The sequence below is a fragment of the Helianthus annuus genome, chromosome 2, assembly GCF_002127325.2.
Source record: "Helianthus annuus cultivar XRQ/B chromosome 2, HanXRQr2.0-SUNRISE, whole genome shotgun sequence".
NCBI lineage: Eukaryota > Viridiplantae > Streptophyta > Magnoliopsida > Asterales > Asteraceae > Helianthus > Helianthus annuus.
The window spans coordinates 107,194,836-107,266,924 of NC_035434.2; the positions used below are offsets into that span (position 1 = coordinate 107,194,836).

At 38.4% G+C, this 72,089-nt stretch overlaps 1 non-coding gene across 1 annotated transcript; it reads right to left on the minus strand.

The window, feature by feature from the left end:
* Positions 1–33,195: 33,195 nt before the first annotated feature.
* Positions 33,196–33,302, minus strand: LOC118489933. The gene has a single exon (XR_004887945.1). It is a non-coding gene; the product is annotated as a small nucleolar RNA R71 (small nucleolar RNA).
* Positions 33,303–72,089: the final 38,787 nt, after the last annotated feature.

The following is a 72,089-nucleotide window of genomic DNA, read 5'->3' on the forward strand; positions in this document are numbered from 1 at the left end:
TCCCCACTCTTTCTGAGGTAACGCGTCAGCCAACTTATCAACCCATTCCTCCCGACCTTTTTCAACTCCCAACATCGATAACGAACGCACTAAGTGGCAGTATCTCTCAATTAGCTTTTTAGTATCCTCTCCTGGCAAACTGCTAAACAAATCAAATTCTTTTTTAAGCAATGCCTTCTTGCTTTTTATCATACTTTCACTACCCTCGAATTTCACTTTAAGAGCATCCCAAATTGACTTCGCAGTTTTGTCGTGTTGTAGCAGAATGAATATATCTTCTTTAATCGCCTGCTGTAACAAACTGATCATCATTTTCTCTGCTCTGTACATTGCACGTTCTTGTTCTGAGAATTCAGATATCTGTTTAATGACTTGCAATTCTGTTCGAGGCAATGTGTACTTTTCCAATATGCATTCCCACGATCTGAGATGATTTGCCTGAACCCAGTTTTCAAAGCGATCTTTCCACCCGTAGTATTCTTCAATACTCATCAGTTTCGGGGGTTTCTGGGTGGTTCCCGTCTCGTTTTCAAGATTCATGGCTTGAGCAATCGCGGCTGGAGTAGTTGATGTAGCAAAGGCGTTGTAAAATTCAGAATTCATGATGACTTAACACGTTTTTCAAGATAACAGTCAGAAAAGCGGTCCAGAGAAATCCTTAAAAGCGATCCAAGATTGATCCGAAACAGCGATCCAGAAAAATATCTTTGGAGCGGTCTAACAGCTTTCCTTGTAGCGGTTCAAGATATGATGTTCGAATGAGCGGTTCAAGGTAAGTTTGTTTGAGCGGTTCAAGAAAATGTATGAATAAGCGGTTCACAATTTCTTTTGGAGCGGTTCAAGTCACTTGACCGAATAAGCGGTCCTAATCACGTACGGATGAGCGGTTCAAGCTTGGTCCAATAAACGATTCAGAATTGTTCCCGAAAAGCGATCCAACTTCGGACAACGATTTGACCCACTATTTCTTTGAATTTCAACCCCAAACTTTCAAGGGTTTGTCTTTATACCATCGCGCACAATCTCTGAGATTTTGAGCAAGTTTCGACCGTGAGAAATATCTGAAACTGAAAAAGAATGAGTAGAAGACAGAATTTTCGGCAATTTCCAGCTAATTCCTGTAGAACTCCTCCTCCTGAAGCTCTGATACCACTTGTAGGATCGTTTGATGACCCGAACGAGTCGTTCAGAGGTGTTTTCGTTAAGTACAGGTGCGGAAAACAAGTAAATGACGTAGGAATAGCTTGTATATCACTTTAAACTCCTTTTCTATTGATCTGACGATGAGTACAACCTGTTTTCGATCCGGCAGCACTTCGGTACGAAAATCAGGAACCGTTACAAATGAGATCGCTCCTATGGTATTTATAGGCGACTGGAACCGCTTATTGGACAGGCCCAATAAGCGGTCCATATACATGTCATAAAAGCGGTCCACATGTTGACACATGAGCGGTCCACATCCTTGACACATAAGCGGCCCACTATCACCATGTACCTATGAGCGGTCCAAACCCTATAAACCTATACAATCTCACTATTTCTCGTATATTGTGCCCAGATCTAACATTCTATGACTCTGACTTGATACAAGACGTAATCAGCAGATGTAGTGCACCAACAATAAACCACAAATACAATCAGCTCTAGAAATCCACTCAAGTATTCAAGTTCAAGTTAATGACCCTGATTATTTGATTTATCTACCAAGTTCAATTTAATGACCCTGGTTGATCTTTTGACGAATCCAACTGATTTTAGTAAAATCATTTTCAACTTTTTCTAAAAGTAACAAGTATCAAGTTAATGAACTTGTTTTTGTCTTTGAAACAATTCAACTTCCAACAATGTAAGCTCTCCTCATTCTTCAGCTCAGAATTTCCTGCATCTGCTTCATCTTTCTAGAATCCGACAATCAACTTTCCACTCTGGTTTGTCTAAAATAAAGCAGAAATAAAATCTTTTTAGATTTTTCATGTGATCTAAACTAAGAATTGAAATAACAGAAAACTTAAATTGCAGAAAGTAAACTATTTACAAATTTATTTTTGGCGAGCGTGTCAGGGAATCATATCAGCTTTTCAGACAAATTACTAGTACCGTTAAGCTACATTACATACTCAGACTTAAACAATTCACCTCGATTGTCGATATACTGATCCATCTTAAATTCTCACACAAACTTCAATCTATTCAGGATACCGTTTAAGTGTCTTAAGAACTTAGATCAATTCATGTGTCCCACCTCTTGAATATACTCCCGTATCCAAAATCCCAATATTCAGTCTTACAGGCAAGAATACTACAATGATGTCTGTGCATAAATTAGGGGTTAAATGCGAGAACTGAGGGATCTCAGGTCAGAACTTCCGTTCAGCAGAGAGATATCAGTTTTGACTTTGCATTATGTCCCCTTTAGAGGATCTTTTCAGCTACAACAGATGATTATCAATTTTATTGTCTAATCAGCTGAGGGCTTTATGCTATATTTCAAGCATTTTGGATAAAGTATTAGCCAAGGACTAGGTCAGAACTACCGTTCAGCAGAAGTCCCGGAATAATACCCCAGACATCATAGAGTATAAACACCTAGTATATCAGAATGCGAGACCTTTCAAACGAGATTTCAGGGGTTACCTATATATCCAAGTAGTATTCCCCACGAATTTCACAAGTTTGAAATTTTAGGTTTATATCCCGAATAAATTTACTAAATGTACGAAAACCTATCGACACATCGTTAGTGAGACTGTTTAACTCATTTTGTCTTTCCAAATCTTTAGCATACTGTAATTGTCTAGCTGATGTGCTATCATTTTCCCTATATACACAAGCTCTTTTTCAGATTTTATCATGTTTTTGTATTTTTCATTTTTTACTGTTTTTGTATTTTTCTGAAAATAAACTATGTACAACTATCTATCTCCCCCTAAATACCAAAACACGTAAAATATCGACAAACCATCGCAGATTGTTTCTCGTCTTCATCCGCAACAGTATTCTCATCAACGCTCACAACCCCATCCGACACCGAAAGCAATTTCATACCATTAAGTTTTAACAAATATTAAAACCGATTTTTATCAAAAGCTTTGGTATGCAACTCTTGCGTAGTATCGATCAAGCCCGTATCAACCTTCTTTATTTTCTCAATTTCTTCTTTTTCTTTCATCTCTTTCTCTTCTTTCTCCTTTCTCTCTTTTTCTTTCTCTTCTTCAATCATCTTCTCAGTTGGCGTTCCCCACCACTTGTGTTGCCAGTACTCATCATCTTCTTTTATCTCCTTGATGATGGCCTCCATATCGAGTGTGCTGTCATCAATCGCAATGTTTCCATACCGATCAAGATAGCATTCTCTGTCTGGATCCCATCTATTTGCTCTTCTTGCTTCCAGATAAATGCGAGAGATCCTCAAGATTCTGTTTTCAGCAATCATTTTTCGATAACAGTACTTCTGCTCGTCAGTACGATCATCTTTCCACGGAATCGGTTCATCATCATTCGCCATGAATGCGTAACCAACCGCATCTACTTCCGGTAACACTTCCTTACTCCAATCGTACCCCTTATCATCGTAAATCACAGCGAGAGCCCTTGATTTGTCTCTATTATCTTCAGTCTGCTTCAATCTCGGCGGCTCGGATTTATTTTGATGATAAATTGCCTTTTTGTAGTAATCATCTCGAAACGGATTCTCCGACTAATCAACATATGCATTTCTGCATTCCCGCTTGAAGTGACCCTTCTGCTTACACTTAAAGCACGTCACCTTGGATTTGTCGAACCCCAACTTTGTAGACGGACCACCGATCGTCTTTCTCCCAGTAATTTCCATGAAACGCTGAGCACATCGAACAGCACTTGCCATTGCCCAACGAATGTCGATAAGCTCCATTTCTTCGGGGTCTATCTGATCGTAATCTTCTTTCGTCAGATTTGTGTTCCCGATCTTACCAGCCACCAACCCTTCATAAGACTCTAGCACAGATGCCAAAAAGACCATCTGTTGCTTAGCCGACTCTTCATCAAAATTCTGTGCGTTCTTCAAATCTATCGCGATGTTGCAAGAAAACTTCGCATCAGAACGGTTTGCAGAAGACGTAGATCCACTGTGATAACCACTGTGGCTTCCACTGCTTGGACTGCTTTGACTTTCTTTGCTTGCCGAAGAAACATTCTCAGCAGAAATGCAGTTTTTGGAGAAGTAGCTTTCGGCATCAAGCTTTTCGGGTAGTACAAATCCAGGTTTTGCTGATAAGATGAGTGATTAACTTTGTATGTTTTCTTAAGTTCTAGCTCATGACTTTCAAGTCTCTCAATCACCAAATCTGGAGTTAATTTTTCAGGAGGAATAGTGTTCTTCAACATCAGTGCGTAATATCTCCAATCCACTTCATCTGGTAATGAATCGAACAGTTTGTCAACAAGTTCTTCATCAGAATACGTGATCTTATGTCGTGCAAGCTCCAGCTTCAGATGACCAAACTGTTCAATCATTTTGCAAACCGATTCATTTTTAAGACAACCAAACATGTCGAACTCTTTTCTAAGAAGTTTCGCTTTATTTTTTACAATTGCTCTTGACTTCCTAGACATTTCTTCTTGAGTTTTTCCCATAAATCTTGTGCATTGGAGTAATCTATTAACGAAATGATGTCTTCCCGCACCGACTGGAACAGTAAAGCCACACACTTTTGCTTGGCTACAAATCCTTCAATTTCTTCATCTGACCTCAATGCTTCACCATTTTTCTTTCCATTTGCATATCCATTCTTCATACTTTTCCAACTTGCAAATGCAAATGCCATCAGCCAGTCTTCGAATTTAGTTTCCCATCTACTATAATCTTCTATAGCCATCAGCTTCGGAGGTTTGTTGAACGTTCCAAAAGCACTTTCAGACTCCCAAGCTTCTTTCTTTCTCCCCTTCGGTGAATCCTCATTCGTATTGCTCGAAGACGTATCATTATTTCCAGAACTTCCCGTGAATGCATACATGTCGCTGAACGGGTTCAAGAAAATATCGTCCATCGTGAATGTACCTGTAAAATCAGACAACACTTAGAAAAATTTTGTTTTTGGAAAATATCAGATTCAAACGGAACTGTTCAAACGGAATGGTCTTGTCCGTTTGAAATACCAATAGTTTCAAACGGAAAGTATTCAAACGGTATAGTTTCAAACGACAGTTTTTCAAACGATCACTTTCAAACGATCAGTTTCAAACGACCACTTTCAAACGGAACGTGTTATTTTCAAACGAGAGAACTCGATTTCAAACGAAAAACTAATATTTCAAACGATCAGTTCAAACGGAGTGTGCCTTTTCAAACGGATGACGTCATTTTTTCCGAACACTTTCAAACGGACACAACTATTTCGATTAGTTTTAGGTCGAATTTTGGTTCCAAATTGTCAAGGATTAGTTAAAAGTCAATTTCGTTTGATATGTGAACGTTTCAAGCCATTTTAACCGTCACAACTATTCAGAATCAGAAAAGAAAGGTAGAAGTGAGATAATCTGGCGATTTCAAGCTGTATTTTGTATGAACTCCTCGTCCTGAGCTCTGATACTACTTGTAGGACCGTTCCGATGACCTTAAACGTCATTAGAAGTAGTTCATCTCAGTTTACAAAGGCGGAATCAAACTAAACCAAGTCAAAAACAGCTTTTCCTTTCAATTCTTCTTTCTATTACTAATTGTGAGCTTTTACAGAGATTTTTACAGAAATCCGGCAGCACCTTCGCTCACACACACACAACATCTACTGCTGACCGTTTGAACTGAATCAACTATATATAGACCCAGGCTGTCCGTTTGAACATGTTCAAACGGACATGCTTCAAACGAACAAGCAAGCTCAAACGGCCAGGCTTGCTTTCAAACGGTCAGAGCTATTTCAAACGGCCAAGCATTCTAAACCTATACAAACCCTAATTTAATCATGTTTGAACACTTGTTTAACCTATCTAGACACAAGACTCAATAAGACGTAGTCAGCAGACATTCAGTGCACCAACATCTATTGTTCTATAACAACTGATCATACAGACACTGAATATGCTTAAAACACTGATGTATAAACACTGATTCTTCATTCCACTATTATAGTCGACCACTGATGTTGAGCATCAGTGCTTTCTTCAAAGGGTGATCAGACCTTGAAAGAGAGTACCTTAGTTCTTCACCAGTGCTTGGAATTCATCAGTAGATTGAGCTTCAGTCTTTAATCTTCATCAGTACTTTAGTAGCAGTAGTTCTTTTGAGCAGTACTTTGAAGTCTATCAGATGCTAGATGACCACTGTCAAGGGGAAAGCTTAATGTAAACAACTGCTTATTATGAATCCACTGTTGTGATCCAGTTTTGGCTTTCATTATCTGTTCCTCTAGTAGGGTTCAATCCCAAAAATCTCCCCCTGGAACAAATAATGCCAAAACCCTTCATTATTCTGGATTTTTATTTCTCATCAGAAGTTCCCTAACTTGTCTTTTAAAATTTGCTTCAAAATCCTTGGAACTTGAGTCATCCTCATCCCTGCACAGAGTAAGTTCAAGGAGATCCTGCAAATATTCAACACCAAGACCTAGTGCTTCTTTCCTTGATATGTACTTCACTTCACCATTGGATCTGACCAGGGTCAATACTTGGGTCTTTGATCAGACATCCACTTTAGTACTTTTGAACCCAATGGGTTTCTTGGGAGAGATTTATTCAATGATGAGTTTGGAGATATTGGCCTTGTGAAAAGTTGTGAACTTTCAGCAGACATTTGTTTGAAAGCCATTTTGATGACATCAGTTGTTGCAGCTACATCTTCTGCAGTCTCTTTTTCAATCTGCCCTTGTCTCTTCTTTTGATCTAGCTCAATGGTTGTCATGTCTGCTGAAGTGTTTGGAGATGCAGGTTTGGTTAATACCTTTTTGACAAGGTTTTAAAGTTTCACTGAGCTATCTTCTTTTAGATCCATTTTCTTGATAGCTTCTGTAAAGTACTCAGCTTCCTTTTCTTTATCCTTTTCACTGGTCAACAGTTTTCCTTTTTCTTGGTTTTTCACAAGGATAGGGTTATCCGCTGATGTAATCAGTGATTTAAGAGCACTAATCTGATGTTCTAGCTTTTTGTAGTCTGGCTTGTTTGGAATGTCTGAAACTGTTATCCTCCTTTTCTTAAGCCTTTCATAAGCCTCATCGGTGTACTACTTTTTCCATTTTGCTATGGCTTCAGTAGTATCCACCTTAGCATCCACCAGCTCCTGCTTCTTCCTTTTGTACTCAGATATAAGATCAGCAATGAGCTTTTTGTATTTGTTCCAATTTGGAGCTGTCTTCTTCTTTCTTGGATCATTTTTAGTTCTTTCAATTCTGTTTGCCTCATGCTTTAAAGCAACTATTGGCCATTCTTCAAATTGTTTTTCTTCAGCTGGATAAAATTTTTCTTTCATGATGTATGCAAGATATTCTGTTCTCATTTCTTTTCGTAGATCTGCCTTTTCTTTGCTTAGATCTTGTGCATAGTCTTCCATCTGCTTGACTTTAGTGAGCAAGTATTCCAATTTTTCAGAAATGGCTTCGTCACTTCGACCTTCACATTCAATCTTGGCTCTTATCTTAGCCTGCCTTTCCTTGAGCTTGAGATATCCATCCATATTTTCTCGGACTATGAAGCCTATGAGAGAAGGAAATCATCTGTTTGAAGGATCATCCTCAGTGTAGAATTGTCTCATCTCATTTTTTACAGCTTCCAGTTCCAGTGGATATTTTGCAGCAATAGGATCATATTTGTCATCACCTGCCTGAGTAATATTCCTTTTTTTGGTGTAAGTTTTCACCAGTGAGGGAGTGCTTTTGGGTGATTTATTTATTGGAGTGAAGATGGCTTGAAATGAAGTGAGAGTGCTTGAACTGGCAGGTGTTGAGACAAACAGTGTTTGAACCACTGTTGTCATTACAACAGATGTTGTAACATCTGATGTCTTCTGCTTTTTAGCAGGAGGTGATGATGGTGATGTGACATTGATGAGAGCAGTGGTGGATGGTTGGCAAACAGCTGTTGAAACAACTGGTGTTTCAACCTCTGTTGTCATTACAACTACTGATGTGTCAGTAGTTGTCTTCTGCTTTTGAGCAGGTGGTGATTTGGTAATTGATGATGTGCTTGAAGTGGTAGTGATTTGGGTGGTGGAAGGTGTCTGACTAACAGATGTTGTAACATCTGTTGTCTTTTGCTTTATGGCAGGAGGTAATGATGGTGATGGTAGAGCAGTGGTTTTGATTTTGGTGGCAGTGGTTTGAGATTGACTAACAGTTGTTGAGACAACTGGTGTCTCAACCACTGTCGTCATACAACAGATGTTTGGCAGGTGGTGATGAGGAAGTGGTTGTTTTTGGTGGTAAAGTGATTTTTGGTGGTAATGTGGTTACAGTGGTGTGTGGTGATGTGGTGTGTGGTGAAGTGGTGATTGTTGATACAATGGCTTTATTCTGGCTATCTTTTTCTGGCTCAATATAAACACCATCTTCAATTCCCTTCTTTTTTCACTTGATTTTCTCCCCCTGTTTGGCATTATCTGGAAAGGGGTTATTCATGAAGAGGATAGTGGGAGGAACCTTTCCAGTGGTGCTTTGTATATGAGTCTTGATTGCTTTGATATCTGCTTGAGTATCTTTAAATCTTGACTCCACCATGTTTGTCAGCATTTGTACATGTATTGCATGCTGCTGATCAGCCATCTGTTTTTGTTTTTCAAGCAGGGGTTTGAATATACTCCATAGCTCATTTGCAGCAGGTGCAGGTTGTGCAGGTGCTTGAGTTGGAACAGCAGTGGATTGTGCTTTTTGAGCTTTTAACAGCTGTTGCACCATATCCTTTATTTTAGCAACTGATTTTTCAAGAGTTTCAACTCTGCCCGTCAATTCCTGATATTTTAAATCATCAAACAAGTTAATGGGATCATCTGATTCCCCACCAGCAGTGGTTGTACCAATGTGTGACTTAGGGACATAGTCCTAAAACTCATTCATTGATGCCCCTTGTTATTGGTACTTGGGTCTTCTTCCTTCAACACTAGATAACCTATTGAGAATACCAGAGGGTAATACATACTCACTGGTGGTTATCATAGGTGCTATTGTAGGAATTGCCTTCAAGGGAGTCTTACTGATGAAACAACTGGCCAAATGTGGTTCTGTTGATCCAGCATTTGTAGTTGCTGCTCCACTTGAATTACTGACAGGAGATATTTGTAACTCATGCAGTGTAAACTCCTCAGTTGTTGCTGGGATAACAGAGGTATAAGCATCAGACCCAGTCACTTGTGGGAGTATACTCTCAGTGATAGGTGATTGAGAGGAACCGGTTTGTGTCCGAGTTATATCAATTGCATGCAACAAAGGTATTATGGATGGTGGTAATGTGGGGGGTGAGGATAAGGGTGTTGAAAGAGACATGTCCTTGGGATTAGGACTGAGGAAGATGGATCCAATTGAATCCAGAGCTTCATATTGTGGAGACCCTGTGTTTACAACCTGATCCTTTTGTGAGGATGCAGGAGGAGTTTGAGGTAATGGTGGAGATCTTTCTTCCATCTGCTGTGAGGAAGTAGCAGCAGTGGTTATTGGTGACATTTGTGTTGTCACTGGCAGTGGCTCTAGGATCTCATCTTCCAGAGGTGCCTTTGTTTTGGGTTTGGGGGGCTTTCTGGATGTTTTCCTTTTGGTCTTTTTGGTAATGGCAGGTGTGGGTTTCAAAGCAGTGGTTGTGCTGCTATGATCACCTGGAGCAGTGGCCTCAGCAGCCGATACCTGAGGAGAAGTTGTAACTGCTAAATTCTGCTCAGGCACCTCTGCTTTTGTTTTTAAAGGTGTTAACATTCTAGAGAATGTCTCAGGTGTTAAACCATTTATTTGAAAATAGGTACCTTGTTTGAGCAAATTTTCATTTTCTTTTCCAAATTTTTGTTCAAAATAGTAGCTTAGAAATCTTGGAAAGAGCAGAAATGATTTGCTGTCAACATTTTTTACCAAGTCATTAAAGATCTCCTGGGAATAATTAAAATTTTCATTGTTTAAAATAGCATAACCCAGGCATTTATTTTTTAATGGTATCTCGTTAAAAGCGGTTGTTTTATTTGAAACACACATCAAAAGAGTGTGAAATAAAAACCTAGGTGCAGAAGGGAAATAGCCTTTTTGTAAGGTATCTCTTTTTGGTTGTTCTGCATACCCCCTACCCAGAAAATCAGTTTTAAACTCGGTTTAAGAAAAAGAAGTTTTACCTTTCTGATCATCGAGTTTAAAGACTTCTGAGATTGATTGTGGAGTAATTTGAATCGCTTTGCCATGTATAGAGGAGTTAATGGCTATGACAATGTTATCTTATTTTTCAAGGATAGCATTTTTCCAGAACTCTCTCTGGGTTTGTTGGTAAATGGGAGCATCTGCTGTTAACAAAGTTTTGTACTTTGATGCAGATAAGGTGTCGATGATGGAATTGAAGGTGTTGGTGGTAGTGGGTTTTGTGAGTAGACCCAAGTAGTTGTGAGTGGCGTCTTTGGAAACAGAGGATGAAAATGATTTTGATTTTGATTTTGATTTTGACTTTGATTTCGTCATTTTGATGAAGAAGGACTGAAGAGTGATTCGTGATGAAGAGTGGGAAACTGCTTTGAGAAGAGAATTTTTGGAATTCAATTCGACAGTGAAACCCTGTTTGGGGTTTTGGTCAGGGTTTTATTTAGGGAAAAAGTCAATGCTGATGTGGCAGCGGTTATAATGATCTGACGGCTAAAAAACTGACCACGTGCCAACCCCTATTGAAGGGAAAATAATGGAGGACAGTTGTTTTGAGAGCCACTGATGGATTAACCATCAGTAGTTACAACGGTAACAAATGAGACAGTGGGTGATTTTTACTATCAGTGGATAGCATATCAGTGGATAGAACACTGATTTTAAACAACAATGCTTATCAAGAATATGAGAGAGTAGGGGTTGACTTTCAGCAGTGGACGGACTTTTAGAAAGCAGATGTTTAAGCCCCACAGTGGTTAAGGGTAAAGAAATGGTAGAGATTTGAAATATCATTAAGTCAACAACTGTTAGTGCAGCAGTGTTTAAACTTTTGACAACTAAAATTTGAGCATCTGCTTGTTCAGATGTGGGAATTGATTTTGTCTTGTGTAAACACAATAATATGTCCAACATCTGTAGATATACATCTGCAGGAATGCTACACTTAACAAATTACATTTTAAATGCAAATCATCAAGTTTAATTTGTCAGCAGTTTTTCCAGGAATTTATGTTCAAGGTTTTACCACATGTTTTCCACAAGTTTTGACCGTGGTTTAGTATCCCAGATGATGAAAACCTTTTTACTAAGACTACTCATTTTGTGTCTAATTATTTGAATTAGAACATGAGTATCTCAGTAATTTGAAATCTGTTAGCACTCAATTTTTTATTTGTGATAAAGCAAACTAGAGATTGATGTGACCTAGGCACTAGTACCTTTTCCTTTTGATCTGTTTTTTAAGGATAATATCGCCAACAAAAAGAGGTTCTATATCCTGACAGGAGATTGATACTTTTACTATCAAAAACAAGTAAAAGTATAAAATATATTATATAAAAATAATATATCCTGTTTTATTGAGAAAAACATTTTCAAGAAAAAAAATTAAAGGTTATTCTGAAAACAACATCTAAAGAATCTAGTAATTCTCCAAATAAGCTCATAATCACATCATTCTCAAGTTTTAAGAAAATGGTCAATGAATTGAAATACATTGTAGTTACCACTGTTTGGGACCATCTTCTTATCAACTGATTGCAAAGTCCTCTTATATGTTCAATCACTGGAGATACTATTTTTACCTGAACTTCCTTGAAACAATGAATGCACAAAATTGCTTGATGACCATTGTTTACCCAACTTTGGACTCTTAAGTGTTTTATATTTATACTCTTTTCTTTTGACTTCAAAAGTTTTGAGATAAACACACCTTTGAGTTTTGTTATTTTTCTTCTTCCCTTTTTACCCTTCCCATTCATAAGTACTAGAATACTTACTGGGAGGTTTTTATTGGAAAAATACTCAGACCAGAATCATTTTACAGTAATGTTTGGAGAGACCTAGACATTTTGCTTATGCTTATGTCAAATCTCACATCACATATGATTTAGTCTATTTTTCATCTAATTTTCTCGACGTGTTCTTAACAGAGTTGATTTGATCCTTTTTAACAGGATTCTCAATCTGTTTTTCAACACATAAGATGTAATAACTAAAGTTTCAATTTCCCTCCTTTTATGTTAACAAAAACACTATTGTTTTTATGAAACTAGGTTTTTGTTGACAGAAGGTTAATACCTTAGTATTAAATACGATGGAAACATCACAAACTTCATATTAACACTTGAAATCAATTTTCTAAAGGAAGTGATTATACCATAGTTATCAGTCATATTTTCAGATCTGAACACTATAGGTGTTTTATGTATGATATCACTTGTTATGTGAAGTTTGTGTGTCTTATGACATCTTGGTTGTTTTACAGAGTATCTGAATAATCACTTTGAACACAATTTCTCGTTACTCTGTTTTTCAACTAAATACAATCAACCTTAGTATCAATAAATTTTGAGCTGAAGTGTTATGTTAAATTGATTGTTAGATCGAATTTGACTGTCCTTGCTCTGATACCAATTGTTAGGATCTGAGGCTGTCATGATTGTGTTTGTTTGTATAATTAGTGCAGTGGAAATGAAAACAAACATTATAAACACAATCAAAGAAAATAGATTTGAAAAACACATGATTTGCATCAGTCAAAAGATTACAAAGTAAATCAAAAGATTACAAAACATGCTTACAAAACTAAGCTCCCCCTCAGCCTGATATTCCAAGGTTGGTTGCACAAGATGAAAGGATTGGACTAGAGGAGAAAAACCCACTAAGTCCATCAAATGTAACAGTACAGGGTACTGTTACATTTATAGGTAAACCAAACCACTGAAGCATCTTAGTTGACGTCACCATGAAAGTGACATCTAACAAACCAACAAACTCTATCTATTGTTCTATAACAACTGATTATGCAGACACTGAATATGCTTAAAACACTGATGTATAAACACGGATTCTTCATTCCACTGTTGTAGTCGACCTCTGATGTTGAGCATCAGTGCTTTCTTCAAAGGGTGACCAGACCTTGAAAGAGCAGTACTTTAGTTCTTCACTAGTGCTTGGAATTCATCAGTAGATTGAGCTTCAGTCTTTAATCTTCATCAGTACTTTAGTAGCAGTAGTTCTTTTGAGCAGTACTTTGAAGTCTATCAGATGCTAGATGACCACTGTCAAGGGGAAAGCTTAATGTAAACAGCTTCTTATTATGAATCCACTGTTGTGATCTAGTTTTGGCTTTCATTATCTGTTCCTCTGGTAGGGTTCAATCCCAACAGTGCTCCTTACACTCCACAACAAAATGGAGTAGCAGAACGAAAGAACAGGACGCTAATTGAAACGGCCAGGACGATGCTTGCTGATTCGAAATAACCGGTCAACTTTTGGGCAGAAGCAGTGTCAGCCGCTTGCTATACACTCAACTGGGTTCTCACAGTGAAGAAATTCAACAAGACGTGTTTTGAGCTGATAAACAACCGCAAACCGAACCAAAAGTATCTGGAACCGTTTGAATATCCCTGCACTGTTCTAGAACCTTTTGGAAAGTTTGGTCCAAAGAGTATCGAAGGAATATTTGTGGGTTACTCAAGTCCACAAAAACGAGTCTTTGTTCCAAGTTTAAAGCGGATTATTGAAGCACATAATGTTGAATGTCAAGGTTACACAATGCCACCTCAGAACCCCGGCGACTCATGGCGATTTAATTACGATACTCTGTGGGATTTGTTTGACATGGAAGAAGAATCAGAGTTCTTTGACGAGTTGGATATTCTAAGAGAGTATGAGTCATCACAAGAAAGGTTCCCAGCAGAATATTCTAGACGTCAACGGCAAACTTCAAATGATGATGAAGCTGGTCCAAGCAATGCTGGAGAACATGATGATATTCAACAATCTTCAGAACGTGAACATGCTCCTGAAAATCAGACGGCAGTCAATGACAATCAAGAATCTGATGATAGGCCAGTATTCGATCGTGGTGATTCAGATTCTGAGGGGGATCAAATCCAGATTTCAAGTCAAACAATTCCAGTTAGTGAACAAGGTGCAAATCATAATGTCACAAATTTGGAAGGCGAGGTAGATGTTCCAGGCGAGGTGATGCCGAGAACTCTTTCATACCATCCAGAGGAGTTGATTATTAGAGAATTACAGTCAGGCATTCGCACTAGACGACAAATTGACCAAGGGCTTACTTGTTTTTATTCTACTGTTGCTCCTTTACAAACAGAGTTTTCACTTAGTTGTTTTATTTCGCAGATCGAACCAAGAACATATAAAGATGCACTAACTGAAGATTCTTGGGTCAACGCGATGCAAGAGGAGCTGAGTCAGTTTGAGAAGTTGGGAGTGTGGAAATTGGTAGATTTTCCTGATGGTCACAGGAAAATAAACACCAAGTGGGTGTTTAAGTGCAAAAGAGACGCCCGAGGGGTTATTAGTCGTAATAAAGCTCGACTCATAGTCCAGGGCTTTAGTCAGCAGGAGGGTATAGATTTCACCGAAGTGTATGCTCCAGTTGCTAGACTTGAAGCGATTAGAATCTTCCTAGCATTTGCATCTTAGAAATGATTTAAAGTTTTTCAGTTAGATGTTAAATCGGCTTTTCTCTATGGGAAGGTAAAAGAGGAGGTATATGTCGGACAGCCACCGGGCTTCACCGACCCAATCCACAAAGACAAGGTTTATTTACTGGATAAAGCGTTGTATGGTTTACACCAGGCCTCGATAGCTTGGTATGAGATATTGTCTCAACATCTGCTTGCCAACAGCTTCATCTGTGGAAAAGTGGACGCCACTCTCTTTACCAAGCTAGTCGATGGACATCTTCTGATAGTTCAGATATACGTGGACGACATCATATTTGGGTCAACAAATGAAATTCTGTGCAAAGATTTTGAAAGAGTTATGAAGCAAAAATTTGAAATGTCATCGATGGGTGAGATGAAATTCTTTTTGGGACTTCAGGTTGATCAATTACCCAAGGGAATATTCATACATCAGACGAAGTATCTTCATGATATCTTAGAGAAATTTGGGATGTCCGGGACTACTCCAGCTTCCACCTTGTTAGTGACGAATCATGGGATAAACCCTGATCTCACCGGAGAGAAGGTAGATGAAACGATGTATCGCTCCATGATCAGTTCGTTGATGTACTTGACTGCTTCAAGACCCGATATCATGTATCCAACCTGCCTCGCAGCAAGGTTTCAGTCAAGCCCCAAAGCTTCGCATATGGTAATTGTGAAACGGATATTGCGCTACCTGAAAGGAACTCCATCATTGGGGTTGTGGTATCCAAAAGAAGGCGACTCCACGCTCGAAGGGTATTCTGATTCCGATTTCGGATGCTGCAATGTTAACGCAAAATCAACAACTACGGGATGTCAGTTTTTTGGACCACGGTTGGTCACCTGGCAATGCAAGAAGCAGACCTCTGTAGCTTTATCCACATGTAAAGCTAAGTATGTATCTGCTAGCAGCTGCTGCTCTCAGATCTTGTGGATCCAGCAACAGATGCGTGACTACGGTTTGCAATTTCTTGACACTCCTATCTTTGTTGATAATGAGGCAGCGATAAACATAAAAAAAAATCCTGTTCATCACGCTAAAACGAAACACACTGAAATTCGTCATCACTTCATTCGTGATTGTTTCGAGAAGAAGTTGATACGAATTGAGAAAATCCACACTGATGAACAAAAAGCTGATTTACATACCAAAGCGTTTGATAAAACTCATTTTCAATATTTGTTAAAATTAAACGGTATGAAGCTTTTATCGGTGTTGGAGGAAATTCTTGGCGTAGATGAAGGTACCAATGTAGATGATGATGAAAAGCAATCTGCAATGGTTTGTCGATTTTTTACTTGTTTTGGTATTTAGGGGGAGTAGGTTATATTTTCAGAAAATACAAACACAATAAAAAATAAAAAATAAACCAAAAAACGATAGATATTTCAAAAAATCCAAAAACAATAGAAAAACTGAAAAAGAGTTTGTGTATAAAGGGAAAATGATAGTACATCAGTTAGACAATTACGGTACGCTAAAGATTTGTAATGATTAAAGTGTTAAACAGTCTCGCTGATGATATGTCGATAGGTTTTTATACACTTAGTAAGTTTGTTCGGGATATAAACCTAAAATCATCACTTGCTTATTTTGTGGGGAACATCTCTCGGATATATAGGTAACCCCTGAAATCTTATTTGAAAGACTCTATTTCTGACATACTAGGTCTTTGTACGTGATGATATCTGGGGTATTACACCAGGACTTCTGATTTTGCAAAAGCAATAGCCTAGTTCTCGTATAATGCTTTACAAAGCTTTGTTCTTAAAAGCTCACCCTCAGCATAAAAAATGATGAAACATTGAAAAAATGTTAATCATGTGCTGTTGAAATAAAAGATCCCCAAAGGGGACCCACCTAAAGTCGAGCCATCATCTCTCTGTACGAACGGAAGTTCTAGCCTGAGCTCTCATGGTCTCGCATTTACCCTTTTACAGATATCATTAGTGTGCATTCACCTGTAAGACTGAATATAGTTGTCTGGATACGGGAGTATATTCTGAGATGGTACACGCGTATAAGCTAAGTCTTTAATTTACTTAATACGTATCCTGAACAGATTGAAATTTGTATGAAAATTTAAGAATGGATCAGTATATCGACAATCGATGTGAATTGTTTAATGCTTAATATGTTATCAAGCTTAACGGTGCTAGTAACTTGTCGGTAGCTAATATGATTCCCTAACACGCTCACCAAAAATATGTTTGTAAATAGTTTACATTTACTTCATTTTATTTCTGTATTTCATTTCTAGTTTAGAAACTTTATTCAAAATCCAAAAAGATTTTACATTTCTGCTTTATTTTTATCGATAAATCAAAGTGGAAAGCTGATCATCAGATTCATAGTCTGATGCAGATGCAGGAAGTTTCTAAAACCGGAAGATGAGTCTGGAGCCTATCATGTTAAACCTGAAATTGAAAAGTAAAAACAAGTTCATTAAGTTGAAACTTGTAATTTTCAGATTAAAGATTTTAAAAAAAAAAAATTGAACAAAAATCAGTTTTTGTTTTGTCTCAGGTCAACCAAGGTCATTAAGTTGGACTTGGTAGATAATTTAAGTAAAGAGGGTCATTAATTTGGATCTGGATACTTAAAGTGGATTATTAAAAACTGATAAAAATAGCAAAAAGAAGTTAAATGTGAATAGATTGTAATGTCAGATTTCTGAGAAGCAGGAAACAGGTCTGAACCTGTGAAAGCAGCAAAGCAGAATTTCCTTGGATATACCTGAGGAAATTTTGAACCAGAATACGTGATCCCAGCTTGTTGAGATGGGGAGTCTGAAGACGTAATCTGGAGCAACATTCGAGGGGGAGTTTGAAGACTGTCAAAGAAAAGTTCGAGTGCTAGTTGCTGATGCTTATAAAGTTAAAGGATAAAGAGATCTGATCAAGAGAATTAGAAGATAAAGAGATTGAAGAATGCTTACAGTGTCAAAACAAATTGGAAAGAGAGACAAGTCTGATCAAGACTGAAGACTCGACGCCGAAGACTTCGTCAGCATCCAAGGGGGAGTCTGTTGGTGCATAAATGTCTGTTAACTTTGTCTTTATCGAGTCTTATGTCTAGATAGGATAAACCAGTGCTCAGCAGGATAGAAATTAGGTTTCGTATGTAAATGAGGTATTTCGCACGAAATGGATGGAACCATTTCGTATGAAATGAAAAGAACTCATCTCGCACGAAATAGGCTTTGCCTGTTTCATACGAAATGGATCAAACTCATTCCGCACGAAATGGGCTTTGCCTATTTCGTACGAAATGACACCTCTATAAATAGTCCGAGCTGGTTCATCATTTGTAACGTTCGAGATTTCAGAGCCGAGTTGCTGCCAGTTTGTCACACGATCTGTAAAGCTTTGAAATCAATAAAAAGAAGATAATTAGGAAGAATCAAGCTTTGATCAAGTCTATATCACTGAATCCGCCTTTGATATGGACCGTGTACTCTTCTGATTGACTCGTTCAGGTCATACGACAATCCAACAATAACGTCTACTATAAGTATTATTATATAATTTTGTTTATCAATAACAGTTTTTTGGAAGAATTTATGGTATGTTTTGATGTTATAAAATGTGTGTTGTAGCTAAAGTCTGACAAAAGAGAGCATTTGCTGATGAATAAATGTCTGAAGATGCAAAGGTCTGCTATGGGTCAACAGATGTTAACGAACAACAGATGATATTCAATCTTAAAATTCTTAATAGAAGATTTGATACTAACAGTGGTTGGGCTAATGATGAATAAGTATTATTATATAACGTCTGCTATAAGTATTGTTATATAATTTTGTTTATCAATAACAGTTTTTTGGAAGAATTTATGGTATATTTTTGTGTTATAAAAGGTGTGTTGTAGCTAAAGTCTGACAAAAGAGAGCATCCGTTGATAAATAAATGTCTGAAGATGCAAAGGTCTGCTATGGGTCAACAGATCTTAGCGAACAACAGATGATATTCAATCTTAAAATGCTTAACAAAGGATTTGATACTAACAGTGGTTGGGCTAATGATAAATAAGTATTATTATATAACGTCTGCAATAAGTATTATTATATAATTTTGTTTATTAACAACAGTTGTTTGGAAGAATTTACGGTATATTTTTGTGTTATAAAAGGTCTGTTGTAGCTAAAGTCTGACAAAAGAGAGCATCTGCTGATGAATAAATGTCTGAAGACGCAAAGGTCTGCTATGAGTCAACCAATGTTAACGAACAACATATGATATTCAATCTTAAAATTCTTAACAGAGGATTTGATACTAACATTGGTAGGGCTAATGATGAATAAGTATTAATATATAACGTCTGCTATAAGTATTATTATATAATTTTGTTTATCAATAACAGTTTTTTGGAAGAATTTACGGTATATTTTGGAGTTATAAAATGTGTGTTGTAGCTAAAGTCTGACAAAAGAGAGCATTTGCTGATGAATAAATGTTTGAAGATGCAAAGGTCTGCTATGGGTCAACAGATGTTAATAAACAACAGATGATATTCAATCTTAAAATTCTTAATAGAGGATTTGATAGTAACAGTTTTTGGGCTAATGATGAATAAGTATTATTATATAACGTCTGCTATAAGTATTATTATATAATTTTGTTTATCAACAACAGGTTTTTGGAAGAATTTACGGTATATTTTTGTGTTATAGAAGGTGTGTTGTAGCTAAAGTCTGACAAAAGAGAGTATCTGTTGATGAATAAATGTCTGAAGATGCAATGGTCTGCTATGGGTCAACAGATGTTAACGAACAACAGATGATTCAATCTTAAAATTTTTAACATAGGATTTGATAATAACAGTGGTCGGGCTAATGATGAATATGTATTATTATATAACGTCTGCTATAAGTATTATTATATAATTTTGTTTATCAATAACAGTTTTTTGGAAGAATTTACGGTATATTTTGGTGTTATAAAATGTGTGTTGTAGCTAAAGTCTGACAAAAGAGAGCATTTGCTGATGAATAAATGTCTGAAGATGCAAAGGTCTGTTATGGGTCAACAGATGTTAACGAACAACAGATGATATTCAATCTTAAAATTCTTAACAGAGGATTTGATACTAACAGTTCTTGGGCTAATGATGAATAAGTATTATAATATAACGTCTGCTATAAGTATTATTATATAATTTAGTTTATCAACAACAGTTTTTTGGAAGAATTTACGGTATATTTTTGTGTTATAGAAGGTGTGTTGTAGCTAAAGTCTGACAAAAGAGAGCATCTGCTGATGAATAAATGTCTGAAGATGCAATGATATGCTATGGGTCAATAGATGATAAGAAACAACAGATAATTCAATCTTAAAATGCTTAACAGAGGATTTGATACTAACAGTGGTTGGGCTAACAACAGATGTTAGACTTACGACTGTTGACTTACACCGATTGAAAAAAAAAAAACTGTTTTTGAAACTTCTACTTGCCTAAAAATACATCCATAGTTAAAGGCTATCGCCTGTTGTCATAATTTCTGTTTATACTAATGAGTGTTGATTTACTATACTGTTGACTGTCATCCATTATGACAACAGAGGTTCTGACGTGGACAGATGTTAGCTAAAAATAAAACAACTGCTGAAAGTTGTCATCTATTCTCAAAACTTCTGTTTATCTAACGACTGTTTGACTCTCACTGTTCCCAACGACCAACAGAGGTTTCCATACGACTGTCATCGGTTGTCGCAAGAGAGGTTCTGACGTGGACAGATCTTTTTGTAACTACTACCACGTCAGCATTCACTTCTTCTCTCTATATAAAAGTTGTTTCATCCCTAAATCGAGGTTCTACCACTGCAGTCTCGAATTCAAAATTCTCAAAAACCTTTTCCAACATATTAAAAACCCTCAAACTTAAACCCTGTTTCATCCCCAAATCACCTTCTTTTTGTTAGTGCAATAACGTCTGTAGCTTCCGTCAACATGTAGTCGTATTTTGTGTAGTTGTATATGTTTTTGTATGTAAAGCAAGTCAGGTTACGGTGTAGTTTATGTTAAGTGCTAAGCTGCCAGCTGATCGGCTAGCCCAGCCGATCAGACCGCCCAACCGATCGACTAGGCAGTTCGATCGGTTAGCATTGTTAGCCGATCGGCTAGCCCAGCCGATCGGCCAGCACTCTCATAGCCTGACTTTGCCTATAAATAGCTGTTCGATCAGCTTGTTTATAACTTTCGCACCTTTGACACTTTCATAGCTAGTGTTAGTCTGAGTTCATCCGGTTCTTGTACACTTTCACATCAGTATTAATAAAATCTCAGACGGTGATTCAAGGAAGAACCTTGTCTTTGTATATTTACTATGTGATTATCTGGATTCCGCACAGTGATCATTTACGATTCAACTACGTTTACGAACAGGAAGATCCCGTCACAGGGACCAACAAGTGGTATCAGAGCTTTAGGAAGCTGAATCGAGATATTCAAAGACGAATTCACCGGAATTCGAGCCGTTCTTGTTGATTTAGAGAGGAATTCACCGGAATTCAAGCCGAGTTTGCTATTTCAGAGACAAATTTCACCGGAAATTTGTTATTTCTACCGTTTCAACTCAGATTTCGCCGCAAATTTGACCGATTCTTCTACTCTCTTCTCAGATCTAGCTTTATTTTTCACTTTGACATCATAAAATTAGAAAAACTTAAAATTCAGAGTGATTTTACGGTTAAAAATTGATAAATTTGCTATAGATCTAATAGCAATCATCAAAATTACAATCCTACAAGTTTTCATAATCAGATTCAACCTAAAACTTGTTCAAATTGATCAAAATCTATGGAAAACTGTTAATATTTGCTGATGTCAGCCGGTCGAACGGCATAGTCGATTCATACACTAGCTGACGTCATCAAGTTTGTTGCATAACCGTTCAGATATTTTCTGTTAGAAAGTGTTGCTGACATCATCAGTGTTAGCCGATAGAACGAGAAAATCGATCGGACGGCATTGTTGAGATTTGATATTTTTGCTGACATCATATTGCTAGCCGATCGAATATGCCAATCGATCGGACAGTAATTGCTTGCTGAAGTATATACTTCTGATTATCAGTCGATCGAACGAGCCAACCGATTCAAGGGTGTGCTGCTCGATTGAACGAACCAATCGATCCAAGTGTCTTTGTGATTACATCTTTGAAATTCAAAAATTTTCTAAGTGTTTGAAAAACATCTCAGGTACTTAACAATGGAAGAATTCATGAACCTGTTCAGTGAAATGTATGCTTTTGCTGGAAACAGTGGAGATGATTCAACAAACCGATCAAACGAAAATGCTCCAAATGCGAGAAAGACATTGACTGATGCACTTAGTGTGGAAAGCGTTTATGGAACTTATAATAAGCCACCAAAGCTGTTAGCAATCGAGGATTATAACCGATGGGCAAAAAGATTCGAGGAATGGTTGAAAGCCTTCGCGTAGCCCCAACTGGAAAAGCCTAAAAAACGGCTTTAACAATGGAAGAGTAGACTTTGAAAACATGTCGGAAAATGAAGAGATTGAATATTTTATAGCTAAACAGAAATGTAAAGCTTTGATTAACCAGTCAGTAAGAGAAGATATAATCTCACTGATTGAGTATTCAAACGCAAAGGATCTTTGGGAAAAACTACAAAAGAAATGTGTGGGTACTGCAGAGATCATCAAAAACAAAAAGAAACTTCTAAAGAAGGAATTTGATCTGTTCGGATGTCTAAAGACTGAGTCTGTTCCAAAAATGATTGAACGTTTCGGACATCTAAAGCTGGAGTTAGCGAGACATGGAGTCCTATACTCTCAAGAAGAACTTGTTGACAAGTTATTTGACTCTCTGCCAGACGAAATGGATTGGCAATACTTCGCATTGATGATCAAGAATACAATCCAGCCAAATGAACTAACAGTTGATTTGCTTATAGAGAAACTTGAGAGTCATGAGCTCGAAATAAAGAAAACACATAAAGTCAATCACTCGTTATATCAACAAAATGTGGATCTTTATTATCCAAAGAGCTTGAATCAAAACACAGGATCTCCGAAAACGGCCTTCACTGCAGAAAGTTCACAACCAAAGAATCAAGAGACCTCACACAGTGGTTTTCACGGAGGAATATCTTCTAGTCCCACAAGTCAAGGACCATCTTCAAGCACATCAAACCAACAACAATCATCACCAAAAAATGTTTTTCAATGTAACATTGCTATTGATTTGAAAAATGGTCAAAACTTCAGTGAGGAGTCAGCGAAACAACAGATGGTTTTCTTAGAATCTGTATTGGAGTCATATGAAGGGTTAGTAGCGGGGAAGATTGGTAACACCAATCTGACAAAGGAAGACTATGACCAGATAGACCCCGAAAAAATGGAGCTGATCGATATTCGTTGGGCCATGGCTAGTGCTGTTCGTCGAGCACAGCGTTTCATGGAAATTACCGGAAGGAAAATAATTGGCTACCAAATTGGGTTTCGATAAGTCTAAAGTGACATGCGTCAAATGCAAACAAAAAGGTCACTTTAAACGTGAGTGCAGAAACGAGTATGCTGATGACTCTGCTAATCCGTTCGGCGAAGACTACTATAAGAAAGCCATTTACCATCAGAATAAATCGGAACCTCCTAGGCTGAAGCAGATTGAAGAAAAAGATAAAGAAAAGTCAAGAGCTCTAGCGGTCATTCACGACGATGAAGGATATGACTGGAGTGAGATATTGCCTGAGGAAGACGCAGTTGGTTATGCGTTCGCAGCAGGAAAGATTGTTCCGTTTAAAGACACAAGAACAGAAGAAGAAAAGTTTGTGAACAGAAGAATGAAAGCCCAGAAAAAAGTAAGTCGAATATATACCATTTACAAAGAAGCGAAATTGGCTAAACGCTGGGATCCAGACCGAGAGTGCTACCTTGATCCTCAAGGTAATATTGCAATCGATCCAAGTTCACTCAGTGTTGATGCAATCATTCAGCAATATGCTGAAGAAAAGGAAGCTAGACAAAGAGAATGGTAGGGTGAAGTTGAAAAGAAAGTCGAAGAGAAAGAAGAAAAGGTGAAGCCGGCAGAGAAGAAGATTGATAATGGATTGATAGATACATCTCAGGAGCTCACAGCCAAAAATCTGATGAAGATGGCGGACAAAGTTCTAGCTGCAAGAGAACTGGAGGTAGATTCTAGTTCTGGAACTAAGTCAAACGGCCAGGTCAGTCAGATTAATACAAAAGAAGTGTCAGGTAAGAAAGATGTAAGCGAAAGTGGCTGCAAGAATTGCAGGAAAAACTGCAAAGAATGTAGTACTATCGCTTACCTCAATAACAAAAAGGTTGAAGACCTAACAAAAAGGGTCAGAGAAGTAGAGAATCAAATCTTAAACCGGGATAAATTGCTAAAAGCTTCAAACGATCATGCAAAAGAGTTAACAGAAAAAATTCAAAGTGATAAAAGTAACTTAGAAAAAACTAAGAAAGAAAATGAAAAACTCATTCTTTAAAATCGTCACATCACTGAAAATTTTAAGAAGCTTAAGCGAACGGTTAAAGATTCGGATGATCGAAATGGCAAAACAACAAAAGAAAATGTGCAACTGTCGGGTGTGTTAAGGGTGAAAGAGGAATTAATAAACAAACAATTGGATGAAATTGCGAATCTGAAGCTTCAATTTCAAGAAGCGAAAATTGAAAATGAACGCATCCAATTAAAATTAACCAGTTACAACTCCGCAAGCTTTGTTTTGCAGCACATTGTTCCCAAACCTATCGGGAAAAACAAAGCTGGCGAAGATGTATTTTCGAACGGAACTGGGGTGGGATATCATCAAGTTCCACCACCTGTTTTAAACAATTTCTCAAAGAAAAAGTCCGGACTGGTTAATGATGAGGATGAGTTAAATGAAATAAAACTTCCAGAATCAATTGATGTTACATTCTCATCATCATCATCTGATGATAGTGTTCAGACTGATATTGTCAAAAGCATAGCAGAAAGTGTCTTAGAGTCTGATTCAAATGAAGATGATGGATGTTTCTTGGATAAGTACATTCCGAAATAAAAATCTAAGAACAACTTAAATGATGAACCAAATCTTGTCATGTACAGGATGTTAGGTTCAGATAAGTTGTTTTCGGATTCTGAGTTTCCAATCGAGAATGTAAATGTGAACAAATTGAAAAATGTTTACAAATTGGTCGAAGTTGAGCTATCAGAAGTAAACAATTTGAACCAAACAAAAAGACATATGAATTTTGAGAAAGATAAAGCTTACTACAAGAAACCTGTTGTTCCACCACGTTTTTCTAATAACAAACGAAACAACTGGTCGGGTGGATATCAGGGGGGTAAGTCTTATCAGAAGAAAAATGTTCAAAACAAGAAGTTCGTTGAAAAGAAAGTGTTTGTGAACAGCTCAAGTTCATTCTCAAATGAAGAACCTAAAATCTTTTCAAAATCAAACAAAGAATTCTTTGAGGAAAAGGCCTCACAACCTCAGTCTGAAGGCACAAGTCGGGTAGCTGACACCCGAACATGCTTCAGATGCAATCAAGTTGGGCATATTGCACGAAAGTGTACCAATTTGAAGCCTAAGACTGACGTAGTTGAGAGCCAAAAGAAGAAAGATGTTGTGAAGGGTAAAGCTCCATTGATTGTTGAGAAAAAGGTTGTAAAAAAGGAAAACACCAAAGTCAAAACCGAACCCGTAAAGAAAGTGGTAACTAAAATTGACAAATTTTACAAACGGGTGGCAACAACTCAACAAACATGGAAGCCGAAAGTTGCTGAGATGAGAGCAAATAGCTCAAAACCAAAGGTTTCTGAGATGGAAAAACAATCATCTTCTACCTCATCGGTAAAGATGAATGTTCCTTTGGATCTTTATGAAAAGCTTGAAAAAGAAAAATCAATTTCTGAAAAGAAATGGGTGGCAAAGAAAGACCAACCATCTGGTCAATCTAAAAAGGATAAATTGTTCACACAAAAAGAGGTTGAGGTTGAGTCCAAAGAAAGCTTGAAATTAAGTGATAAAAATTTTCCGCCACTCTACACAACAAAATCTCACATCAAACTTGAGTTACCTAAGTCCAAAGAGGCTTGGGTAGCAAAATCTGTTTGATTGTGTTTGATTTACCGGAGCTTCCTTGATCGCGAAGCATGAATCGGCATCCTTATTGAAATGTTTTAATCATGATTGGTTTTTGTGCAGGATCTTCCACAACTTGTTTCAAGATGGATCATGGATAGTGGAGCTTCCAGACATATGACGGGGAAGACTGCATTGTTGTACGATGTAAGGAATATAAATGGAGGATACGTTGGATTCGCTGTTAATCAAGGTGGTCGGATCATTGGTGAAGGAACGTTATCCAACGGGATTGTAACGTTTGAAAGAGTCAATTACATTGCTGAGCTAGAGAATAACCTACTAAGCATTTCTCAGATCTGTGACAGAAAGTATACCACTCACTTCACTGACAAAGAGTGTTTGATTCTAAAACCGGATTTGTTGTCCCCGAAGAATGGGTCATCATGAGTGCACCAAGAGTCAACGACCTGTATATCTTGGATATGAGCATAGCAACGACAACTACGGGTCAGGCTTATTGTTTCGTGTCTAGAGCAACTGAGAAGGAGTCAAGATTGTGGCACCGAAAGTTGGGGCATATACATCTTAGAAAAATGAATCATTTGGTGCACAATGATCTGGTTACAGGAGTTCACATCAAAGGTTTTCATCTGGAAGGGGAATGCATAAGTTGCATTAAAGGCAAACAGAAGAAAAAGTCGCACCCCAAAAAGCAAGTCAATTCAGTTTCACGGCTTTGGAAAGACTTCACATGGATTTATTTGGTCCTGTGAATATCAAAAGCATTACAGAAGATTACTACTGTTTGGTCGTCACTGATGATTATTCCAGATTTTCTTGGGTATCTTTCTTGAAGACAAAGGATGAAACGTTTGATAGTCTGATGGCGTTATTCAAAAAGATTGAGAATTTGTACCAGAGGCGTATCCGAAGAATTAGAAGCGATAATGGTACTGAATTCAAAAACAACAAGATGGGGGAATTTTGTGAAGAAAGAGGTATATTGCATGAGTTTAGTGCTCCGTACACTCCGCAGCAGAATGGAGTAGCAGAACGCAAAAACCGGACACTAATCGAGACAACCAGAACAATGCTCACAGATTCAAAACTTCCAATAAATTTTTGGGCTGAAGCTGTTTCCGCAGCATGCTATACTCTCAACAGAGTTCTCACCGTCAAGAAATTCAACAAAACATGCTTCAAATTGATCAATAACCGCAAACCTAACTTGAAGTATCTTGAACCGTTCGGGTCACCCTGTACGGTGATAGAACCTTTTGGAAAGTTCGGACCAAAATGCATCGAGGGTATATTCGTTGGATATGCAAGTCCTTTGTGTCGTGTCTCCGTGCCAAGAGAAAAGCGGATTATTGAAGCAGCAAATATTGAATGTCAAGGTCATACGATGCCGCCTCAGAACCCAGGAGATTCATGGCGATATCACTACGACACTCTGTGGGATTCGTTTGATGTAATGGAAGAACCTGAAGATGAAGAAGACTTCTTTGATGAGTTGGATATTCTTAGAGATTATGAGTCATCAGAGGAAAGATTTCCAGCCAAGTATTCTAGGCAATCTCAGAAAACTTCAAACGATGATGAAGCAGGTCCTAGTAATGCTGGTGAACAAGATGATTCACCACATTCTCACGATTATCAGACAGCAACAAATGATGATACAACATCTGATATTGCTCCAACTTTTGATCATGGTGATTCAGAATCTGAGGGGGAGCAGATCCAGATTTTAGATCAAGCAGATCCTATCAGTGAAGAAGGTGCAAATCAAAATGTCACTAATCTGGAAGGCAATGTAGATGTTCCGAGTGAAGTAATGCCCAGAACTATTTCATATCATCCAGAGGAGCTGATCATAGGAGAGCTTCAATCAGGAGTTCGCACCAGACATCAAATTGACCAAGGGCTTACAAGTTTTTATTCTTCAGTAGCACCTCTAAAATATGAATTCTCATTATGTTGTTTCATTTCGCAGATCGAACCTCGATCATACAAAGAGGCGCTTACAGAAGATTCTTGGGTCAACGCGATGCAAGAAGAGATGAACCAGTTTGAAAAATTGGGAGTTTGGAAACTGGTGGATCTACCTGAGGGTCACAGGAAAATCAACACCAAATGGGTGTTCAAGTGTAAAAGAGACGACAGAGGAGTAGTTGTGAGAAGCAAAGCTCGACTCGTTGTTCAGGGCTTCAGTCAACAGGAGGGAATTGATTTTACTGAAGTTTACGCTTCTGTTGCACGACTAGAAGCAATCAGAATTTTCCTAGCATTTGCATCATGGAAGAACTTTAAAGTTTATCAGCTTGATGTAAAGTCGGTCTTTCTCTATGGTAAAGTGAAGGAGGAAGTGTATGTGGGACAGCCACCGGGCTTCGTCGATCCACACCACAAAGATAAAGTTTATCTCTTGGATAAAGCGTTATATGGCTTACATCAGGCCCCGAGAGCCTGGTATGAGACATTATCTCAGCATCTGTTAGCCAATCACTTCATCCGGGGAACAATTGACGCTACCCTCTTCACAAAAATAGTCGACGGTCACCAGTTGATAGTACAAATTTATGTGGATGACATAATTTTTGGGTCAACAAATGAGAACTTGTGCAAAGATTTTGAGCAAGTGATGAAGCAAAAGTTCGAAATGTCATCAATGGGGGAAATGAAATTCTTTTTGGGACTCCAAGTTGATCAACTTCCTGAGGGGATCTTTATTCACCAGACAAAGTACGTTCATGATATTCTAGAGAAATTTGGAATGTCAGGTTCTACTCCTGCGGCAACCCCATTAGCAACAAATCATGGGATTCACCCAGATCTCACCGGAGACAGGGCAGATGAAACAGTCTATCGTTCCATGATTGGTTCTTTGATGTATCTAACTGCTTCAAGGCCCGATATTATGTATCCGACGTGCCTCGCAGCAAGATTTCAATCTAACCCGAGAGCCTCGCACTTGATCATTGTGAAAAGGATATTACGCTACCTGAAAGGAACTCCGTCGTTGGGGTTGTGGTATCCTAGAAAAGGCGATTTTACGCTCGAAGGGTATTCCGACTCGGATTTCGGATGCTGCAAAGTCAATGCCAAATCAACAACTGCAGGATGCCAGTTCTTTGGACCTCGCTTGGTCACCTGGAAATGTAAGAAACAAACGTCTGTGGTGCTATCCACATGTGAAGCAGAGTACATATCTGCCAGCAGTTGCTGCTCTCAGATCCTGTGGATACAGCAACAGATGCGCGACTACGGTTTGCAGTTTCTTAACACTCCTCTTTATGTTGATAATGAGGCCGCAATTAACATAAAAAAAAACCCGGTACATCATGCTAAAACCAAACATATAGAAATTCGTCATCACTTTATTCGCGATTTTTTTGAGAAAAAGTTGATACGAATTGAGAAAATCCACACTGACGAGCAAAAAGCTGATCTTCATACCAAAGCATTTGATAGAACACGTTTTAAATATCTTTTAAAACTGAATGGTATGATGCTCTTTTCGATGTCAGATGGAATCATTGGCGTTGATGAGGATACCACTGTAGATGATGTTGATAAACATTCTGCAATGGTTTGTCGATTTTTTACCTGTTTTGGTCTTTAGGGGGAGATAGGTATATTTGTATATACTTTTAGAAAATCCAAAAACATTAAAAAATCAAAAAGCCAAAAACATGATAAAGTTTCAAAATCCAAAAACAATAAAAAATGAAAAAGAGTTTGTGTAAAAAGGGAAAACGATAGTACATCAGCTAGACGGCTTCAGTATGCTAAAGATTTGTAAAGAATATAGCTTTAAACAGTCTTGCTGATGATGTGTCAATAGGTTTTTATTCAATCAGTAAATTTGTTTGGGATATAAACATAATAATTCAAACTTACTTATTTCGTGGGAAACACTACTTGGATATATAGGTAAACCCTGAAATCTCGTTTGAAAAGTCTCTTATTCTGATATACTAGGTCTTTATACTCTATGATGTCTGGGGTATTATTCCGGGACTTCTGCTGAATGGAAGTTCTGACCTAGTCCTTGGATAATACTTTGCTCAAATGCTTGAAACATAGCATATGCCCTCAGCTGATTAAACAATAAAATTGATAATCATTGCTGTTGTAGCTAAAAGATCCTCTAAAGGGGACATACGTATAAGTCGAAGCTGATATCTCTCTGCGCAAACGGAAGTATCGACCTGAGATCCCTCAGCCCTCGCATTTAACCCCTAAATTATGGACAGATATCATTGTAGTCTATTCACCTGTAAGACTGAATACTGGGATTTGGATACGGGAGTATATTCAAGAAGTGGGACACATAAATAAGTTTAAGTTCTTAATTCACCTAAGTCGTATCCTGAACAAATTGAAACTTGAATGAAAATTTAAGATGGATCAGCATATTGACAATCAATGTAAATTGTTTAAAGCTTATAATGTTTCCAAGCTTAACGGTACTTGAAACTTGTCGGTAGCTAATATGATTCCCTAAAACGCTCACCAAAAATATGTCTGTAAATAGATTACTTTCATTACATTTTGTATTTCAGTTTATACTTTAGATTAGAATATGCATTAAAAACTCAAAAAGTTTTTACATTTCTGCTTTATTTTTCGACAAACCAAAGCAGAGTGTTATTCTTCAGATTCACAGTTTGATGCAGATGCTGGAAATTGTTCTGAACTGAAAGACGGGTTGGGAGCTAATCTTGACACAAACAGAGAAATTGAAAAGTCAAAATGCAAGTTCATTAAATTGAAACTTGTAAATTTTCAGAAAAATGTTGATCAAAACATCAGTGAGTTTTTGCTTCGGGTCAACCAAGGTCATTAAGTTGAAACTTGGTAGACAAATTAAGTACCTAGGGTCATTAATTTGGACCTAGACACTTAAGTGGATTTCTCGAACACTGATAATGTGAAAAAGGTCAGATAATGTGAAAAAGGTCAAAAAGTCAAATGGGTTAGAAAAGTCAAAGTGCCTTGGATCGAACAGGCTAGCCGATCGGCTAGACCAGCCGATCGAATGGCCTAGCCGTTCCAAATGACACCCTATAAATAGAAGTTCTTGCTTCATTTAAACGGTTACACACTTCGATCGAACAAGAACTCTCTCAGCCGATTCACTATTTTTCACTAAATTATTTGATTCTCTTTGCATCATAGCATTGATTTGTTGGTTTTCTCATCATATTCAATGGCAAAGGTACGTATTTCAATTCAAAATCTTTGAAATTCTCACTGTTCTTCTTGTTCTCCATTTGTCGGTCCTTTAAACTCAGATTTAGGAAGATTTAGGAAACATCTTGTTTACCGTTTCAATTTTTGAAAAATCTTGTTTGAACTTGTTAGATCTAAGATTATGCTTGTTCGGCAGTCGGCACGTATTTTCATGAAATTAGGCACCTTGTAGGATGTTTTAGACAAAGAAAAGCATAGGGTTTTGTTCACGACAACATTAGGATTCTAGATCTGTGCTCAATTTGTACTTTTGAGGATAAAATTTTGAAACATCTGATTGTGTGTTCCTAGCCGTTTCAGTGTCACTTGCTAGCCGATCGGCTAGACCAGCTGATCGAATAGCAAAAATGTCTATGTGCTTGTTTTGATGCATAGGATTCTTTAACTGATAATGCTTTGAAATTTGTGCCAAGTGAATGCTATGTAAACTAGGTGTTAGAATATTTTGATGAATGCCAGTTGATCAAATTGCATTGCTAGCTGATCGGCTAGACCAGCCGATCGAACAGCAACTGCTAGCCGATCGAACAGCATTTCATCATACCTTGTTCTTGATCATAGTGCTAGCCGATCGAATAGCAATTTGCTAGCCGATCGAACAGCAACCTGCTAGCCGATCGAACAGCAACTTGCTAACCGCTCGAACAGCATCTTGCTAGCCGATCGAACAGCAACTTGCTACCCGATCGAGTAGCATTACTTGTTTGAAAGAACAACATCCATTTTTCACCTAGATTTCTGTGCATAAGTTTGTCAACCGATCGAAGAGCATTTGCTAGCCGATCGGGCATCATTTGTAAAAATTTCATTATCATTAGTTGCTAGCCGATCGGCTAGACCAGTCGATCGAACAGCAAACATTCTTTCAAAATTCTCATAACATTTAACAATTCGATCGAATAGCAATTTACTAACCAATCGAACAGCCATTGTCACTCTATTTTCAGCATTTAGTTAGTTTTTATTTTTCTTAGTTTAAAACATTTTTCTAACCTTTTTGATTTGATTAGACGTTGAGGATAAACCGGTATTAAAAGCTCTTGTGTCCTTGGACGACCTCGGTATCTTACCAACACTATACTACGTCCACGATGGGTGCACTTGCCCATATGTGTGTTTAGTGTTAGTAAATATCGTGTTTTATAAATTTAAAACTTGGCTAAAAGTGTAAAAAGGGCTTAAATATATATCTAAAAACATATATACACTAACACGCATCATGTTTTTGGCGCCGTTGCCGGGGACACAAGGATTTTAAGAAAGTTAGGAATCAACGGCCTAATCATATTTTTATTTTTTTTTTATTTTTTTAGGATTTTTTCTTAGATTTTTAGCTTCTGCAGAGCTCAGCACGGGGCCGTGCCTGGTTGGACACGGGCCGTGCTCAGCAAAGTTACTGGCAGTTTTTGTTTTTCAAGTTACAGAAGGCTGACCACGGGGCCGTGCCGGTGCAACACGGGGCCGTGTCCAACTTCCAGTAACTGGGATCTGGAAAACAATCACTGTATTTCCGACCACGGGGCCGTGTTCGCTCAACACGGGGCCGTGGTGAACCTTCTGACCGACATTCTTTTTTGTTTTTATTGCAGGACTTGGAACCCGACACCATCCTCACGTAGTGTATGAGCTCCAGTTCCAATAAAGACATAAAAGAACCGCTAGAAGAACCCGAACGCTTTCTCAGAAAAAAGTTAAAAGCCAAAAACCAAGAGAAGGTTTCGGGTGATCCACCCCCAATGGCGGACCAACGTACCCTCATGGATTATTTACGGCCCACCGTAGGTAATCTAGGCGCCGCTATCAATGCCCCGAATGTCGAAGCCAATAACTTCGAACTTCGACCGCACTTGATACAAATGCTCCAAAACTCCGCAACCTTTCACGGGCTTGCGGACGAGGATCCCCATCTACATATAACTAATTTCTTAGAAATATGTGATACCTTTCGGATCAATGGGGCATCAAACGACGCCATCCGCCTCCGTATGTTTCCATTCTCACTGAAAGACCGAGCGAAAGCTTGGCTCAACACCCTCCCAGCTGGATCGGTAAACACCTGGGATGAACTAGCCCAAAAATTTCTATATAAGTATTTCCCTCCTTCTAAAACTGCTAAATTAATGGCTGAAATTAATACATACTCACAAGAGGACGGGGAATCCTTATATGAAACTTGGGAAAGGTTCAAGGAGCTATTACGCAAATGCCCCCATCACGGCCTCGCAATATGGCAACAAGTATCCACTTTCTACAATGGATTGTTGCCACATACTAGGCAGACACTTGATTCTAGCTCCGGGGGACTTTTAGGTAATCGACGCCCACACGAAATATATAATCAAATTGAGGAAATTGCTCAAACCAATTTTCAATGGCACACTCCCCGGGGAAATAAGTCTATCGCCCCGGGCGCCCATAAGGTCGACGAAAGCACCTCTTTACAAGCCCAAATCGAGGCCCTTTCTTCAAAAATAAAAAAATTAGAAATGACAAAAACAGTCTCGGTTATGGCTTGTGAGGGGTGTGGTGGGTCACATGAAAATTGGAGTTGCATGAAAGAAACGGACGATCAACAAGAAATGGTAAACTACATTGATAATAGACCTAGGCCGTCGGGTCCTCCAACGGGAACCTACAACCAAGGATGGCAAAACCACCCAAACCTTGGTTGGAGGGAAACCGGCAATAGTAGTAACCAACAAACCCAACGAACAAACTTTCAGCAATCAAGGAATGAGTCACAAAATTTCACTCAACAAGGTGGACGAGAAAGGCTCGAAGATACTATATCTCGCCTCATCTCCGACACTGATAAGAAAAACTCGGAAAGATTTCTACAATTAGAATCTAATTTTAGGAATCAACAAGCTAGCATTCAAAACATAGAAAAACAAATAAATCAACTAGCACAAAATTTTTCCGAGAGACCGCAAGGCGCATTACCTAGCAATACCGAAACAAACCCAAAGGCGCAAGTTCACCTCATCACACTACGAAACCGCACCGTAGGGCCTGCAGAAGTACCTCCAGCGGCGGAAGAAACAACGCCAACACATCCGCAGGAAAAGAACTCTCCCCCATCACCAGAGCCTATCAAGGCTCCTCGAGTTCCGTACCCCGGTAGGTTAATTCGTCAAAAAACCAATGAGCAATTCGCAAAATTCGAAAGTTTGTTAAAACAATTGCATGTCAATATTCCTTTTATCGAAGTCCTAACCCAAATGCCCAAATACTCTAAATTTATGAGGGAATTCCTTACACATAAAAAGAAAATTGAAAATTTGCAATTAGTTAATTTAGGCGAAGAATGCTCTGCCCTCGTACTCAATAAACTACCCCAAAAGAAAATCGATCCCGGAAGTTTCACGATTCCATGTTCAATAGGGGAATCACCCGTTCGCAATGCCTTGGCCGACTTAGGGGCTAGCATTAACCTCATGCCCTCATCAATGTTCAAAAGGCTTGGCTTGGGAACCACGAGCCCTACAAAAATAAGCATACAACTCGCTGATCGATCAGTCAAATTCCCACAAGGTGTCATCGAAAATGTCTTGGTAAGGGTAAGCAAATTCGTTTATCCCGTTGACTTTGTCATACTCGACATGGAGGAAGACACCGAGGTCCCCCTTATCCTAGGGAGACCCTTCCTTGCCACAGCACAAGCAGTGGTAGACATGAATGAAGGGACACTGACTTTGAAGTATGGGGACGATGAGGTGAAGTTCGGAGTTGGGAAGAAAATAGAGGACGACGACCCAGTCAATTACATGAAGGTTATTGATTCAAGCTTGGATGCCGCTCTCCGACGGTGTAACTTGGGAAGCAAGGCACTCCACTCAGAAGAGATATAACCAGAAATCGGGTCTAGCCAAGGACCCTTATAAACGTGGCGCACCACGGAGGCATTCCGCGGATCTATCCTTAGTTTAGTTTAGTTTAATCTTTTAATTTTTGCAGAACAAAACACACTCATGGTGGTAATGGATGAAAAAGGGAACGAGAAAAAATGGAACCATGCATGAAGAACAGAGCAACCCGACAAAAATCTCCATTACAGAAGGCTCAACACGGGCCGTGCTCAACCAACACGGCCCCGTGCTGAGCCCCTGCAGAAAAATCACCCAGTTCAGGTAACTGGACACGGGCCGTGTTCAGCGGACACGCCCCCGTGTCCAGGCTTCTGTTTCAATTCTGAAATTTTTGTTACTGGCACTTGACCACGGGGCCGTGCCCGGTGAACACGGGGCCGTGTCCAGAGTGCCAGTAACATAAATATTTGCTTTCTAACACACTTTTATACATTTTAATCAACCAAAAATATTGTTTTTGGACACATTGAGGACAATGTGTAAATTAAGTGTGGGGGGGATGCTAAAACCTTGAAATTTTGCAAAATCCTAAACACAAGCCTTACACAAAACTCTATTGGAACCGCTAAACACCCCAAATTTTTTTCAAACACTTTTTCATTTTTTTATTTATTTACTTGTCTTAGTTTAAGTTGGGAAGAACAAGTTCTAAAAAGGTTATATTTTTACAAGTTTATAACCAATAGCGTCGTGATAAAAAAGGAACCAACATAAGAAAATTATGAAACGGCATAACAAGTCTAGTTAAAATTCGATTATATATACTTGGTCACATTAAAAACCCATTCCCACAAAAGTGAGTTTTGAGCCTTTATTGAGCATAAAAATACACATATTTAGATTAAATGCTCATTTTTCGTTTCTTGTGTGAATAGCCGCTCGGTCCTTACAATTCTAGAACTTGCCACGACGATACATTCCCGGTCCTTACCAACTTAAACCCAAGTAAGTAAATGATGGAGGCATTAGGACTAACCATTTTTCTTTCAAAACCATTATTTTTCATTGTTTTTACCTACCCAAAATCCCCTTAGAAAACCCCTTTGAACCTAAACCTTTCATTTCATTACCCCAAAAACCATTTTTACCTTCCAAAAAAAAAACTTTTTTCATTTTTTTCACCCTTTATTTTAGTAACAAGCTCGGTTTTTCGTCAACTTGCCCTTTCAAGTGACAAAAAAAAAAAAAAAAAAAAAAAAAAAACTAGATGATGAAGTCAAAAACAAACAAAAGCTACAAAAGCTTGTTTGGAGAAATACTTCAAAAATAATAAGTCACTAAAAACAAGGTATTTTACGAAAAACGACAATTGTTACGATTTTCGCCCTTTTTACTAACCACTAACCAACCACCCACCTTTAAACCCAAGCCTTCACCCCAAAAGTCCTCTTGATATTTACAAAGGTAAAAAGTTAAAAAGGAGGAGGATTGATTGCTTGGCAAGCCTATGGAAATACGTAAGTTCCGTGCCGCTCTCGAGTGATTCACTAAAATATACACCTTCGGCCGAGTGTTGAGTGATCTCCCGTGAGGTATGTGAACTTGTATATAAATGGAATTTTAATAAAACATGTTATGCCCAAATAAGTAATTTATCTTGTGAAAAGTTCAAAATAAATCATAACGAATAGGATTGTAAATAAATAAAAATAAAACCTACAAAAACCTTGGATTCCCGACACTCTAGGACAAGCTAAAAAAACTTCTCTTCTACCTATTCCATTTGGGAGTGTAAGCCACATTTAAAGAGTTTTGCTTGAGGACAAGCAAAAGTTCAAGTGTGGGGGTATTTGATGTGTGTAAAATGCAACATATAAAACACATCAATTAAGGCATAAAACTAACCCTTTTTAAGTACTAATGTTGGAAAAAGAGTGTTTTTGTCTTCCTTTTGTATTTTCAGGATGAAATGAGCTCAAAATCACAAAAGAAGCAAAAAGACCACTAATTCTACCATAAATACAAGAAAAGGAACAAAAGTGGACTGCCCGGACCCTCAACGGCACCTCCCAAGGCAAAAAGAAGGAAACAGAGTCTGAACACGCCCCGTGTCCAGCGAACACGGGGGCGTGCCCAGGAAGCAGCAGAAAAGACAAACCAGTAGAAGCTTCCATTGCCCACCACGGGGCCGTGTCCAGCGAGCACGGGGGCGTGGTGAAAGTACAGCAGGCCCATTAATTGTAATTCGCAATTACAATTAATGAAGAGAGAGAGTGTCAGGCGGGCACGGGGCCGTGTCCAGCGGACACGGGGCCGTGTCCAGCCTTCTGTTCAGCCTATAAATAGAGGAGCTTGGCTTCATTCTCTCTCATCCCTTGGCACACCACCTCTCTCACACTTCATCCACCACCCACCACCACCATAACACCATCATCCACCACCATCATCCATTGTCCATCATAGAGTGTGTGAGTCGTCTCGGGATCCAAGATTGATCGTAAGAGTTCTTGACAATCAAGGCCATGTTTGCCTAAGTCTCTTACATCACTTGGTGAAGACAAGTGTTTAGTATAATACTTTTTATTTTTAATCTTTTGCACTTTTTATTTGGTTTTGTATTAATGACTTTAATAACTAGTTACTTATGTTGAAGGTGATCTTTCCTTATCGTTTGTCCGTGGTGTCTTGGCGTTATTTTACTGTCTATATAAAATAAAAGATTTTCACCATTCATATCTCCACGGTCTATATGGAGGTATGTTGGCTACCTGGTCGGGGGTTAAGGGAACGGTTTGGTAAGGGTCTTGCCCTTGTTCAGCGTTTAGAGGTCCTGCTTGGGACCTGGGTCGAATTTAGTAGGATCTCCTTCAATGCCCATAGGTATTGGATGGCGGGGATCCAAACTCTTTGACCCCCTCATAAGTTAACTACTATTAATACTATAACCCGGCTATTTAGGACTGTATCCCTGCTGACTCAGACTACTTAGCCGAGGGTAACGTCGCCGCCAAAAGCGGGGCCTACCATAATTTGCATTAATAACTTAATTCATTATCTTTCAATAATCCGACCCTTTAGGATTGTATCCTTGCTGACTCAAACTACTGGGTTGAGGGTAACGTCGCCTTCAAAAGAGGGGCCTACTACAATAACTAAGATAATCTCTTAAACAAGTGCAAAAGTGCGAAAATAATCAAAGGTTATACTAATACACGTGTCGGATCCAAGTGATTCATCTTGTCTATCTGTTTTTATTTTATTTTTATTTTCAGCATTTAGTTAGTTTTTATTTTTCTTAGTTTAAAACATTTTTCTAACCTTTTTGATTTGATTAGACGTTGAGGATAAACCGGTATTAAAAGCTCTTGTGTCCTTGGACGACCTCGGTATCTTACCAACACTATACTACGTCCACGATGGGTGCACTTGCCCATATGTGTGTTTAGTGTTAGTAAATATCGTGTTTTATAAATTTAAAACTTGGCTAAAAGTGTAAAAAGGGCTTAAATATATATCTAAAAACATATATACACTAACACGCATCAATGTACCTTGTACAATTGATGCTGAGTCGACAACTGGTTCTGTGGTAGAAAAAATGGCAACATTTCTGAGAGAGAGCAGAATTGCTAAAGCAATGTCAGATAGATCTGTGGTTTATGAATCACATGTTAGAACATTCTGGAATACAGCAAGGTTTGACGAAGCTGATAAGATGATTCATGTTGTTTTAAGAAAGAAGGATAAGGATGGAAAAGATATAGATGTTGGTATTGAGTTTGGTGTTGCAGATGTGAGAAGAGTACTTGATCTACAAGATTCTGATGATGATCCGACTATCATGTCAGAACGTCTTGTAAAAGGTTTATGGTGCAGAATGGGTTTCACCGGGCACATAAATGGAAAGATGTACAAAAGATGTTTCTCTAAAGCATATTGATACTTGATGCATTGCTTGGTTCATTCGTTATCACACAGGAAAGGAGCCTATGATGAGGTGTCTGATTATATCATGAACATCATCGCAAGCTTCGTGTTAAATAGAAAGTACAACATTTCTCAAGTGATTTTTGAGTATATGAAGGAAAATTGTCAACTGATAACTGGTAAAATACATATATTTGTCCCGTGTAGATTGTATAATTATTGTATAAGTTTTATTTATTTTTATTTAGTTTTTAGTGTATATTATATTATTTTGTATTTTGGCAGGTACTGGTGTAAATGGAGCAAAAACGAATAATATGTAAATGACCAGCCAATTGGGCAGAGTGGTGTGCCAGAGACCGAAGCAAAATTGCCGCTGAGTTTGCCAAAGCCACTATCTCTATTTTATAAATTAGTGGGATGTTAATAAAATCAAAATAAAGAAATTGATGGGCTGAGAATTAAAGGTTGATGTAACTAAATGGCCTTGCAAGTAATTTGATATGTTGAGTTGGGCTACGTTACTTTAGGAGGGGTTATAAAATTCATTATTCTAGATGGACTGGAGAGTTGATTTGTAAAAAGAAACTTGGGCCGCCAACAAACACAGTAAATGACAATTTTTAAAAGGATCATGGGCTCATGTTATGTCTTTTAAAAGAAATAAGGGAGCACCAGGAATGGGCCGCACGAATTCACAAGGAGGCAGCCTTGATTGGCTTAGGTGGGCGGCGGATTTATTGATTGGGATGCACATTGAACGAAAAAGGAGAGGCTGTCTTTATATATTTTATTTTTGACGTAAGAAGAGGAGACGACAGCAAGTAGGTGGGCGCAAGATTAGCGGAAGGAACAAACAAAATAAAAAAAACCTATTGGGCCGTAAGAAAAGAGAAATCAACTTTTGGGAGGCCATTATTTAATATTGTCGAACATCAGTAGGACAAGAGATCAGACGGCAATTTTAGAAGATACATCAGCAGCCGCACGTAAGTCGACGGGGAGGAGACGCACGAACAACATCAGGGTATAAGGAGTGGTTAAACACTTTAAAGTGGCAAACCAAAAAACCGACCAATGAGAGCGCGCCATGTCAATCAGTCAAAAATGTTTAAACTCTGGTGAAAAATGTTGACAATGGTTTAAACACTTGGTGAAGTGGTAAACTATTTTTTTAAAAAAAAGGAAAAAGGTGTGATTGGTTGAGATAGGAATGGACCCCACCCCACACCCCCTCTCTCTCCTCTTCCTCCCTTTGCCGCATCGGTATACCGTCACCGCATGAAACCAATTATGATCGGTAAACTTTTGTAGGCATTGGTTTGCCATTTCGGTAAACCAAGTTTACCGACACACAATTCTTCCACACCGTATCCCCTCAGTTTTAAAGATTGTTTTGCAAGAAATCAAGTTTGAAGGAATCATTGGGGTCAAGTGGGAAGCTTAGAGATCAAGAAATTTACGGGTTCTACCTTACGATTTCTTTTATTTTCTAGTTTCTTATTCTTACTTTAATGAATTCTTGTTCTAAACCTTGTTTGTTTATTTTTGAGACCATGTTTCTCGGCTAAACTTCAATAACTACCTAGGCATGACAATAGTTAAATAAAGTTTGGTTCTTTATTCGATTTTTGGCGTGGTTGTGGATTTTTCTTGTATTGTAAAAGCTTCGGGAATTTAACTTGGTGCATATGCGTGCTTGTGATTGTTTGATTATTGTTTATTGCTTCGTTCGATTCTTGGTGACGGTCTTTATCACGGAATAGAGTCGGGCTAGGGTTTTAGGTTTTGGTGAATGTCTATATCACATAATAAATCTTTGATCCTTTAGGGTGAAAATCGAGTAGGTAACCTTAGAAGTAATAATCGGTAATTAAATAAAATCAAGTGTTCTGCTAGACTCGTCGCTGAAAGGCTCGAGGATATTAATAGGTCTCGGTTTGGTTATAAGGACTTAACATTCCATTATCTATTAAGCCAAGATTAAAACCCATTTTCGCTTTAGACGTTCGCGCTGAAAGGTAGAGCGTCTTACATAAGCACTTTCAAGAAACTAGAGGACGGAAAAGAAATCTAGAAAACCGGTGAGCGTAACAGCCTAGGTAGTGCCATAAGAATCGCCTTGAGAGTGTTTGAGGGGCTTAGTGGTGTCTTAATAGGTTTAGTATCCAAAGATCCCGGTTCCACACCACAAAATCATCGAATAGAGATCCATTCTGAGTTTAGCTTGCGTCTAGCCTAGGTAGTCTTCATCTCCACTGGTCAAAGTCTTCGTTCAAGTTCGTGTCTAGTCTTTTAGCATTATTTTAATAATTCATTTAGGATTTTTAGAAACCCCCCCCCCCATCAAATAAACAAATAGTTTGAGTCGTGTCAGTCTAAGTCTAGATAGAGTCGTTAGCGTAATTAGTAGAGTCTCTTGGGTTCGATACTCGGACTTTCTTAGGCTATACTGCATCGATCGGTACACTTGCCGGTTGTGTGGTTTAGGGTTTAGAGAGTCTTAGTTTTATAAATTTAAAGCTTAGAGAGTCTAGTTTAGGGTAATTTTAGTTGTTTTTAATTAACCCACTTTTAGCACATCAAGTTTTTGGCGCCGTTTCCGGGGACTCTTGGCGATTGCGTTGATTACTTTGTTTGGACTTAATTGACACATCCGTGCTATTTGTTCGTGTGTTTGAATCGTAGGAGTCTAATTGTCCGTGTCTTTTATTTTTCTTGAGTCTTGTGAATATGTGTGAAATTTGTGGAGGACCTCATTTTACTGTTAAATGCCCCCAATATGAGGGGTCCTCTACGCCATATTATGCTAACCCTTTTGTGCAGCCGCAACCATATTTTTCACAGGGGTATTCTCTGCAAGGTTATGATAATCGGCCATATTACAATGATCTTTATCAGCAGCCACAACGTAACCTGGTTCAGACGAGCGATAGAGGTTTTGAGGGTAGTATGAGTAGGATATAAGAGATGTTCGCTCAGACAATGACACAAATGGCGCAGTTCATAGCGCAAAATCAAGCTACCCTGGAAAGCATGACTGAATATACGGAGAGAAATAAAAAGAGAGTAAAGGAGTTAGTTCGAGAGCGGGGTGAGCTAGAGGAAGTAGAAGAAGAGTCAGATGAGGAGATCATTCCAGTCACGGAGACGATAATGGACGACGAAGTCCCACCTCCGGTCCAGAAGGGTATTATATATGACTTCGGGAGTGACTCTGATGATGAAATAGATGAAGAAGAATGGGCGGCGTATCAAAGGTTTTTAGTGAAGAAAAAAATAATTGAAGAAGAAGTGGAATTGGGTGATTCCACTGGTTGGATGTTTGATGAAGTGGAAAAATAAAAAGTAATGGAGGAGGAAGTGGATTTAGGAGACTCCCTTGAGTTAATGTTTGGTGCAGAGGAAGAAATTGAAGAGGTTGAAATTAAGTCGTCTGGGGAGGATGAGTTTTTAGAGTTAGAATTAGATGGTTTACCGATCTATGAAGAGGTAGGAGTGTTGGACCCTGATGGGGACATAGCTTACTTTGATGCTCTACTTGAAGGTGAACTGACAGAGGTGATCGAACCTGCCCCAGACGAAGAGACTGAGTGTGGGGATCGTTTTTTGAAAGTGGTGGAGGAAGAAGAACACCACAGCTGGCCCCTGGTGTTATTGATAGATGAAACTTCAGAATCAATAAAACCGCAGGAGAGGGCAAAGAACGAAAAAGAAGAGAGCGAAAACGAAAGAGGATCGAAGGTTGGTGCAAGATGGAAAAGAAGAAGACATTACAGTTCACGCATGATCGGTCTTCTCATTACATGCCACGCATTCGGTTTCTTCCAGGTAAGTTTAAGTTTTGGTGGTCTGACCCGTTTCAAATTTTTAAAATATTTTATAATTCCACCAATATATTTTTGAAAATTTTTGAGGTTCGGGTGGAATTAAACGGGTTGGACAGGGTCCAGGTCAAAGAGAAACCTCCTGATTAAATTCAAGTGTGGGGAGGTTTTGTAGAGTTTGTAATTTTATATATTTGGTATATTTTCGGTAGTTTGTATAGTGAGTCATTTATTTTGTATATTGAGTCTAAGTTACTAGTTTTTGAGTCGTTTGTGTCGAGTCGGTATTGCTTTGGTGTTTGCTTGTTTTTGTTTATGCAGGTTTGAATATGTACCACCCGTACTCAATCTCCATTCGGGTGATTTTAGAGCTGCTTATCAGATTTCAGGCATTTATCAAGCATGTCAGTCAGTGTAAAAGCCGATCGCGAATGAAATGCTATACGATCGAGCTGGATTGGACGAGAGTTTTGGAGCTTATGCGTCATATTACCAGCTAAGTCCTTTCCAATTTGCCCTTGGTCTTTTATTTCTTATTTATTTTTAGTTTTTGAGTCGGTTACCATCTTACATTGAGGGCAATGTAAAATTTAAGTGTGGGGATGGGAACTATTGTTTAGTGTCGTTAGTTTAGTTAATCGAGTCATAAAAAGTCGAAAAAAAATGAAAAAATTTCAAAAATCCAAAAAAAAAAATTAAAAAAAATCAGAAAATGTCTTTTGAAATAAGAAGTTTGCAAAATAAAAAGTGGAAAATGATAGAAATGTCGGGTTTTTGTTCGGGTTCAAATAATAAAAATATGAGAATAAATAATCGTGCTTGTGTCTAGTTTGGGATGCGCGGGTAGGCTCGGTTCGGTTTTCGGTTCCTTTGATCTTAATTATACCTAATTGTTGGTCTACTAGTGGGTTCTCATCTAGGGAGAGTGGGGAAATTGAAACCGCCAATAATAGTATAAGGGATGCCGTTATAAGCTAAGATCGGTAGAGTTTTTTTGTCATATCTCATGAAAATGCGAAAAAAAAAGAGAAAAAAAAAAGAGCTAGAAACTGAATGAATGTAGCCATTCTATGTAGTATGTGGTTGGGGATAGCGACTCTACAGCCGGATTACCTCTAGGATGTGTGAAATCGACCTTGCAAAGAAAAGTAAAAAAATACCGAAGCCTAAGTAATCCGAGTTGGGGATAGCGACTCTACAGCCAGAATGCCTCTGGGTTAGGGAAAGCAACGTCTATGCTCGAAAAAAAATGAAAAAAATGAAAAAAAAAGAATAAAAAAAAGAGTGAAAAAAAATAAGAATAGATTTGATTCTAAACTCTCTTGATCTTGGTATAAAGCGGTTAGGAAATAGCCCAGTGGTTGTTCCTTTTGTCCTATAAGCTTGAGGGGGAATTAGGTGGACCTGCGATTCTTAGTGTGAGACCCTTGGTAGATTGACTATAATTGAACTAAACTCGCATGATAAGGGCTTGGAACCGGGTTGGGTTTAAGAGTATCGATATACTTGCAATCGCGGCTAACACAAGTTTCGGTTTTAATAAAGTAACATAAGCTTTGTCCCGAATGATTATCTCGGCTATGATTCTGTTATGCATAATTCTTTTTCGGGGACGAAAAAAGGTTAAATGTGGGGATATTTGATAACTGGTAAAATACATATATTTGTCCCGTGTAGATTGTATAATTATTGTATAAGTTTTATTTATTTTTATTTAGTTTTTAGTGTATATTATATTATTTTGCGTTTTGGCAGGTACTGGTGCAAATGGAGCAAAAACGAATAATATGTAAATGACCAGCCAATTGGACAGAGTGGTGTACCAGAGACCGAAGCAAAATTGCCGCTAAGTTTGCCAAAGCCACTATCTCTATTTTATAAATTAGTGGGATGTTAATAAAAATCAAAATAAAGAAATTGATGGGCTGAGAATTAAAGGTTGATGTAACTAAATGGCCTTGCAAGTAATTTGATATGTTGAGTTGGGCTACGTTACTTTAGGAGGGGTTATAAAATTCATTATTCTAGATCGACTGGAGAGTTGATTTGTAAAAAGAAACTTGGGCCGCCAACAAACACAGTAAATGACAATTTTTAAAAGGATCATGGGCTCATGTTATGTCTTTTAAAAGAAATAAGGGAGCACCAGGAATGGGCCGCACGAATTCACAAGGAGGCAGCCATGATTGGCTTAGGTGGGCGGCGGATTTATTGATTGGGATGCACATTGAACGAAAAAGGAGAGGCTGTCTTTATATATTTTATTTTTGACGTAAGAAGAGGAGACGACAGCAAGTAGGTGGGCGCAAGATTAGCGGAAGGAACAAACAAAATAAAAAAAACCTATTGGGCCGTAAGAAAAGAGAAATCAACTTTTGGGAGGCCATTATTTAATATTGTCGAACATCAGTAGGACAAGAGATCAGACGGCAATTTTAGAAGATACATCAGCAGCCGCACGTAAGTCGACGGGGAGGAGACGCACGAACAACATCAGGGTATAAGGAGTGGTTAAACACTTTAAAGTGGCAAACCAAAAAACCGACCAATGAGAGCGCGCCATGTCAATCAGTCAAAAATGTTTAAACTCTGGTGAAAAATGTTGGCAATGGTTTAAACACTTGGTGAAGTGGTAAACTATTTTTTTAAAAAAAAGGAAAAAGGTGTGATTGGTTGAGATAGGAATGGACCCCACCCCACACCCCCTCTCTCTCCTCTTCCTCCCTTTGCCGCATCGGTATACCGTCACCGCATGAAACCAATTATGATCGGTAAACTTTTGTAGGCATTGGTTTGCCATTTCGGTAAACCAAGTTTACCGACACACAATTCTTCCACACCGTATCCCCTCAGTTTTAAAGATTGTTTTGCAAGAAATCAAGTTTGAAGGAATCATTGGGGTCAAGTGGGAAGCTTAGAGATCAAGAAATTTACGGGTTCTACCTTACGATTTCTTTTATTTTCTAGTTTCTTATTCTTACTTTAATGAATTCTTGTTCTAAACCTTGTTTGTTTATTTTTGAGACCATGTTTCTCGGCTAAACTTCAATAACTACCTAGGCATGACAATAGTTAAATAAAGTTTGGTTCTTTATTCGATTTTTGGCGTGGTTGTGGATTTTTCTTGTATTGTAAAAGCTTCGGGAATTTAACTTGGTGCATATGCGTGCTTGTGATTGTTTGATTATTGTTTATTGCTTCGTTCGATTCTTGGTGACGGTCTTTATCACGGAATAGAGTCGGGCTAGGGTTTTAGGTTTTGGTGAGTGTGTATATCACATAATAAATCTTTGATCCTTTAGGGTGAAAATCGAGTAGGTAACCTTAGAAGTAATAATCGGTAATTAAATAAAATCAAGTGTTCTGCTAGACTCGTCGCTGAAAGGCTCGAGGATATTAATAGGTCTCGGTTTGGTTATAAGGACTTGACATTCCATTATCTATTAAGCCAAGATTAAAACCCATTTTCGCTTTAGACGTTCGCGCTGAAAGGTAGAGCGTCTTACATAAGCACTTTCAAGAAACTAGAGGACGGAAAAGAAATCTAGAAAACCGGTGAGCGTAACAGCCTAGGTAGTGCCATAAGAATCGCCTTGAGAGTGTTTGAGGGGCTTAGTGGTGTCTTAATAGGTTTAGTATCCAAAGATCCCGGTTCCACACCACAAAATCATCGAATAGAGATCCATTCTGAGTTTAGCTTGCGTCTAGCCTAGGTAGTCTTCATCTCCACTGGTCAAAGTCTTCGTTCAAGTTCGTGTCTAGTCTTTTAGCATTATTTTAATAATTCATTTAGGATTTTTAGAAACCCCCCCCCCCCATCAAATAAACAAATAGTTTGAGTCGTGTCAGTCTAAGTCTAGATAGAGTCGTTAGCGTAATTAGTAGAGTCTCTTGGGTTCGATACTCGGACTTCCTTAGGCTATACTGCATCGATCGGTACACTTGCCGGTTGTGTGGTTTAGGGTTTAGAGAGTCTTAGTTTTATAAACTTAAAGCTTAGAGAGTCTAGTTTAGGGTAATTTTAGTTGTTTTTAATTAACCCACTTTTAGCACATCACCAAGCTGAAGGAGACAAATATATCATGTATCCCAGATTCATCATGATGATACTGAATGACAAAATCAAAGATCTTCCTAAGGACAGTGAGGATGTGATGGAGTTGAGCATTGTAAATAAGGCTACAATTGGTAGAATTACCAAAGATAAGGATGCGAAAACGAAACAGATGATATGAATAAAGAGTATGTTGCTCCTGAAAATGAGAAGTGGAGGCATGAAAATAGTGACTCAGACAATGAAGACGCAAGGATGAATGAAATGGTTGAGAAGAAGACTAGGTGGTGGTGTGTCAGAGATGGAAAACGTAAAAGAACACCTAAGTCGTCCCCTGCGGTTATCATTCCCAAGGAAGGAGAAAAGGGTATAGTGAAAGGGGGAGCATTAAGACTATTAGATCACATATACTTTAAAGATTTCTAATCTTGTTGTCTATGTTTGTCTTGTAGGGTCTTCTGGAGAGCCACAGCAGAAACTGATTGATGAAACTGTGTTGGAACCATCTGTGGTGATTGAGCAAGGAACTGAGCTATTGAAACAAACTTTGGAAAGTGACCTGAAAAGGAATGAAGAGGTTGCTGCTCAACAAGCTCAAGGAACAAGTGTTTATGCTGAAAAAGCTTCAAGAGTTGAACCAGAAACAGAAGCACAAAATAGTTCCAGTGACGAAGATTCTGAAGCCACACAATCTGAGTCTGAACTGATTGCTGAAACGCTTGGAAGAGGAAAAGCTCAATTAAAGAAAAGGCCGTCAAAGAAACAAAAGGGTTCTGATGAAGAAGATTCTCCATATGATCCTGATCAGTCAAAGAATAAAAGAAAGAAAAGGAAAGCAGCTCCAGCTGGTATTATCCCAAGAAATGTCAGAGCGAAGAAATCGGGAGCTGAGTCTCTAAAAGACAAAGATGGAAAGAAAGAACAACATGTTCAGAAAGAAAAGACTCCAAGTACTGAAGTTCCAAAAGAACCAGTGGTACAAACAGAAAAAGTTCCGATTGTTGAAGCAGAAAAGAATACAAGTGATGATGATTATGTAGAGATCACTGGATTCAAGCCTGCTAGTCCTAAACCTGCTCATCAAGATATTCCCGAGTCTTCACATCAGAGAGATACAGATTTCAACTTTAACTTTGATGATCTTGGTACTGCTACTGGAATTTTCTCAGATGATCTTCCTGATGGTGACAGTGATATGTTCAATGATCAAGCGGTCAAAGAGCTAATTCAGAAAGTAAACAAACTGGAGAAAGAGAAAGCAAAAGCAGAATTGGAACGCAATATTCTGAAAAGCCATGCAGCATTGGTAGAAAAGGAGAAAAGAATGAACAAAATGAAGGATGATGTCGATGATAAATCTAAAGTGTTTGATTTGTTGACACGAGAGATATCTACCTTGAATGCCAAGATAAAGGAACTGGAGAATGTGAACCAAACATTAAACCAGCTTCTCAGTGAGATGAGTGAAGCTTCTTCAAATGAGATGAATGCAATGAAGTTAGAGATGGAAGCTATGAAAGCTGATAAAGTAATGAAAGATCAACAACTTCAGATGCTGGTTGTTGTGGTTGAAAGTCATTTGAAAATGAACATTCATGCTGCTTTTGACGAAACTGATGTGATAAAAGCTAATGAAAGGAGAATGGAGCGTGAACGTCAATTAGCTGAAGAAGCAAACCAAAAGAACAAAGGTGTGGTTGAAGAGGTTGAAGTGATTGATGGATCTTCGAGTCAACCTGATGTTGGTGGTTCTTCTTCACAACCTGATGTTGATATGGTTGAAGTTATTATGGAACAAGAACAAGAAGTTGTTGAAGATGATCAAGAGATGGTTGAAGCTGAAGCTGAAGAGCCTCATGAACCAGAATACTTGATTATTAGTGAGCCTATCGAGCCTCTTATTGTTGATAATGTTCTTCGGAGAGTTGAAGTTATTCAAAGAAGAAGAAGAGCAAGGGAAGTTCTACTGCTTGAGTATACGACTGACAAGTTTGTGCTAGTTGGCGATGCTTACCCTGTGCCATATAATGCAAAAGAAGTAGCAAAACTAGTGAGATTCTTCGATTTAAAAAGAAAGGGAAAGATAGCTCGTGGTGAGATTGTGGATGAAGAATCAGATGTTGAAATATTTGGAGATGAGGATGAAGAAGATGAAGATGATTCTGATGACAAAGATGATGACAAAGCTGATGATAAATCTGATAAAGATGATAAAGGCGATGACGACAATGATCAGGGTGCTTCTGGATTGTTAATCAATAATCCAACTGTTCAAGAAAAGATAGATGAATTGATGAACAAAGAAATCAATGAACAGGAGGATGACATTCAGAACGAAGCATCATCATCTGAAAAGCAACCTGTTGATCAGGTACTCCTTACTAATCCTACAGTCATATACTTATCTGCTCAACATCAAGGAGAGATAGAGGTTAGAAAAACAAGGGCTGAAATGCTTGAGGAGTTGGGTCTTGAAGATGGAAAGTTTAAATTTGATATTGAAGATGAAATTCCTCAGTCACCTGCAAAGGATTTTGAGCCTAGATACCCTCATGAAGCTGATCATTATGACGACGTGATTGTTGAAAGTGCGTCTGATTCTAAGGAAGATGGGGTAGATTTTCATTATGAAGGGGAAGATGCTTCATTTCCTACATTTGCTGAAATGTTTAAAGATAAAAATGAAGATGAGATCAGAAGAAAGATTGAAGAAAGGATTTCTACTAAAGATATTCCTGAACCGGTTCCAAGAGACATTACAGCAGAAGAAAGAAAAAGATGGTTCAAGAATATGCCCAAAGAAAGAAAGACTCTCAGGGCTCTTCAATTCTTTACGCATAGCAAAGATATTTCTTGGGGAGACATCCTATCTTTTGGTTATATGGAAGATCTGAAAGTTTATGCTATCAGAAGGGAGCAGGGTGTACAATACTTTGAATTCTTAGCTGATATAGCTACTTTACCCTGGTGGGACGTAGATGAATTGGTGGTTACAAAGAACATTAAATAGTTCTACTACAGTCCAGAAGTACGAGAGCATGATCAAGATTTGTGGGATTATATCAAGTTGCAAGCAAAGAACAATTATCCAGATTGGAAGCCACAATTTCCGAAGCAGATTGTTACTTACTTGGAGAGTGGAGAGAAAGACATTACGTTGGATGTAAGGCCTCCAAGGTGTTTGAAGAATATGCCTCTTAGAGCCATTGAACAAGATTTCTACGATCTATTTCAAGCTTGGCTATATGATCCATCTACAGCTGAAGCAATTATTTCTTTGTATGACAAGTCCACTGGAGAAGCTCGAAGAATAAGTATCTTGGATCCTATGTGGCTGGTCAACTGTTCGAAGAAAGACATAGATTGTTTGTTTGTCAACAAGATAGTCTATGATAAGAAAGACAAAGAGACAGCTATGCAATATCAAGGAGTCGTAGATGTTTGCTTCGCAAAAGAAATCAATTCAGGAAGAAACTGGAAGACAAAATGGAGAGATCTTGAAATTGATGATTTCTTAAAGGTTTACAAGCGAAGTCAAAGATCGAAAGAGATAGCTAAAAGAGCTGCAGAGTTGGGGAAAAGAAATCTTGGTTATGTGCCGCCTACTGATCAAACGCCTATCGAATCTGAAGAGAACAAAATACCAAAGTGGGATAGAAAGCGTGATGGTGACCCAGCATATAGAAATTGGTGGTTAACTGAGGGCAGGCATAAAAGGAGGAGAATGTTAGAAGAAAGAGCTGAACAGAGAAGGCAAAAAGCTCGTGAAAGAAGACGCAACAGGAGGAAATGAAGACTATGTTGGAAGGAACTACAGCTACATCCGAGGGGGAGTCTGTTAGTGCAATAACGTCTGTAGCTTCCGTCAGCATGTAGTCGTATTTTGTATAGTTGTATATGTTTTTGTATGTAAAGCAAGTCAGGTTACGGTGTAGTTTATGTTAAGTGCTAAGCTGCTAGCCGATCGGCTAGCCCAGCCAATCGGACAGCCCAACCGATCGACTAGGCTGTTCGATCGGTTAGCATTGTCAGCCGATCGGCTAGCCCAGCCGATCGGCCAGCACTCTCATAACCTGACTTTGCTTATAAATAGCTGTTCGATCAGCTTGTTTATAACTTTTGTACCTTTGACACTTTCATAGCTAGTGTTAGTCTGAGTTCATCCGGTTCTTGTACACTTTCACATCAGTATTAATAGAATCTCAGACGGTGATTCAAGGAAGAACTTTGTCTTTGTATATTTACTATGTGATTATCTGGATTCCGCACAGTGATCATTTACGATTCAACTACGTTTACGAACAGGAAGATCCCGTCACAGGGACCAACACTTTTCGATCATGTCTCTGAACATCAAAAACCCTCACAATTACCTCCCCATCTTCGAGAAAACTAGCAAAAATATCAGCTATCACTCAATAATTGACCTTTTAGTGTCATCGAAATACAAATCAATTCTTACTGTTGATGCTCTGATTCATACAGAAACACTCCGACAATTTTGGTTTAATGCTGAAATAGAGGCTGAAGATAATAATCCAGTTTCCATCACATCTAAGGTCGGGGAAAGTGTGGTACGGATTTCTCCCTTTACAATTTCCACTACATTTGCATTAGACGACTTAGGAGGTAAGAACAACTTTGAAAAACTTGAACTTCATACAGAGTTCATTGAAAGAGGGTATGATGCACAATTAAAGAAAGTTACTATCTACAAACCAAACTTCCCTCCGCCAATGAAATTTTTGTTTCATACTCTTTTAACTTGTCTCTCAGCCAAGACCACCGCATTTAATGAGATAGCTTTGAACATTCAGTATTTGGGTTATGCTATTTTTAACAAAATCTGATTACAATTTATCACAAGCACTGTTTTCTGATTTGTTGAATAATGTGAAAATGTGAAAAAATTGAAAAAAGGTGTTCGTCGTAATGTTTTTCTGTTGTATCCAAGACTTCTAAGCTACTACCTACGAAAACAAGTGTCACAAACAGATTTTGAACAAGGTGTAGCTTTTCAAATAAATAGTCTTACAAGTAAAACTTTTACTAAACTTATGGATAAAGAGTCAAAAGTTACAGTAACTGAAACAAAAAGGGATGAGCCTGTTTTAAATGCGTCCGCATCAGTTGCTCAAACTTCTATTGTTGAGCGAATTGCTCCTGGTGATCATGACACCACAATCGGTGTTGTGAAACACACACCAGGAAAACACAAAAAAAGGTGTCACATCCAAAAAGCCCATCAAAATCAAACAAAATAAAAAGGTTCCTCTAGAAGATGAGATCCCAGAGGTTAATGCAGTGACAACACAAATGTCACTTGAAACCACTGCTGCTACTTCTTCACAGTTGTTGGAAAGATCTCAACCCATCCAAACTCCTCATGTATCGTCACAAAAGGATCATGTTGTAAGTACAGGGACACCACAACATGAAGTAGACCTTTCATATGAAAGTATGTTTAAAAGTCCCTCTCCCAGGGCAATCACTCTTTCTACACCACAACCCTCGGCTCAAGTTCCATCAACAATATCACCTCTGTTTGAAGCAATTGAATTTCAGAAAGAAAACAGTTCCTCTAATGCACACATTACTGAGAGCAGATCGCAACAAATGACTGTGTCTGAACCAATTCAATCTCCTATCCTACAAATAGTTGAGGAGGTTATCCCCATTGAGTATTACGAAACTCTTGGTGGTAGTTCAAGTGGAGCAGCCACTACAACTGTTAAACCCATTGGTGATCAGTTGGATAGTGGTTACATTATTAAGACTCCCTTGAAGGCAACTACTGATGAGGTTACAACTGTAATCTCTCCTTCAGTGGGAAGTCCCCAGAACGAAGAAAAAGGGACATCTGTTTCTGATGATATGGAGACATCTCCTATTATCAAAACAAATACAACCACTACAGGTGGGAATTCAGATGATCCTATTAAAGTAGGTGATGAATTAACTTATAAGGATTTGACGGTTAGAGTGTCTACCATTGAAACAGATGTTGCTAAAATGAAAGAATTGATTAAGCAGATGATAGAGCTTTTTAAAAGTTAACCTACCAGACAGGAAATTGCCAATGAGCTTTGGAATTCTATGCAACCCATCCTTCAAGCTCAGAGGAATTTGGCTGAAAGTAACCGCAATTTTAGTTTGGAATTTATCAGAAATTTGATTGATGCCAGGTATAAAGACACACAAGCAGACATTATGAACATTAAGGAACATCTGTTGGAACTTATTGGCTCCACCTCTACATCAATATTTGAGAAATATGATGATGATGATGATAATGATGCCAAAAAGGGGGAGAAAGATTCATTGAGAAAGTTGCCACCAGATTCAAAAGCTAATCCTACAGAAATTGTATCCCCTGCTCAACCTAAATCCCAACCTTCTCCAAAAAAACCACTACAAAAGAAGGAGAAAATACCTTCCATACCATCATCACCCATTTTGTCAATAGATGTTGGGAACACAAAAGTATCAGCAGATGTTTACCAAACAGCTGCTGAGACACTAGTTGTTTCAGCAGAAGTTTCTTAAACATCTGCCATGATCATTTTCACTACACCAACCACAATCCAACCATCTCCAATGTCACAAAGATTTCCCATACATTCATCACTACCAAAACATTCTCCTTCACCAAAAATAATCTCCACACGTAAGAGAAAAACTCATATCGATAGAATCACAAAAATGAACAATGATCCTCTTGTAAAGCCAACTCAACATAATTGGAAGAAAGTCAAAACAGTGGATTTAGATGAGGTATTGAAGTTTAAAAGAATGAGAGCAGAGCTTGTGGCTACTGATTATGGTCCAGTTAGATCCATTGCCAGATGGTCTAAACTGAAGTTAGTTGAGACCTACAAAAAGCTGGAAGAAGTTAGAGCTGAACATTCAAATGTTCTTCAAAACTCAATCTATCCTACAACTGCTGCTCTGTCTCTAAAAATCGGTACTCTAAAAAACCTTCTCTCATCATCTGATTTGTCTGAATCAATTGCAAATTTAGTTAGCAGACCACAATCACCAAACTCATCTTCAATAATTCTTTGCCCAAGAAAACCAACTGATCCAAAAATAGTAAAGTGGAAGTCATGCTCAAAAACCCAAGTATTGACTTTGATTAGATTAGATGGTAGTGTTGAAGAGATTAAATTGGATAGTGCATATAATCTGAATGCATATGATCTCCAAGATTTGTTGGACCTTCAACTTGAGAGGGATGATGAAGAAGACATGTTCTCCCTGGACTTTGAACTACAATTCAAAGGACAAATCTGGGAGATGTTGATGAGAAATAAAAATCAGTAATAAAGAAGGGTTTTCGTATCATCTGTTGTATAGGGAGATTGTTGGATCAGCAGTTGTTACATTGTTTGGAGTAGCATATTTAACCAGATCACAACATGTAGCGAAGGACATGTTGCTGCGTAACAAATTCTTGAGTGAGGTTTGATGTGAGTTGTTTAGGCAGGTGATCGTATGTTCTTAGTTAATGTTTGTTAAAGTTAGGTTGTATTCGAATTTTATTAAGTTTGGTAGACATATTTCATATGTACTTTTGTTTATAACAATTTATATTGTCAATGGGTGGATACTCTCTTTTATGAATAAGAGAATGGAAATAATCATATGTAACTGATGAATTTTATTAAGTTTGTTATACATCTTTTATTAACTTTGTTAAATATCTTTTATATTTAATTATAGTTATCTTTTAGCTATAATAGATTACACGTTTTTGGTACAATATATATACATATATCTATATGTTCTATCAATATGTGTTATGCATGGTTTTCTAAGAAACGACCTGTGTTTGCACACGGGTCTTACCGCTAGTACTATATAATAAAAGAAACCACTTTAGGGACATTTGTTATTATATTAGGCCATCTCTTATAGATGATTATTATTTTAGTTTAGTCTCTTATAATTAATTACAGATAACCCGTCTACTAAAGATTATTTAATTTAACCCTCCTACTAAATATTCTTAGTTTAATATCTTATGGATAATATTATTTAGTTTAATCTCCATCTCATTATTATATTATTTATTTGAATTAATTATATTTGAATGTTTTTTTAGTTTGGTATAAGATATATTTTACGAACTTAAAATAAAATTAACTAATATTATTTATCATTTATACATTTACGGAGTTTTAATTAAAGGGTTAAATTTATTGAGACTTCGTTAACAAATTTTGCAACAACAGAATAATCTATTTTTATCACGAAAACCAAACTTTGTATTCATATATTAAATATTTTTATTTTCACTATACAAAATTACAGTTACTCGACCCATGTAATACATGAGATTTTTTAAAATATAACTTTTTATTATTTGATATATAAAATTAGATTTATTCAATTCGTACAATACATGGGTCTTTTAAGGATATATATTTTTTATTATTTAGTACAGAAAATTACATTTATTCAAACCGTGTAATGCACATATTTTTAAAGATGTAATTTTTTTATTATTTGGTATATAAAATTACATTTATTCAACCCGTGTAATAAATGAGGTTTTTTTAAAGATGTATTATTTTATTATTTGGTAAACAATATTACATTTATTCAACTCGTGTAATATACATGGTTTTAAAGATATAACTTTTTTATTTGGTATATAAAATTACATTTATTCAACCCGTATAATATGGTTCTTATAGATATAATTTTTTATTATTTAATTGTTAGGATCTGAGTTTGGATTGATTGTGATTTGTGTTTGAAATTAGATGAACAAATGAAAGAGTAGTGCAGCGGAATTTAAATGGAAGCAAACTTTTCACAATCAAACAGAAGAAATGCTTTCAATCATACATTTTCAACACTGAATCAAATGATTAAATTTATTTTTAAACTTTGATTACAATGCAAGTATGATAAGCAAACTCCCCCTCAGCCTGAGCTCAGTGTTTGTTCGTGCAGAAAGAAGATGGTGAATGAGCTGAACAGAACAATACAAAGTACTATTCTATTTATAGGCACTTGCAAACCACTGAGCATCTAAGCTGACGTCACCATGAAAGTGACATCTAACCTCCTAACAAACTCTAACCTCTGATCTATACAAACACTGCTATGCTAACTACTGATATTACATTTCAATACATAAACAAATATAAACTGCTGTTGCATCCTTCCACTGCTGTGAACCCAACAGCACTTGTCATGATCAGCAGTGCTTGAACCATGGCAGTAGATTGAGCAGCAGAGCTTTAGTTCTTCTATCAGACTTTGTCTTGAACAGCAGTTGTAGGTCAGCAGTTTGTATGATCAGCAAATAGGAGGTCAGCAGATGTTGAAACCACTTTCAAGGGGAGAGACTTGCAACCAAACATCTGCTTATTCTGGATCTACTGCTCTGATCCAGTTTTGGCTTTTATTATCTGTTCCTTTGGCAGGGTTCAATCCCAACAATCTCCCCCTGGAACAGATAATGCCAAAACTCTTCATTATTGTAGATCTTTATTGCCTCAACAACAGTTCCCTTATTTGCCCTTTGAATTGCAGTTCAAAAGTTAAGGCATCTATATCATCATCATCATCCCTGCTAAGTGGAAGATCAAGGAGATCCTTCAAATCTTCAAGACTCAAGCCAAGAGCTTGTTCCCTTGTTAGTTTCTTCACTTCGCCATCAGACCTGAACATAGTCAATACGTGGGTCTGTTTATCAGTTTTCCACTTTAGTACTTTTGAGCCTGATGGGTTTCTTGGGAGATTTTTATTTGAAGAGGAGTTTGGTGATGCTGGCCTATTCATGACTGGCTGGGCAGTACTTGCAGACTGTTCCAACTCAAGAGTTTCTTTAAATCATTCTTTGTATGCCTTCTTTCACAAGGTCATCCCCAGCCATTAACTCTTGAATTGTTTCAGCATCCAACTGTGTTTGACTCCTTCTTTTGTAGATGGCAGCACCAGTAGGAGCAATGGTTCTTTTGACTTGCAGCTTTGGTGGTCTTTTTGAGACCTCTGCTTTGGAGTAATTAGGCTTTTGTGGAGCTGTTGGATCTTTCTTCCTAAGCTCCTCCAACCTTTTATAGGTGGCCCTGACCCTCGCTTCTCCCCACTTTGACACCGAATTCCTTGACCCATATTCAGCAACTATCAGCTCCTCTTTCATTCTCTTCAACTCTAAGGCTTTGTCAGCTTCAACCTTTTTGAATTTTTCAGGGGGAGTCTGCTTGACCTTATTCTTGATCATTTTATGAATCCTGGCTACTTCTTTTTCAAGCTCAGGAATGGTCCAGTTTCTGTACATGTGTTTCTCCCCCTTATATGTCTTGTAGGTCATGATGTTTTCAATGTAGTCTTTTCTCAAGGACTCATCTGCCCTTTCAGAGATTTGCTGGCATACATTTTTTGCAAATTGCTCCAAAGCTCTGACCTGTGTAAGTAGAAACTGATAGTTTTGTTGATATTCTCTATCAGATTTCCCTTGTTTGTTTTTGATTGAAATATCCTCTGCTTGCTTGGCCTTGATTTTCAAGTATTCTTCAATATTATTTGGCCTGGGATATCCTTCAATTGATGGCAAACTCCTTTTGGCAGGGTCATCCTCATAGTAGAAAGACTTAATTTCATCTCTGACTGTTATGAGTTCAAGAGGAAATTGGACACCTGCAGGAGGTAAGGGCTTGTAAATTTGAGCTGAAGAGAGAGGAATGGGTTTTGGAATTGTGACAAGTGCTTGGGATTTTGAAGCTGTTGGCGATGATGAGGAATCATCATCTGATATGATAACCCTTCTCCTTTTTATTTTAGGAGGGGCAGTGGTTTGTGATTGACTAACAGCTGCTGAAACAACTGGTGTTTCAACCACTGTCGTCATTACAGTAGATGTTGTAACATCTGCTGTCTTCTGCTTTTTGGCAGGAGGTGATGGTGGAGATGTTGTTTTAAGTGGTGATATGGCAGTGGTAGTGGTGTGTGTTGAAGTGGTGTGTGGTGAAGTGAGAGCAGTTGTTGTAACAACTGGAGTACCAGCAGATGTTGGTACAACAGAAGTTGCAACAGCTGTTTGGGTAGAGGATTGATGTTGGTGGCTTTTGGACAGTGGTTTTGAAGTATGCTTTGGAAGACTGGATGGTGTGGATTTGGGTTTCCTTACTTTTCTAGTAGGATTTCTTTTTGGAACAGGATTTTGATCATCCTTTTCACCAGAACAACCCTGCGCATTCAGCTCCATGAAAGCTCTTTTCTCCTCATTCCACCTTGACAAATCCTTTGCCGCTCTATCCCTTTTTACACTTATGATGGCATCATCAAGTGCATTCTGGGTAACATCAACCTTCTTACTACCATCTGGCAAGGGAATTTCTCTAAGCATTGCATCTTTTTCTGTATCAAGATATAGCCCATTATCAATCCCTTTCTTTGTCCACTCCTTAATTTTCTCCCCCTTTTTGGCATTATCTGCGGGGAGGTCATCAATAAAAAGCACAGTCGGAGGAGCAGTGCCAGTGGTTGTCAACAAATGGGCCTTGATAGCCTTGATGTCATCTTTTGTATCCTTGAACCTAGACCCCATTGCATTTTTGAGATCTTGAACATGTTTGTCATGTTGCTGCTCAGCCAGTTGATATTGTTGTTGGAGAAAAGGTTGAAAAAGGTTCCAGAGCTCATTTGTAACATCTGCTGGAGGAGGAGCAGGTGCTTGAGGTGGAACAGCAGTGGATTGTACCATTTGAACTAACAACAATTGTTGCAGCATATCTTTTATTTCTACAACAGATGTATCCAGCTTTTCAACTCTTGCCATCAATTCCTGGTACTTTAAATCATCACCCAATTTAATGGGATCATCTGATTTCCCACTGACAGTGGTTTTATCAGATGTTGAGGTAGGGATTGTACTCCAAACATCAACAACTGATGCCCCTTTTTCTTGGTACTGAGGTCTTCTTCCTTCAACACTTATTAATCTTTTGATGGAACCAGTGGTTAATACAAACTCACTAGCAGATAACAAAGGTGTTATGGAAGGAATTGCCTCCAAGGAAGTCTTATTGATGTAACCACTGTCCAAGTGTAAACCTGTAGGTTCAACACTTGTAGTGGCTGTTTCACTTGGAATACCACCAAGAGTTACTTGTAACTCAAGGGGTGTAACCTCCTCAGGTTGTGTTGGTGGGTTAGCAAGGATTGATACATCAAGCCCAGTCTCATGTTGAGGTATTTTCTCATGAATAGGTGAGTGAGAAGGACTGGTTTGTGCTAGGTTCAAATCAATTGCATCCAACAGTAGTTTGGTGTTTGGTGGAAATGGGGATGTGAAGGTAGGTTTAGAAAGCGGAATTGCCCCGGGTATTGGGCTGTGGATGATGGAAACGAGTGCTTCTAGAGCATCATGAGGTGGTGACCCGTGTTGTACAACCTGTTCTTTTTGTGAAGAGACAGGAGGAGTTTCGGCTAGGGTTTGAGATATTTTTACCAACTGCTGTGAGGAAGTAGCAGCAGTGGTTTGTTGTGACTTTTGTGCTGTCACAGGTAGTTGCTCTGGTATCTCATCCTCCAGAGTTGCCTTTTTGATGGGTTTGGGGGGTTTTTTATTTTTCTTTTTCTGTGGCTTTTTGGTGATTTTAGGTGTGGGTTTCAAGGCAGTTGTTTGGCTACCTTGATCACCTTGAGCAGTGGGCTCAGCAGCAGATACCTGAGGAGCAGTGTTTGCTGCTAAAATCTGCTCAGGCACCTCTGCTTGTGTTTTGCAAGGTGTTGACATTCTTGTAAATGTTTCAGCAGTTAAGCTGTTTATCTGAAAAGAGTCACCTTGATTTATTACCGCAATATCATCTTTACTGAATTTTTTCTCAAAATAATAACTCTGAAATCTTGGAAACAGTAAAAATGATTTGGTTTCAACATTTTTAACCAAATCATTGAAGATTACCTGGGAATAATTAAAGTTTTCCTCTTGAAGAATAGCATATCCCAGATTTTGAATCTTCAATGGTATTTCATTAAAAGAAGTGGTTTTATTTGAAACACACATGAGGAGGGTATGGAATAAAAATCGTGTTGCAGAAGGGAAGAAACCTTTTTGTAAGGTATCCCTCTTCATCATTGTGTCTGCATACCCTCGCTCGGGGAAAGAAAGTTTACCTTCCTGATCATTGAGCTGAAAGACTTCTGAAATGGATTGCTGTCTTATTTGAACTGCTTTCTTCTGCAGAGTAGAGTTAATGGCTATGACATTTTCTCCTTTTTTTTCAAGGGTACAATTTTTCCAAAACTCTCTCTGAGTTTGCAGGTAAATGGGTGCATCAGCGGTTAACAAAGTTTTGTACTTTGAAGCGTTGAGCATATTGAGGATGGAATCAAATGTATCGATGGTGCCGGGTTTTATGAGAAGACCCAGAAGATTATGAGATGGTTTATGTGGGATTTCTGTGGAGGTAGCCTTTTGAGAGGCCCCTTTGGAAGATTTTGCGGATGATTTCGATTTTGTCATTTTGAAGATGAGAATCGAAAATGAGGATGTGGAGAAATTTGATGAAATGTGATGGAAACTGCTTTGAGAAGAGAACTTTTAAGAATTCAATTCGACAGTGAAACCCTGTTTGGGTTTTGAAAGGGGGTTTTATGGATGAAAAGTGAATGCTGATGTGGCAGCGGTTACAAAAGGTCTGACCACTAAGTACTGTCCGCATGCCATCCCCTAGTGAAGTGAAGGACAGTACTTTTGAACAGTATTTTTTGTGAAAACAACTGATGAAGACAGTAGTTGTAACGGAATGGAGAACAGTGGATGCTTTAACTATCAGTGGATAGCACAGCAGTGGATACAACATTGATTTTGAACATCAGTGTTTATCAAAAGAAAATGAGAACAGGGGATGACTTTCAGCAGAGGACATACGTTTGAAGTAGAGCAGACTTTTGAACCCATCAGTGGTTATGGCAGACTTTTAGGATTTTTAATGAAAAATTCATTTTTAGCTATTTTTAAGGATGGATTTTTTATTTTCCGAAAACATTTTAATGCTTTTATTCATAGAAAAACAGGATTTTGCCTGTTATTCCATGTTTAGCATGCCAATCCTAGAGATCAAACTTTCAAAGGTGGATGTGTCTAATGCTTTGGTTAGCACATCTGCCAGCTGATCTTTAGTTGGAACATGATGCAGAGAAATCAAACCTTTTTCATAGCAATCCCTGACAAAGTGATGTCTGATGTCGATGTGTTTGGTGGTTGAGTGGGAAACTGGATTTTTGATGATATTTTCTGCTGCCTGGCTGTCCAACATGAGTGGTGTTTTCAAGGCAGTGATACCAAAATCCAGTAACTGATTTTGAAGCCAGAGCAGTTGGGCTATACAGCTTGCAGCAACTATATATTCTGCCTCAGCAGTGGATGTGGAAACAGCTGCTTGTTTTTTTGCTTTGCCAAGATACTAAGCAGTTTCTTAGGAATTGGCACCCTCCTGAAGTGGACTTCCTTGTTTTATCACATCAAGCAAAGTCACTATCTGAGAAACCTAAAAGCTCAATTTTACCATCAGCTGGATACCAGATACCAAGTGTGGGAGCACCTTTGAGGTATCTGAATATCCTTTTTACAACAATAAGGTTTGACTTTCTAAGGGCTGATTGGGATCTTGCACAGACACACGTTGCAAACATGATATCTGGTCTAGATGCAGTTAGGTACAACAAAGACCCAATCATGCTTCTATATAGGGTTTGATCAACCAAATCATCCTTTTCTTCAGACATGACCAATTTATGATTGCAATGGGTGTACTACATGGCTTACAATCATCCATATCAAATTTCTTTAAAAGCTCTTTGGCATATTTGCCTTGATGGTTGAAAGTACCATTTTGCAGTTGCGTTACTTGGAGACCAAGAAAGCACTGGAGTTCACCCATTGCACTCATTTCAAACTCAGCTTGTGACAACTCGAACTTTAGACTTACTTCGATGTAACGTTACGTGTCTATATGATACCATGATTTAATGAATGTTTTGTTATTATGTGCATATGTGTATGTATTGCATGTTTGTATTAAACGCACAACACTACACCCGATCGCACAAGCCATTTGGGCTACACCACTTGTACACTTGTAATTAGACTTATAAGGCGGCCCAAGGTAGAGTCGGCCCACTCCTTCCAACCGTGTAAACATCCCTATGGGGTTTATGATTTCATTTGTTACAAAAATCTCAACACACACACAAGAACCCTAGACTCCTTCTCTCTCTCGTTTGCTTGGAACCCGACGGCACAAGATCTTCATACGGATCACCCTCTTCTCCTTCTCTAATCCGGTTAGTGATTAATGTTGTTGGTTGTGTGTTATTGTTTGTATGTCGATGTTACCGGAGATGTTTACTTGATATCGAGGATCCTTGTTAACATGATTGATTATGATGATAATTGATTTAGTTTTGTTAATCGGCTCATGTATGCTAAATATGATTACACTAATTGATGGTTTTGTTATAAGTACCGAATAGATAAGCAATCGGCTGATATATGTTGAACTCGAATGATATGCTTAGATGATAGGGTTGATCCGAATGAATGCTATATGTTGTTCATGTTGATGTGGATTAGGGTTCATAAGAGTTCTTGATGAAATTGCCATGTTTGATCGATATTTGGGTTAACTGTTTTGGGGATTGTGTTAATTGATTGACTTGGTAAAAAGGAAACTGTTATATGATTTGTAACTGATAGCATGAATCTCGGATAAATTAAACCGATCGCACAAGGCATCTTGTTCGCACAAGATGCCCACACGTACAAGCAGACCGATCGCACAACTGATCCGAACGCACAAGTAGTCTTGCCTGATCGCACAACACTTTGAGGATCGCACAAGCTAGTGTGGATCGCACAAGGTGTTGGGCCACACACTATGTAGATGTTGTTAAGGCTGTTGGGCCGGACAGCCCAAATGTCCAGTCGCACAAGCCCAATGACGATCGCACAAGGCCTAAGGGAAATTATTGGGCCGTAGCTTTGGGCTGGGTAAGGAGCTGGACCGTACAAGTATTATAAATTGCTTAACTGTTGGGCCGGGTGTTATGTTGGGTTGGGCTAGTTTGGATCGCACAACCCAAAGGGTTCGTACAAGATTTACCGGATCGCACATGTCACTTGAATATGTCTGTTTGGGCCGATGTGTTGTCAAATCGCTATAATTATTTGGACCGGGCTTTATGGGGATCGCACATCATGTTGTGGATCGCACAACATGTTGGGCCGGATAGTTTTGGGCTTACTTGTTCAAACCGTACAAGTTGTATGTATTGCTTAACTGTCAAACGTTGCCATGATTTATACGTGATAGTAACGTGTTAACTTATGTGACGCATACGTGTATTACCTTAGTCAAAACCTGACTCGTGTGGTAACCCTGTTAGGACGAGGTTGACCATTTTAGTTCAAGAACCTTTTATTGTGTATCTGCCGAGCAAACCAAGGTGAGTTCACACAGCCAAGGCATGGGATTCCCGGGTTGGGAATTGGGTTGGAATGTTTGATATGGAATGATTACTCGTACTTACGCAATCACTAGACTATAGACCATCGTCCTCAGGATAGTCAGGACACTTACGTAAAACCTACGTAAACTAGTATCTGCCATTGTCTCCCGGGTCGGGAGGACACTTACGTAAATCCTGCGTAACCTAATACCCACTACTATCTTCCGGGTCGGAAGGACACTTACGTAAATCCTGCGTAAACCCCACGCGTACCACTGTCCTCGGGGAAGGGCACTCACGTAAATCCTGCGTGACCTAGTACGTATTCCTGTTCTCGGTTTAAGAAGAACACATGGTTGCAAATAGTCTAGTAAGTACCATAATGGGAAGCCCCCATTGTAAAGGATAAATGTGAGAATCCCTCACCAATAGTATATACTTGTATGGGAAGCCCCCACTAGATGAACTTACACATTACTGTTATGAATTTACTTTCTGTGAACTCGCTCAACTAGTTGTTGATTATTTGCTGCATGCCTTGCAGGACCTTAGGTACATTCTGGGAGCTTGCACAGGGAGGAGCAGGTCGTTGTGGGCAAATGGATCGAGATTACTTATGTTATTTCATACATTAATACTTATGATTGGGTTTTACATTAATGCTTCCGCTATACTTAATTACGTTGGTTTGATAAACACCTTTCGTATTGATGGTTAATTATTACTATTTATTACATGTTCAATATGATTGGTGGCTTGATCCTGGTCAGTCACGCTCCCAAGCGGTGATACTCCGCAGGTGGATTTTGGGGGTGTGACACAGCTGTCATGAGTTGCCTGAACTCTTCACACATTTTATTACATGTGCTTCCAAAAATGATGCCATCCACATAAATCTGGACAATCATCAAATCCTTTCCTCTCCATTTTAAAAATAGTGTTTTATCAATCCTGCCTCTGGTGAAACCAATGGAAAGCAAAAAGGTGGAAAGAGTTTCATACCAGGCTCTAGGTGCTTGTTTCAAACCATACAAAGCTTTATTTAGCTTGTAGACATGATTTGGATAAAATGGATCCTCAAAACCTGGAGGTTGACAGACATATACCTCTTCTTGAATTTTACCATAGAGGAATGCACATTTGATACACCTTGATGTTGTGGTTGACAGCAAAGGCCAGAAAGAGTCTGATAGCTTCAAGTCGTGCTACATGGGCAAATGTTTCATCATAGTCAATACCCTCTTCTTGTCTGTAACCTTGAACCACAAGCCTGGCTTTATTCTTGACAACAATACCCCTTTCATCAGTTTTGTTTTTGAAGGCCCACTTTGTGCCAATAGGACTTACATTCTCTGGCAGTGGTACAAGCTCCCATACTTGTTGTCTTCTGAACTGTTAGAGCTCTTCTTGCATGGCCTCTACCCAGCTGTTGTCTTTTAGTGCCTCTTGGTACTTGACTGGCTGATGGAGTGATAGAAAGCCAGCAAAAAGACAAATGTTTTGAGATTGCTTTCTTGTAAGCACCCCTTCATTGATGTTGCCAATGATTTGATCTGGTGGATGAGATTTCAAGAAGATGAGCTCCCCTTGGTATGGAATAATGGCATTGAGTGGTGAGGGCTGCAGATGTGTATCATCTGAGCTAACCACTGCTGGTGACTTTGATGACCCAGCAGTGGCTTCAAAAGGTGGTGGCATTGGAGGTAAAGGTGTGGACATCTGCTGACTTTGATCCACTGTTTGAGGACTTTTGTCAGCAGTGTTTGATGAGGTGGAAGCAGTGGTTAAAGGGCTACTTTGGTCAACAACTGTTGAGGTAGCAGTGGTTGAGCTTTGACAACTGTTTTGAACAACTGATGCTCTCTCTATTGAAGCAGACTTTTGAGGAATGATGATCTCATATCCATAGTCTGGTGATGAATCTTCTGATGGACCTGCACTGTTAGTCTTGACAGTAATATTTTCAAAAGTGAATTTTTCAAGATCAAACAATTCTGCAGGATTTGCAGGGATTTTCAGTGATGAAAGTTCATTGAACTTTACATTCAAAGTCTCTTCCACTGCTTTGGTCCGTGTATTAAACACTTTGTAGGCCTTAGCAGTGGTTGAGTACCCCAGGTGGTACCCCGTATCGATTTTGGCTGCAAACTTTGAGATAAAATCTTTTAAGTTTAGAATGAAACATGGGCAACCAAAAACTTTGAAATATGAGATTAATGGCTAAATTTTATACAGAATTTCATAAGCAATCTTTTTGTGCCTAGGGTTGATCAAAACTCCGTTTTGGACATAGCAAGCAGTGTTTACTGCCTCTGCCCAAAAAGTTAATGGCAAACCTGAATCTGCAAGCATGGTTCTGGCAACCTCAATCAATGTTCTGTTCTTTCTTTCAACAACCCCATTTTGCTCTGGTGTTCTAGGGATGGTGTACTGCCTTACAATCCCTTTCTTCACACAGAACGCATCCAACTCCTTATTTTTGAATTCTGTGCCATTGTCACTCCTGAAGACTTTTACTGGAAGGTCAAATTGCTTTTCAACCTGTGTCACAAAGTCTTGCAAAATGCCTGCAGTCTCATCTTTTGAGTGTAAAAAGAAGGTCCATGTAAACCTAGAGAAGTCATCAACAATAACCAAGCAATATCTCTTCTTTTTTAGACTCATGACTTGCACTAGGCCAAACAAGTCCATGTGCAGCATTTGCAAACACTGGGTTGTTTTGGACTCTTCAATGGACTTGAAAGAGCTTTTGTGCTGTTTTCCTTTTAGACAGGAAACACAGTGTTCGGGACATGAAAACATTTTTTGTGGTAAGCCTCTCAGTAAGCCATTTTTTGAAATTTCATTGATTGTTTTGAGATTTGTGTGTCCCAGTCTTTTGTGCCATAGCTCTGTCTCTTTGTTAGAGGCAGCTGAGAACAGACAGGCATCAGCTCTGGGACACTCTCTTGACATGTCAACAACATAAACATTGCCACTTCTTTGAGAAACAAGTTTAGTTGTGCCTTTCTTGATTATTGCTTCAATCTTACTAACCATTTCTGGTCCAACAATCCTACAACAATCCTTTGTGAAGAATGAGCCAAACCCTTTATCACTCATTTGAGACACACTCAGGAGGTTGAATTTTAGATTGTCTATAAGATTGACATTTTCAAATTTTACATTTCCAGACTTTACTGTACCAGACCCCAGAACTTTTCCTTTACTATTATTACCAAAGGATATATCACCCCTCCCTGAATTTTGAAATCTTGAAGAAGGGCTTTACATCCTGTCATATGCCGGGAGCCTCCACTACTACATACTAAAGACTATATAAGCATGTAGAAGCTCCCTGCACAGGAAGTCAAAGGATTAGTTCATAAAAGTCTCCAAAGCCAACAGGGCTTTGGATGGGGTCTCAACAGTGTCTGCGATGGAGGCAGATGCTTGGACAGTGGTTAGATCAGGGGTTTGAACATTTTTGAGAATGATTTTCTCTAACCACTGTTGGGGTTCTTGGCCCATCATCTGTTGATAACCAAAAGGATGCCTGTTCACTCTTGGTTTCGAGGGCTTTTTGTAAGCCTCATAAACATGTGGAATCCTTTGGTATGATGCTTTGTCCTTGCCTTTTCTGAAATGATTGGCAGGAGGTGCATCTGTCACCTGTACATCCCTTTGAACAGATGTTTGGTTCAACTGTTTTGTGACAGCAGTTTGGACAGGGACGAACAGTGGTTGTTTCTTGGTGAACTTAACAGATGATACTGATGAACTTAAGGATGTTTTTGCAGTGTACTCTTTCTTCTTTTCATCAAAATTTTTGAGATACACACATTCCTTAGTTTTGTGGTTATTTTTACCACAGATGGTGCAGCATTCGGCAGGAGTAATGACATTTGTTTTGTTTAGATCATGTGCTTTTAGATGAAAACAATCTTTTGTTAGATGATTCTTCTTTTCACAGAAATCACAAAACAGGTTTTTAATCTTTTCTCTTTTCTTCCTTTTCTCAGATTCCTTTTCAACAGAGTTTTGAACCTCTGTTGGGATATCCTTGATAGGAATGACTCTTGCTTTTGGAGCTTTTACACCATCAGTGGTTGTGAAATCCATTGGTTTGAAATTTTCTAGGATATCACACTCATCAGACCATGTGGGTTTAAATTGGTATTTCTCAATTTTCTCAAAAGTTGAGGATCCCACAGATCTTTTCAGAGTAATTTTGTTACCAAGTTTGTCAGTTATTTTAACTTCTTGGCCACTTTTGTTGGTTGGTATGATTTCAGAAGAAACAGCTTGTATTGCAGCAGTGTTTACAAGATCATCATATTTTCTATGTCCTATACCAAACTTGACATTGCTTTTAAGCTGTTTCTCAAGCATAACCTCATACCCTTTACAAGATTCTACCCATCTTTCACAAGTGATCTGGGTAGACTCCAACTCCTTTTTGCAAACTTGGTATTTTTCTACCATAGTTTGGAGTTGAGTTTTGGTTATGCTTTGTTCTTCTTTTAAGCTGCTGATCTCTTTATCCTTTTCAGCCAATTTGTTTTTAAGTTCTTTTAATGACTTTTCAAATTTGACTTCATCAGATAGGATTTTATTCCTAAGGTTTTCATTTACCTCTTTGATGTTAGCAAATGCAATAATACATTTGTCTGAACACAGTTTTTCAAGAACTTGAGGTGATACCTTAGCAGCAGCCATCATGGCACAATCACATTGATGATCATTATCTTCATCAGCTCTCCCTTCTTCCTCACCAGCTTTCTTCAATTCTTCGCTCTCCCTTCTTCCTCACCAGCTTTCTTCAATTCTTCTTTCTCTCTGTCATCTTTGGACCAAGGGTCGGTCAGTGGTTCAATCAGGGTTTCTGAATTTTCTCCCAGCAGTAGTTCACCAGCAACTGCTGTAACCACTGCTTCAGCAACTTCATCCACTGTTTCAGTACTTAGCTGTTCACCTTCAATTTCAACACCTTCTAGTATTGACTTTAATGCCATTAAACAAAATTCATCATCAAAAGAATCATTAGTAGCATAGAGAGCAAAATTTTCATCACCAAGTTCATCAGGCATGCTGCTCCAATCAACAAAGCCTTGTGTGAAAAAACTTTGCTGATCTGGTTGTGTCACTGTTGGAGCAGCTTGTTGTTGTGCAGCAGGTTGCACTTGTGCCTGAGGAACAGGGGTTTGAGCATACTGAATTTATGGAACAGTGGTTTGAACATAATGCACAGGCACAGGGGTTGCAGCATAATGAGCAGTGTTAACATGTGCTGCAGGGGCATATGGGGTATAATGCACAGTGTTTTGCTGTTGTGGTCTAGGGTTTGAGCCAGGGTGAGTGATTATGGGACCAGTGGTTTGACTCCTACATTCCCTAGCAAAATGACCTAGCCTATTACACTTGTAACACTAGATTTTAGACTTATCCAAACCAACCCTCAAATTTCCATGAAGCCCTGGAAATTTTCTCCCTGTTCTTTTGTAGAATTTGCTTGTTCTAACACTAAGCAAAGCCAATTGATGCAAGATGTCCATCTCTTCTAAGTCAGTGGGATCAAAATGTTGCAAATCATTTAGTTCAAAGCACAAGTTATCTGACATCTGGTTTTCAGTATTTGTAGTGAAAGCATAATTTACAGAGTGAGAATCAGAGTTGTTAAAGTTACCCCCAGCAGTTATGTCAATAAAGTGATCATAACTCTGATCCTTACTGCTGCTACCAGATTCTTCCTGACCAAGCAGAGCTGTGCTGCCAAATGAATAGTCATCAGCAACTTTACCAGACTCTTGCAACTTCCTTTTCTGGTTTAACTCCCTTTCATAGGTAAGGAGTCTACCATGGAGTTGGGTCAGGGTCAGATCTTTGAAATCAGCTGAATTTCTGGTGACAAAAGCAATTGTGTCCCATTTTTCTGGTAGTGATCTAAGGAACCTGCTATTTTGGGTTGCATTTGGAAATGTAACCTTAACAAGCCTTAGTTCACTCATGAGACAGCTGAAACGTTCAAATTGTTGGGTTAGTGACTCCCCTTTGATGTGACAAAACGTTTCATACTGCTGATTCAGAATTTCCCTGTTGTTTTCAATAACCTCTTCCGTTCCTCCAAATTGTTCCTTCAATGCATCCCACAATTCTTTGGCACTGTTACAATGTAACAGCCCAACATAGATTTCGTTGGGTAGTGCAGAGGCTATGATGCTAAACGCTTTGGCATCAAGTTCGAACTTCTGAAAATCTGATTCAGTGTAATTTTCAGATGGTTTAGGAATGAACTTTTTAGTGTCCTCTGCGCTTGGCACCATAGGAACATGAGGACCGAAAACGACAGACCTCCAACATCCAGTGTTTTGTTGAGCGAGGATGTGACACATCATTCGCTCCCAGATGTTGTACTCATTTCTTTTAAGCATAGGTGGTTTAAACAAAGAGCCAATGTTATTTTTATCATCTTGTGATTGCGACATCTTTCTGGTTGTTTTACAGGCACTAATTAATCAACTTTATCGGTGATTAAACCTTACTCTGTTTTTCAACACAACGAACAAACGATCAGTATCAACAATTTCGAGCTGAACTATTTACGTCAAAATGATTGTTAGATCAAATTTTGTCACACCCCCAAAATCCACACGCGGAGTATCACCGCTTGGAGGCGTGACATGACCAGGATCAAGCCACCAATCATATAGAACAACGTAAATAGTAAAAGTAAATGTAATTCAACCAAACCAATCCATATGAAAGGTGTTCAAAACATAAGTGTTTAGCGGAAGCATATGAGTAAAAACCCAACATAAGTAAAGTATGAAATGTCAAATGTTTAATCATAGCAGTCACGATCCTTGTCCACAACAACCGCGCCTCCCCATGCAAGCTCCATGTATACCTGACGACCTGCAAGGCATGTAACAGAGAGTCAACAACTAGTTGAGTGAGTTCAGAGTAAGTAAGTTTGTAATAGTAAGTTTGTTTCGTAACATGTGGCTCTACTAGGCCGATAGTATGTTCTATTAGTGAGGGCTTCCCATGTTTACATATACACTAGACTATTTGTAACCATAAGTGTTCTTCTTAACCCGAGAACAGTAGTACGTACAAGGTTTACGTAGGTTTTACGTAAGTGTCCTTCACAAATCGAGGACAGTGGTACGCGGGGGTTTACGTAGGTTTTACGTAAGTGCCTAACACAACCCGAGGCAGTAATGAGTATAAGTTTACGTAGGTTTTACGTAAGTGTCCTTCACAACCTGAGGACAGTGATGAGTACAAGTATACGTAGGTTTTACGTATGTATCTTGCGCATCCGAGGACGATGGTAGATAGTCTAATAACAGTGTAAGTACATGTATCTATTCAATCTCATTCCTTCAATCCCATTCCCAAACCCCGGGAATCCCATGCCTTAGTAAAAGTGTGAACTCACCTTGGTTTGCTCAGTATGCTAACTATGTGCTCGAAAGTAATCAATCAATCAATCAAGGCCTAAGGTAATGCATTTACACACAGTCGGTTCATGTTGGTCAAATTTCACATGCAAACTATGTCACAAAGTGCTTGGCAGTTAACCTCATGTACCGCATAAGCAGTTAATCAATTTCATGCCATTCATGTACCACATCGTTGTCTATTGCAGTTTATTCCAATATAATCATCCAATAACACACTTAACAGAGTTAGCATCTAACAGAACTAATAAGCTAACTGAATAAATAGAGTTAACAGAGTTAATTGATTAACATAATTAATCAACTTAACTTAACAGAGTTGACATGCTTAACTGAATTAACAGAAACTCGGATCATGCTTCACACATAAAACTCGGACTATGTAAAGCATCATGAAACTCGGACTATACACATACCACAAAAGTCGGACCACTCAACATTACAAAAGTCGGACTAGGCAACCCCTTAATAAAACTCGGACCTAATACCCTTTGCATAAGTCGGACCATGTTCATAACTAAAACTCGGACAAACCAAATCAATTAAAAATCATACTATTACAATTTAAATGAAATTCGGACATAGCAATTTAAATGAAATTCGGACCTTCACAACCCTCACAAAATTCGGACCCTTACAATCCTCATAAAACTCGGACCTATCATCTTCACAAAGTTCAGACCATGCATTCCTTACTTAAAAATTCGGACCACAAGTCTATTAGAAACTCGGACCACAAGTCTATTAGAAACTCGGACCACACATCAAGTGTAAAACTCAGACCATACAATCAAATAAAACTCAGAGTTTTCAACATGCGTGAATTCCAAAACTATTCTACAGAATCAATGGAACAGTTACATTTGCAGACTACGATCAAAACCCTAATCTTCATACTTTGGCAATGCTGTAATCTAATCAACAATCAAACATCTCTATCATATCAAGCATCTTGGTGTCAGGCAAGTAAGTGATTACACAACTAATCATAAACCATTTCACAATAATCAGAATTGACCAATAAACACAGAACCATTATTTGGAGAACTAGGGTTTGCAAGAAATCAAATAACCAATGATTAACAACAAACAATCATTAAACATTTACCTTGGATTGATTCTAGATGGATTGGAAGATCAAGATTGATGCAAGAGAACTTGTGTAGTCAAGAATGATGAGAGAAATGATTGTAGAGAGAATGATTTGAAGTGACGTATGATTGAAATTGGTGAGAATGATTTAGGGTTAAGGGGTTTTGTTTTATTTTCATTACTATCACTAAACACCCTTAAGTATTATCTATTACATAATACATGCACAAGACATACAATTTACAGTTTCATCACCAAGTTCATGTATTTGTCAAATCATTCGTAAAATAACACATAACCATGCAACAATCACAATACACTTTATCAAATCAAAACGTATACAGTTACAAAGCAACCAAATTGTGTAAGTAAGCAACTAAACAA